We start from the raw sequence: 72,089 nt of genomic DNA, 5'->3' as shown, positions 1-72,089 counted from the left end.
AAACCTTCATCCTCCACCTTCAGGCGTGCAGGATACAGCATGGTGTACTTCAAATGAAGGGCGCGTAGACGCTTCTTGACCTGGAACTGGGATCTTTGTCACTGAACCTCCTTAGAGATGTCGGGGAACACTGCTACGTGACCATTCTAGGAAGGGATGTTACCTTTTTCTCTGGAGAGGCGAAGAATCTTGCCACGATCTCTAAAATTAAGAATTTTGCGATGAATGTACAAGCAGGTGCCCCTTGAGGAGGGGGTCATTCAGGAATGTGATGTGCCTACTCCACTGCAAACATCACAGAAAAGGCCTCTCGCCATATGCTTTAGTAAGGAGATCTTCCAGAAACCCTGCTGGATCGGATCCCTCCTATTTCTCAGAAAGCCCAATAAATCTCAAGTTGTATCTATGGAGCCGATTCTCCATAATATCTCGTTTTGAAGTTGCTGTATTTGGCGCTGTATATTCTCTGTAGTATGCTGCAGGAGATGGAAGATATCTTCTGCACTGCTAATGCGGGTCTCAGCTTCGGTTACACGATCTCGAAGTTTATACATATCCTGTCTAATAAGAGATATGTCACTTTTAACTTCTTATTTTTTTTATCAAGGAGCATACTTTGGCAGACAGAGGGGATCAACTACCACCAGAAGAAATGCATTCCCCAATAGTTTGCTAGCAGAGAATAGGTGTGTTAATTAGCACAATTAACAATGTGTGGAAGATAGACCCATAGCAGATGTTAATATCATCAGCTCAACCACCTGACTGTGTGAAGCAGTCCTTATTGGTAATGGGGCAGCTAGGCCCTTTTACAGGGACCCTGTGCCTAGAATCCAAGAGTCTGTGTGTCTTGGGGAGACATGGACTTGAATCCAAAGTAACTTTACTCCAACGGTCCCCCCCAGCATATACCCCACAAAGAGTAATGTTCCCTTAAAAGCCAAGGCCCACAGGCAATAGGTAAGAGGCTAACCTTCAGTCCCCTCCAAAAGCCCCTATCCCAGGTGAGTCTTTCAAAGACAGGTCCCAAAGTGCAGAGTAGCTTGCACATGCACAGTGGGAAACTGCCTGTGAAGCCCCAAGGCTTCAAGGCCGGTTTCCCTTAGTGCTGCTGACTTTTCATTTTTTTTTGGGGGGGGAAGGGGGAGACCGGAGCTCCTTTTTAACTACTTGGCCCCCAGAAGGTTTTATCCCCTTCATAACCAGGCCATTTTTTGCTAATAAGCACTGTGCAATTTTACCTGGCAATTGCTCGTACATTCAACACTGTACACAAATGAAATTTATATAATTTGTTTTACACAAATAGAGCTTCCTTTTGGTGGCATTTGATCACCACTGGTTTTTTTTATTCTTTGCTATATAAATAGAAAAAAAGGTAAAAAATTTAAAAACACAACAATATTTTAGGGATTTATTTAAACACTTTTATTACTGTTATAGTGATGTTCACTGTAACAGCGATGTTTTGAACTGTCATGAATCGTAAAAGCTGTGATTATTATTGTGTGCTGTGATTGGTCCACAGCTATCGCATGGTATCTGGGCACAACACCCTGTTTCCTGTGATAGTCGTCAGCCAATCACAGTATCACTATAGGAATCACAGTTCTTATGAATGAAGGGGCATGACCAAAAAGGTCTGCCGATCGACTTAGTTAATGACTGGGAGCGCTGAACGGAGTGTTCTGGTGGGGGGCCATCCCCCTGTCAGAACTCAATAGAACAGCAGGGGAGATTGCTGTACTAACGTCAGATAGTTAGTACAGTGACTCCTTCTGAGTGGTCAGTTTTTTTTTTTTTTTCATTCAGCCATGCTGGGTTGAACGAAAAAAATACTACTAGTGTGTTCCAGGCATTACTGCTTTGCTGGTGGAACAAAGAAGGAAGATAGGGCACAGATGAGACCATGTTTCCATGTGCTTTGCTTTTTCTTCACATCAGCATTTTCCTGCCAGCATATATGCATACAACAAAACTTCATAGGCTCCTAGTGCTCAACCTCCCTCTTTAAGCCTGAGTGCTTCTGTACATTGGATTAAGAAAGGCTGATAGCAAGAGCGTTTGTGATACTCACATTGAAATTTACAATGCATAACAAAAAGACCCTCAAGGTCTACAGCAACATGGCACCTGTCTGCACACTGTAAACTTCTCTTAGTAAAAAATGCTTTAGCTTGGTCTATTACCCATGGGAGAACCCCCTCTAACATTTTTCGCCCATTAGGGGCTTAATCATGGAGGCCAAGACCCTCAAGACATGGAAAACCAGTCACAGAACAGAGGAGATTATAGATTTCTTTATCTAAGCAAATAGAAATTTCCAGAAATGAAAAAGCCATTTCCAGAAAGCCATAACTTTTAAAAGGCTATTCAAAACAAGAATTCAAACTGCAATCAAGATTATTGCCAAAGTTAAAGAACAATTGAAGTCTCACATATTTTTCTCTCTTTATATTCCTCTTCCTCCTCATGGTATGATTTATGACTTCAGTTCTTTTGAAAAGAAATAACTTAAAATGTACCTTTTTTTAAGTGAGAAGTTTTAATCCCTAATAAAGTGCAAATTTCTGGGCTGTGTTATAAATAATAATGAAGGCAGCTAACACAGAAAGCAGTATAAAAACCTCAAAAGAATATATCTCAAAAAAGTGTATCGCCCAGATTGTCATGCAAACCAGAATAGCAATATGCAATATGTATGAACATAAATCAGCTGAAGACAAATGCATATAAAATGAAATAAACACAATCAGTGCATTTACTATATAAAAAGGTGGCATTCATACAGAAAGTCCTAATATAGGTACAAATAGTACCATAATATAGTCCAGATGAGTAAGTAGGTGGGGAATATCGATGTATAGCCACCACTCCACTGGAACTGTTTATTTGAAAACTCACAGAGAATTTATACTACACAACCAGGTGAGGCTGATCACATTATCATATGCAAATACAACTGTACACAGAAATATATTTAACATGCTAATTAACTCAGCAGTTAAACCAGCCTAGGTGGAGTACACAGAATGCTAGCAGGCAAACAATAGGTGATACAATTAACCGTGGGACAGACACATTTAGCATAAAACACATAACACCTTAACCCCTTCCGTACCGCGTCATGTCAAATGACGTCGGCACAAATCCTTTCTCGATCCGGGCGGACGTCATATGACGGCGCCCGGATCTCCCCGCTACTGCGCGCCCCCGGGGGCGCGCAGCGCAGCGATCGGGGGTGAGGCTCGTCCCTCGGACTGAGCCCAACCCCGATCAAGGTAAACAGCCAATGAAATTGGCTGTTTACCACGTGATCGGCTGTGTCAATCACAGCCGATCACATGAGCGGCTCCAGCGCGAGCCGCTCGTTCCTTCCTTAATGCGCGCCCCCGGGGGCGCGCAGCGCGGCGATCGGGGACGAGGCTCGTCCCTCGGACAGAGTCGATCCCCAATCTAGGTAAAGAGCCAATGAAATTGGCTCTTTACCACGTGACCGGCTGTGTCCAATCACAGCCGGTCACAAATGTCATCAGAGAACACGGTAACTAGCTGTCACCGTGTTCTCCTCCTTACACACTGATCCTGTGTGAGGAAGAGAGTGTGGTAACAGCAAGTTACCAAGTACAGTGCACCCCAAACACACTGATTGCCCCCCCCCCAATAAAGAGCACTCAGATGACAGGTACTCGGGTACTCTGATGGGCTGATGACAGGTACTCGGGTACTCTGATGACAGGTACTCGGGTACTCTGATGACAGGTACTCTGATGGGCTGGTGACAGGTACTCGGGTACTCTGATGATGGGTACTCGGGTACTCTGATGACAGGTACTCGGGTACTCTGATGACAGGTACTCGGGTACGCTGATGACGGGTACTCGGATACTCTGATGATGGGTACTCGGGTACTCTGATGACAGGTACTCGGGTACTCTGATGACAGGTACTCGGGTACTCTGATGACGGGTACTCGGATACTCTGATGACGGGTACTCGGGTACTCTGATGACAGGTACTCGGGTACTCTGACGACAGGTACTCTGGTACTTTGAGTACCCGTCATCGGAGTACCCGAGTACCTGTCACCTACCCATCAGAGTACCCAAGTACCTGTCACCTACCCAACAGAGTACCCGAGTACCTTCCACCTGCTCATCAGAGTACCTGACACCTGAAGTACCCGAGTACTTGCCACCTGCTCATCATTACCCATCACTACTCATTAGTACTCATCAGTACCCATCAGTACCTATCACCTATTAGTATCAGTACTGATCATCCGTACCCATCATCAGTACAGTATCAGTATCACCTATCAGTATCAGTACTACTCATCAGTACCTATCACCTGCCTGTCACCTGCCCATAAGAGTACCCGAGTACCTGTCACCTGCCTATTGGAGTACTCGAGTACCTGCCACTTGCTCATCAGTACCAGAGTACCTGTCACCTGCCCAACAAAGTACCCGAGTACCTGTCACCCTTCATACAGCCACCATGTCCAAGTCCAAAAAGGTTTATATACGTCGTCCGTTTAAACCTAAATACCGGTGTTATGGCAGCAGATAGCTGCCATAACCCTGGTATTTTTTTAAACGGTGGACGGTTGGCTTTCCGATAAGGGTGGTCCCAGCGGCGGATTCGCCGCGGGATCACCCTTCCGGGGTGGCGGAAGAGGTGCCCCCCCCCCTCCCGCTGCATTCTGGTCCTTTTCCCCGTTTACCGGACCCGCCGGCAGCGGGGAAAACGATCCGGTCCCAGATCCTCACAGACAGGATGTCGAGTGAGGGCAAGCTTGCCCTCACTTGACTCTATGGTCTTGGAGGACCGGAGCTACGGCAAACGTCATTGCCTAGCAACCAGTTTAAAGGTCCCTTTTTTTTTTTCATTTTATTTAATTTTTTTTTAATTTTTTTTTTTTTTATTTTTTCTATCTTTTAGTGTACTTGTGAGATCTGAGGACTTTTTGACCCCAGATCTCACAAAAAAGAGGTCCTGTCGTGCCTTTTTCTATTACAAGTAATGTTTACATTTCTTGTAATAGAAATAAAAATGATCCATTTTTTTTTTTTAAAAAAACAGTGTAAAAATAAAAAATAATAAATAAAATAAATAGTAAAAAAAAAAAAAAATTAAAGTGCCCTGTCCCCGCGAGCTCGCGCGCAGAAGCGAACGCATACGGAAACCCCGCCCACATATGTAAACAGTGTTCAAACTACACATGTGAGGTATCGTCGCGATCGTTAGAGCAAGAGCAATAATTTGAGCTCTAGACCTCCTCTGTAACTCTAAGATAGCAACCTGTAGAAATTTTTAAAATGTCGCCTATGGGGATTTTTAAGTACCAAAGTTTGTCACCATTCTGTGAGCGTGCGCAATTTTGAAGCATGACATGTTGGGTATCTATTTACTCGGCGTAACATTATCTTTCACATTATGGAAAACAATTGGGCTAACTTTACTGTTTTCTTATTTTTTAATTAAAAAAAGTGATTTTTTTCCCAAAAAATTGCGTTTGGAAGACCGCTGCGCAAATACGGTGTGATAAAAAATATTGCAATAATCTCCATTTTATTCTCTAGGGTCTCTGCTAAAAAAAAATATATAATGTTTTGGGGTTCTAAGTAGTTTTCTAGCAAAAACAACTGATTTTAGCTTGTAAACACCAAATGTCAAAAAAAGGCCTAGGCCAGTGGCTAGAATGCATGATGATGCTCCTTGGATGTTTAGGCCCCTCTATATGGCTAGGCTGTGAAAAAGTCTCACACATGTGGTATTGCCATACTCAGGAGGAGTGGCAGAATGTATTTTGGGGTGTCATTTTTGCTATGTACATGCTATGTGTTAGGAATATTCTATAAATTTACAACTTTGTGTAAAAAAAAAAGTTTTTATTTTTTTTCCCACATTTTCCAAAAACTTGTGGAAAAAAATTACATGTTCAAAGGACCCATAATGCCTCATAGAATATACGTTGGAGTGTTTGCTTTCCAAAATGGGGTCATTTTGTGGACTTTTCCATTGTATTGGTGCTCTAGGGCCTTGAAAAGTGTGATAGGTAGTAAGAAAGTTTTATGTGTATTTATGCTCCTAAAACGCCTTATGGTGCTACTTGGACGTGGAGTCTCTTTTTGTGGCCAGGCTGTGTAAAAGTCTCACACATGTGGTATCACCATACTCAGAAGGAGTAGCAGAATGAATTTTGGGGTGTCATTTTTGCTGTGTACATGCTATGTGTTAGAAATAGCTTATAAATTGACAACGTTTTGGGGAAAAAAAAGAAAAAAAAATGTTTTCTTCATTTTCCCAAGAATTGTGGGAAAAAATTATAACTACAAAAAACTCACCATGCCTCTTACTAAATACCTTGGACTGTCTACTTTACAAAAAAGGGTCATTTGGGGGGTATTTGTACTGTCCTGACATTTCAGGGCCTCAAGAAAGGAGATAGGCCATCAGTACATCTGGTGTGATCAATTTTCAGTAATTGGTACCATAGCTTCTAGACTCAATAACTTTCACACAGACTAAATAATATACACTAATTTGGGTTAATTTTACCAGAGACATGTAGCAGTATACATTTTGGCCCAAATGTATGAAGAAAAATTAATTTTTTGCAAAATTTTATAATAGAAACTAAAAAAAAGTGTTTTTTTTGCAAAATTTGTGCTCTTTTTTTGCTTATATCACGGAAAAAAAAAACCCCAGTTGTGATCAAATACCACCAAAAGAAAGCTCTATTTGTGTGAAAAAAATGATAAAAATTTTGTTTGGTTACAGTGTAGCATGACTGAGCAATTGTCATTCAAAGTGTGAGAGTGCTGAAAGCTGAAAATTGGTCTGGGCAGGAAGGGGGTCTAACTGCTCTGTATGGAAGCGGTTAAACAGACAATAGCAGGAGACCACCAGCAACAGACTTGCCAGCATCAAGCTCACAAAAGTACAATACACATTATTTCAAGTGTAAACACAACCCCCAATAGTTTGCTAGCAGACAATAGGTGTGTTAATTAGCACAATAAACAACGTGTGGAAGACAGACTCTTAGCAGATGTTAATATCATCAACTCATCCACCTGACTGTGTGGAGCGGTCTTTATTAGTAATGGGGCAGCTAGGCCCTTAACAAGAACCCTGTGCCTAGTCTCCTAGGTCAGTGTGTCTTGGGGAGACATGGATTTGAATCCAAAATAACTTTACTCCAAGGGTCCCCCCAGCATGCACCTCACAAAAAGTAGTGTTCCCTTAAAAGCCAGAGCCCATAGTCAGTAGGTAAGAGGCTAGCATTCAGTCCCCTCCAAAAGCCTCTGTCCCAGGTGAGTCTATCAAAGACAGGTCCCAAAGTGCAGCGCAGCTCGCACATGTGCAGTGGGAAACTGGCTGTGAAGCCCCAAAACCTCAAGGCCAGTTTTCCTTAGTTAAGGTGCAGGCGCCTGGATCCAAAGCCAATTGAAGAATTGGCATGGGTGAGGACAGCCCTGGGTCCTTGGACAGCTAAGTGTCCTTAGATTAAAAGTCAGCAGTTGGAGTTTTTGTAGCTGCTGACTTTTAATTTTTTTGGGGGGGGAGACTGGAGCTCTTTTTTAACTACTTGGCCCCCAGAAGGTTTTATCCCCTTCATGACCAGGCAGTTTTTTGCTAATCAGCGCTGTGCTAATTTACCTGGCAATTGCTCGTACATGCAACACTGTACACAAATGAAATTTATATAATTTGTTTTACACAAATAGAGCCTTCTTTTGGTGGTACTTTATCACCACTGGATTTTTTATTCTTTGCTATATAAGTTAAAAAAGAACGTAAAAAACCCCAAAACAATATTTTAGGGATTTATTTAAACACTTTGATTACTGTTATAGTGATGTTCACTGTAACAGCGATGTTTTGAACTGTCATGAATCGTAACAGCTGTGATTATTATTGTGTGCTGTGATTGGTCCACAGTTATCACATGGTATCTGGGCTGATCACAACACCCTGTTCCATGTGATAGTTGTGGGCCAATCACAGTATCACTATAGAAATCACAGCTCTTATGAATGAAGGGGCATGACCGAAAAAGGTCTGCCCATTGACTCAGTCAATCACTGGGAGTGCAAACCGGAGTGTTCTGGTGGGGGGGGGGGGCAGGGGGGGCATCCCCCTGTCAGAACACAACAGAACAGTAGGGGAGATCGCTGTACCAAGGTCAGATAGTTAGTACAGCGACTCCTTCTGAGCAGTCAGTTTTTTGTTTTTTTTTCATTCGGCCCTGCTGGGTTGAATGGAAAAAACTACTATTGTGTACCAGGCATTACTGCTTTGGTGATTGGACAAGGAAGGAAGGTAGTGCACAGATGTGATCATGTTTCCATATGTATTGCTTTCTCTTCACATCAGCATTTTCCTGCCAGCAAATATGCATACAACAAAACTTCATAGGCTCCTAGTGCTCAACCTCCCTTTTTAAGCCTGAGTGCTGCTGTACATTGGATTAAGAAAGGCTAAAAGCAAGAGCGTTTGTGATACTCACATTAAAATTTACAATGCATAACAAAAAGACGCTCAAGGTCTACAACAACATGGCACCTGTCTGCACACTGCCTCAGCATATAGTGAACTTCTCTTAGTAAAAAAATGCTTTAGCTTGGTCTCCTACCCATGAGAGAACCCCCTCTAACATGTTTCGCCCGTTAAGGGCTTAATCATGGAGGCCAAAACCCTCAAGACATGGAAAACCAGTAAAGGAACAGAGGAGATTATATATTTCTTTATCTAAGCAAATGGATATTTCCAGAAATGAAAAAGCCATTTCCAGAAAACCATAACTTTTAAAAGGCTATTTAAAACAAGAATTCACAGTGCAATAAAGAATATTGCCAAAGTCAAAGAACAATTTAAGTCTCATATCTTTTTATTTCTTTATACTCTTCCTCCATACTCTTCCTCCACATGGTATGATTTATGACCACAGTTCATTTGAAAAGAAATAACTTAAAATGTACCTCTTTTAAGTGAAAAGGTTGTTTTATCACTGATAAAATACAAATTTCTGGGCTGTGTTATAAATAATAAGGAAGGCAGCTAATACAGAAGGCAGTAGAAAAACTTCAAAAGCATATAACTCAAAAAAGTGTAGCGCCGAGATTGTCATGCAAGCCAGAATAGCAATATGTATAAACATAAAGCAGCTGGGGGGGCGGAGCCAGCATCAGGAGCGCATGGTCGTGTTGGAGACGAGCTCCGGATTCCAGGGCTTACACAGCGGCACAGTGGCTTGTTAAGAAGCCATTCACTCAGTGATTGTAACAACAACATGCTGGGCAAACGAAATGACCGGAAAGGCCCAAAGAAACTCACCGAGTTCTTCACTGTGGCTGGAGGAAGAAGGGGCCAAGATGGCATCTCAAAAGAATGTGGAGAATGAAAATCCCCTCAGCAATGTTACAGGATCAGGCATGGCTGAACTTTTAACTTCCTCTAATAGTCCCATTAAACAAAGAAGGCATCTGCATGACACAGGGGATCAGGGAGTCCATACAGCACAGTATGGGGAGTCTATGGAGAAGACTAAAAGAAATGAGGCACAGCTCACTGCTTTCCCTACCACAGGGCAACCTGTAATGGACACTACCCTAAAGAAATGCTCCTATCTCTTTGAGGAGCCCTCCAATATGATATGGCCTTCTTTATGAAACTCTACCTGCAGAGAAATAGAGGTTGTAGGGGAAAGAGTGGACTACATGGAAAGCAAAATGGGAGACTTCACCCAAGCCCATAATGAACTAATCGACTCCCAGTTTGAGCTGAAAGAAGAACTACAAGCTTTGAAACTTGAAGTGGTGAACCTGGAGGACCTGGAGGACAGGTCCAGGAGAAAAAATGTTAAATTGTTAAAAATGTTAAATTCAGGGGAATCTCTGAATCCATTAGACCTTTGGACCTGAGCACATTCCCACAAAAAATTATATTAGATCTCATACCTTCCCTCACCCCCAGCAATGTCATTATCGATAGGGCACACCCCCTACCAAAACCGGCACACCAGGGATGTCATTACAAGGATTCATTTTTTTCCAGTCAAAGATCAACTGATGTGATTTTACCGGCAAAGACCGGCTTTACCAGAACCATATACAGGGATCTCCCTATATTCCGACCTGTCACAAGCTGCCATGTCAGCACGTAAGAATCTAATTCTTATTACTAAGATTCTCCGTAACCATAAGATCATTTATAAATGGGGCTTTCCAGCCAAGCTCTTGATTGATCGGAACATGGAGTCCTTTACAGTGACCTCCTTAGAAAATGGGCTTGATCTACTCCACAGATGGGGCCTATTGCCGGTGAATGGTGAGAATAGACCTGATTAAAACTCCAATAAGAGGAACCCCCAACCATCGCCAAAAATCCAGAGACTGACATATGTTTCTCTGGTGATGAATATTCAAATAAGAGCTTTAGATGGGTGGATATACATTTCTCCAACCAAAGGGATTACTAATAGTATAACTTTGGGACTTGCTTATGATGTAGCCCCTGGAATACAGTGGCCCACAAGTGTTCTTTCCCCCCCAATGCAGTATTACAGGGTAATCCTGTATTCAATTCCTTTTGTTTCATTTGTTCTATGTATCAGAAAAGTTTGTCTTAGTTCTTTTTTAGCCCTCTGTTAGGGCTTCAGCGCTACTCTTCTGCCCAGTTGCGGGACTATGCTTGATATTATCATCTCCAAGTTCACTACTCAACTAATTAGTGTGGATATCAGTGACAATCACTCATGTTACCCCTCTACTCCATATGGCACTTAAAATGATGTCCTTTAACCACTTGCCGACCGCCGCACGACTATCTACGTCGGCGGTCAGCCCCTCACAGGCAAACTAACGTAGGGCTACGTTGCTTGCTTGTGAGGGTCTAGGGAGCGAGCGCGCACCCCCGGAGGCGCGCTCCCGCTCCCGCGTGGTCACGGACCCCCCCGCGCGTGTGACCAGCGGACCCGATGTCCGCCGGCCACTCGGCGATCGGCAGGGGAGAGGGAGAATGTGAGGCAGCTTGTGTAAACAAGCTGCCTGTCATTCTCCTCGCTGCAAAGACACTGATCACATGGATCTACTATGTAGATCCGTTGATCAGTGTCCTTACAGCTGAAGCCACAGCCAATCACAGTAGAAAGCACGCCCCTAGGGACACACACAGCCCCTCCCTCCCAAATAAAGTTAACCCCTTCACTACCAGTGTATTTTTACAGTAACAGTGCATATATATAGCACTGATTACTGTAGAAATGTCACTGGTAACCCCAAAAGTGTCAAAAATGTCAGTCAAGGGTCCGATCTGTCCGCCGCAATGTCGCAGTACCGCAAAAAAAATCGCAGATCGCCAGCCATTACGCGTTAAAAAAAAAACAACAAAAATGCCAAAAATCTTTCCCTTTGTTAGTAAACGCGATAACTTTTGCGCAAACCAATCAAAATACGCTTTTTGCGATTTTTTTTACCAAACATAGGTAGCATAAAACAAATTGGCCGAAAATGTTAAAAAATTTTGATTTTTACATTTTTTTGGGGGGGAATTTCATATAAAAATTGCAAAATTGACGCTCTTTTTTTGTTTATAGCGCGTGATCAAAAAATCGCACAGGTGATCAAATACCACCAAAAGAAAGCTCTGTTTGTGGGAAAAAAAGGACGCCAAATTCGTTTAGGTACAGTGTCGCACGACCGCGCAATTGTCCGTTAAAGTCATGCAGTGCCGAATCGCAAAATACCCCCTGGTCGGAATGGGGGTAAAATCTTCCGGGGCTTAAGTGGTTAATGTGCAAGGCCTTAACAGCCCATTCAAAAGAAGAACCCTATGGAAAGAAATCACCTTCCAAAGATGTGACATTCTTTGCATCTAAGAAACTTACTTTATGACCCCCAAACTGCCTAAATGCTCCAATGCTAAGTTTCCTTATGTTTTTTTTTAGCAAATCACCCAACAAAGAGAAAGGGAGTGCTGATTGCAATTAAAGACTCTATTGCTTTTAAACTGATTGAAGTATGTCCTGATGATCTAGGAAGGATTATTATAATAATAGCAGAATTCAACAATGTGACTATCATCCTAGTTAATGTCTATGCACCCAACAAGATATCTAGCACATTTTTTAATAAGGTGTTATCATTGGCTAGGAAAAAGCAGTAGGGTAACTTGGTTTTGTGTGGGGATTTCAATATGGTCATGGATTCCACAATGGATTCCTCTTCTGGGGCTGTGAGGAGACACTGGGACCTGGGGGGGGCCTCTGCAATAAAGAGGACCTCTACAACCTGTGGTGCTGTCTTCACTCCACGGAGAAGGACTTCACATTTTCCTCACAAGTACATAACAGCTATTTCTAGGGATGCACCGAAATTAAAATTCTGGGCCGAAACCGCAAATGCAGGATGCCCTTGGCCGAAAACCGAAACCGAAAATGACTTTTTCCCCAAATAATTTTAAAATAGATAGAAGAGGGGCATACACCAAAAACAGGCAGCGACGTACACCTGTCGCTGCCACCCTGTCACAGTATATGTACTGTGACGGGTTGGCAAGTGGTTAATTTAATTACCAATGGTATTTGTATTATGCAGCATGAGGGGGTTAATGTATTGCCACTGCTGGTCACTGATGCATTAGTGACCTACCAGTGGCAGTTAATTAACCCCTTTGTGCTGCATTAGTGCAACCAGTATCAGTGTTAATTAACACTGGTTGCACTGATACTGGTTGCACTAATGCAGCACAAAGGGGTTAATTAACTGCCACTGGACGGTCACTAATGCATCAGTGACCAGCAGTGACAATACATTAACCCCCTCATGCTGCACAATACTAATACCATTGGTAAGCTCGCCTCAGCTCCCCCCCCTGCCTCAGCATCCCTCTCGTCAGTACACCCTCCCCCCCCCCCCGCCTCAGCGTCCCTCCCCATGCCAAGGATGCAAAATCTCCTACTCACTCAGCTCCTCCGGTGTCCTTCATTCAAAAGACGCGCCTCTGGCCGGCGGCCCGCCTCCCTGTGATGTCACTACTACTACGATCTGTGCAATTGTGTATGAATGAACTGACACACCGGGAGGGAGGGCGGGCGAGCGGCCGCTAATTGCTATAACTATGTGAACGCTTCACTTCACTTTCCTGTCAGCGGGACTATGTGTATGAATTAACTAACACACCGGGTGGGAGGGCGGGCGAGCGGCCACTAATAGCTATAACTATGTTAGCGCTTCACTTCCCTGTCAGAGGAGATACCCGCATGACAGGGAAGTGAAGCGCTCACATAGTTATAGCTATTAGCGGCCGCTCGCCCGCCCTCCCGCCCGGTGTGTCAGTTCATTCATACACATCGTCCCGCTGACAGGGAAGTGAAGTGCTCACATAGTACAGCTATTAGAGGCCGCTCGCCCGCTCTCCCGCCCGGTCTGTTAGTTCATTCATGCACAGATCGTAGTAGTAGGGACATGATTGAGAGGCGGGTGGCCCGCCAGAGGTGGGACTTTTCAAACCTGCGCTCCGCCCTCCTCCTTCCTCACGGCGGCCATTCATTTCGGCATTTTTAACCCATTTTCGGCCGAAATGTGATAGGCCCATTTTCGGCCGAAAATTTTGGTGGCCGAAATTTCGGTGCATCCCTAGCTATTTCAGAATCTATTTCTTTCCTACTGACAAATACTTCCTACCACACATTTCTAAGACTAGTCCCACTATTACATGATCTGACCATGCCCCAGTAACCCTAGAAGTAGTAGCCGAAGGCACTAGACCTTCTGTCTCTCTCTGGAGAAACAATACCTTTCTACTTTCTATTTGCTAACCCTCAACATAAGAAGTAGATAGAAGGAAAGCTTAAGGAATTTTTCCCCATCAATGACACCCAAGGTAGTTCTCCACTGATGATCTGGTGTGCCCATAAAGCTTATGGAAGGGGCTTACTGATCCAATTGGCAGCTAGAGAGATAAAGAAAAACAAAACTATAGCTAATTTACTTAAAGAGATAGAAGAACTAGAAGCCCAACACAATGACCCACCAAAGCTCACCGGGAGCCCCTGCTCGTCTTACTGCATGTAGAGAGGAACTCCGTCAAATTTTGATCTCTGATCACGATTCACAACAAATTCCTTAAAAAGCTTAAACTATCTTACTACTCTTCTAGCAATAGAGCAGGTAAACTACTTTCCAACTAAATAAAATAAGGTAAAAAACAAACAAAATTAAGCTTAATCAAATACTATAAGGAAGATACAGTATGCCACAACCCTCAAGACATAGGCAATGATTTTGGTGACTATTATGCTTGTAACGGAACTGCGACCCACACTGTGCTTGTGGACTTCCAACAGTATACCGCTTCCTCCAGTCTGGATGGAACATAGATATCAAATATTCCAGCCTCCCCCCCATACATAGCTAGCCGACAACTTAGCTTATAAAAGTTATGAAACCTTCTTCTCCTTTATTGAACAACAGTTTATATACAGCATGGCTATTCCCCTCCTGATCAGATTACCACACACAGGTCAAGGGTTGCCTGATTACATTATCATATGCAGATGTCATTATTACAGTAACAGTGCATATTTTTAGCACTGATTACTTTAGTAATGTCACTGGTCCCCCCAAAAGTGTCAAAAATGTCAGTTAGGGGTCCGATCTGTCCGCCGCAATGTCGCAGTCCCGCTAAAAATCGCAGATCGCCGCCATTACTAGTAAAAAAAAAAAAAAAAAACAATAAAAATGACAAATCTTTCCTGTAGTTAGTAGACGCGATAATTTTTGCGCAAACCAATAAAAATACACTTATTGAGATTTTTTTACCAAAAATATGTAGCAGAAAACAAATTGGCTTAAAATGCTAACACATTTTGATTTTTCAATATTTTTTGGGGGGGAATGTAATATAGCAGAATGTGAAAAATATTGTTTCTTTTTTTTTTCAGAATTGTCGCTCTTTTTTTTTTTATAGCGCAAAAAATAAAAATCGCAGAGGTGATCAAATACCACCAAAAGAAAGCTCTCTTTGTGGGAGAAAAAGGACATCAATTGTATTTAGGTACAGCATCGCACGACCGCGCAATTGTCCGTTAAAGTAACGCAAAATATGGCCTGGTCATTAAGGGGGAAAATCTTTCAGTCCAGAAGTGGTTAATGTCAGATCTGGGGTCAAAAAGACCTCACATCTCCCATTTACACTAATGCTCCATTCACACTTGAGCGTATCATTTTCAAACTTTTTGGGGGGATTTTTAGGGTGTTTTTTCCAGGCGTTTTTGGCAGGTGTTTGGAGGAAGGCATTGACATCCAACAAAAACGTTTGTAATCTGCCAAAAAAGAAGCTCATGTACTTTTTTGAGCTTCAGGTGTTTTGCATCAGGCGACCAAACACACAAGGGCCAGGGGCCATTGAAATGAATGGGATTTTGCTTATTGGGCGTTTTAAGACTTCAGAGATGAGCGTTTTACGAGCTGAAATACGCTCAGGTGTAAACAGGGCCTGAAAAGAAAAAAAAAAGTCATTTTTTTTTCATCATGGAAAAAAAATGGGCCCTTTAGGGCCATTGAGAGGAAGCGACGTATGACACCGCTATGGTCCACCAAGGCCATAGAGTCCAGTGGGGGCCAGCTTTTCCTCACTCGACTTCCTGCCTAGGAGGGGAAAGGACCTGATCCAACGGCTCCGGTAAGCGGGGAAAACGACCGGGAAGCAGCGGGAGGGGGCACCTCTACCGCCGCCCAAAAGCGATCCACCGCTGGGACCACTTTTATGGAAAAGGGGACCACCTGCCCAGTAAAAAAATACTGGGGTATGGCAGCTATCTGCTTCCACAGCCCTGGTATTTAATGTCAAAGTAGCAACGTATAGCTGCAGCGGGCGGTCCGGAAGTGGTAAGGTAAGTTTCACATAATGTGCTAGTATGCGATGCAAGAATATGAGAATTAGTAGCCCAAAAAAAAATTAAAAATCACACACATTGAACTTGATTGACCTGTGTCATTATTCAACCTTATCAAATATGTACGATGACGAGCTTCTGCTTCTCCCATGAATATGTTCAAATCATTCAAATATTGTTATAATGCAACATTTTCATTCCTATACAATATGTTGATAGATTTCTTATGTTTCCTTTAGATCATTTTATTTTTTTCCTTTCTTCCTAGATTCCACCATGAATACCTCAATACACACCAATTCATTGCTTTTTCACCAAACGTTCCTTAGAGGCCAACCAAAAGCTCTTGGGGTAAGTGCAATTTCAGTTAAGGTTAAATTGTTTGCAAAGGCATTTTTCTTAACCTCTTGCCGAGCGCCCGCCGCAGATATACTGCGGCAGGCTGGTTTGGCTGTGCGAATCGACGTATGGGTACGTCGGTTCGTGGGAGTGGTCCTGGGGGTGAGCACGCGACCCACCAACAGCGCGCGCCTGCCCCCACTAGGCAGCAGGGATGCCGATCCACTGGACCGGCGGCAATCCACTCTATATGGTCACCATATAGGGATAGGGATATGTCATATTGGGAGGAAATATGAGTCCACATAAGTGAGTACACCCCTAAGTGAAAATGTTCAAATTGGGCCCAAAGTGCCAATATTGTGTGTGGCCACCATTATTTTCCAGCACTTTCTTAACCCTCTTGGGCATGGAGTTCACCAGAGCTTCACAGGTTGCCACTGGAGTCCTCTTCCACTCCTCCATGACGACACCACGGAGCTGGTGGATGTTAGAGACCTTGCACTCCTCCACCTTCTGCTTGAGGATGCCCCACAGATGCTCAATAGGGTTTAGATCTGGAGACATGCTTGGCCAGTCCATCACATTTACCCTCAGCTTCTTGAGCAAGGCAGTGGTCCTCTTGGAGGTGTGTTTGGGATCCTTATCATGTTGGAATACTTCCCCTCTCCAAAGGGAGGGGATCGTGCTCTGTTTCAGTATGTCACAGTACATAATAAACAGGCAAAAAATTTGGGGGAGCATACCCATGTATTTCTAAAGCTGCTGCAGCTATGAACCAAAAGACATGTATATTAAAAAATGAATAGCGCGCAAATGCAAAAGAAATAATTACCAAATCTGAAGACAATCCATAAATAAAAATGGGGATTTGGTCCCACCATATGGCCATATCGTGCTCAAGCCCACTACTGCGTCAAAGTACCCCATTATCAGTGGGTCCTACACTATCCATGAAAAAGAGATGAATCCAGCCTTTCTAACCCTTGGAGATAATACTCCTTGCTGGGAAGGATGTGCAAATGCACTACAGGGGACTCCTCCTATATCCACTTGATGGTGGACACTGATAGAGTACAGGTGTGTGTGGGGGGTGGGGTGCTTAACCTCGATAGTCTGGTCAGACCGAATACATAATAAACAGGCAAAAAATTTGGGGGAGCATACCCATGTATTTCTAAAGCTGCTGCAGCTATGAACCAAAAGACATGTATATTAAAAAAAGAATAGCGCGCAAATGCAAAAGAAATAACTACCAAATCTGAAGACAATCCATAAATAAAAATGGGGGTTTGGTCCCACCATATGGCCATATCGTGCTCAAGCCCACTACTGCGTCAAAGTACCCCATTATCAGTGGGTCCTACACTATCCATGAAAAAGAGATGAATCCAGCCTTTCTAACCCATGGAGATAATACTCCTTGCTGGGAAAAATGTGCAAATGCACTACAGGGGACTCCTCCTATATCCACTTGATGGTGGACACTGATTGAGTACAGGTGTGTGTGGGGGGTGGGGAGGGCTGCTCAACCCCGATAGTCTGGTCAGACCGAATACATAATAAACAGGCAAAAAATTTGGGGGAGCATACCCATGTATTTCTAAAGCTGCTGCAGCTATGAACCAAAAGACATGTATATTAAAATGTTTTGCCTGTTTATTATGTATTCGGTCTGACCAGACTATCGAGGTTGAGCAACCCTCCCCACCCCCTCACACACACCTGTACTCAATCAGTGTCCACCATCAAGTGGATATAGGAGGAGTCCCCTGTAGTGCATTTGCACATTTTTCCCAGCAAGGAGTATTATCTCCATGGGTTAGAAAGGCTGGATTCATCTCTTTTTCATGGATAGTGTAGGACCCACTGATAATGGGGTACTTTGACGCAGTAGTGGGCTTGAGCACGATATGGCCATATGGTGGGACCAAACCCCCATTTTTATTTATGGACTCTCTTCAGATTTGGTAGTAATTTCCTTTGCATTTGCGCGCTATTCTTTTTTAATACACATGTCTTTTGGTTCATAGCTACAGCAGCTTTGGAAATACATGGGTATGCTCCCCCAAATTTTTTGCCTGTTTATTATGTATTCGGTCTGACCAGACTATCGGGGTTGAGCAGCCCTCCCCACCCCCCACACACACCTGTACTCAATCAGTGTCCACCATCAAGTGGATATAGGAGGAGTCCCCTGTAGTGCATTTGCACATTTTTCCCAGCAAGGAGTATTATCTCCATGGGTTAGAAAGGCTGGATTCATCTCTTTTTCATGGATAGTGTAGGACCCACTGATAATGGGGTACTTTGACGCAGTAGTGGGCTTGAGCACGATATGGCCATATGGTGGGACCAAACCCCCATTTTTATTTATGGACTCTCTTCAGATTTGGTAGTAATTTCCTTTGCATTTGCGCGCTATTCTTTTTTAATACACATGTCTTTTGGTTCATAGCTACAGCAGCTTTGGAAATACATGGGTATGCTCCCCCAAATTTTTTGCCTGTTTATTATGTATTCGGTCTGACCAGACTATCGGGGTTGAGCAGCCCTCCCCACCCCCCACACACACCTGTACTCAATCAGTGTCCACCATCAAGTGGATATAGGAGGAGTCCCCTGTAGTGCATTTGCACATCCTTCCCAGCAAGGAGTATTATCTCCAAGGGTTAGAAAGGCTGGATTCATCTCTTTTTCATGGATAGTGTAGGACCCACTGATAATGGGGTACTTTGACGCAGTAGTGGGCTTGAGCACGATATGGCCATATGGTGGGACCAAACCCCCATTTTTATTTATGGATTGTCTTCAGATTTGGTAATTATTTCTTTTGCATTTGCGCGCTATTCTTTTTTTAATATACATGTCACAGTACATGTTGGCATTCATGGTTCCCTCAATGACCTGTAGCTCCCCAGTGCCGGCTGCACTCATGCAGCTCCAAACCATGACACTCCACACCACCATTCTTGGCTGTAAGCAAGACAAACTTGTCTTTGTAGTACTCACCTGGTTGCCGCCACACACACTTGACACCAAATAAGTTTATCTTGGTCTCTTTAGACCACAGGACATGGTTCCAGTAATCCATGTCCTTAGTCTGCATGTCTTCAGCAAACTGTTTGCGGGATTTCTTGTGCATTAACTTTCCTTCTGGGAAGAGAGCCATGCAGACCAATTTGATGCAGTGTGAGGCATATGGTCTGAGCACTGACAGACTGACCCCCTACCCCTTCAAACTCTGCAGCATTGCTGGCAGCACTCATAACAACTATTTCCCAAAGACAACCTCTGGATATGATGCTGAGCTCGTGCACTCAACTTCTTTGGTCGACCATGGCAAGGCCTGTACTTAGTGGAACCAGCCCTGTTAAACCGCTGTATGGTCTTGGCCACCATGCTGCTGCTCAGTTTCAGGGTCTTGGCAATCTTCCTATAGCCTAGGCCATCTTTATGTAGAGCAACAATTCTTTTTTTCAGATCCACAGAGAGTTCTTTGCCATGAGGTGCCATGTTGAACTTCCAGTGACCAGTATGAGAGAGTGAGAAGGATAACAGCAAATTTAACACACCTGCTGCCCATTCACACCTGAGAGCTTGTAACACTAGCAAGTCACATGACACTGGGAGGAAAAATGGCTATTTGGGCCCAATTTGGACATTTTCACTTAGGGGTTTACACATTTTTGTTGCCAGCAATTTAGATATTAATGGCTGTGGGTTGAGTTATTTTGAGGGGACATCACATTTACATTCTTATACAAGCTGTACACTCACTACTTTACATTGTAGCAAAGTGTAATTTATTCAGTGTTGTCACATATAAAGATATAATAAAATATTTACAAAAATGTGAGGGTGTACTTACCTTTGTGAGATACTGTATTTAAGTGCAGATACCCAATAGTGAAATCATGGTGGAACCTCCTTATAATAATAGTGGGAACCCCCTTATAAAATCAGAATTCCATAAAATAAGTGAATACACAAACATCCAATTGTAGCAGAATTCCCAGCCATTTTGCTGGATATGGGTCCGCCAGGGTTACCGCTAGCAACAGCAGCACAGTTAGGCATATTCTCCAAGTGTGAGCACTGAGACAAGAACCAGTCCAGTATCTTTGGGTTTTTAGGTTTATTGAGAACTTGGATGGGAAAAGGGATAAGTGGGATACTCTTCTGGCTCAACTAATCACAATAACAGGGGGACAACTCAAAAATGACTGCTGACACTGACTTGACGCTGGCTGAATGCTAGTCAACGCCGGTTGGCGCTAGTGAATGCTGACTTGCGGTTTGCTAGCACTGAACTGACTTCTGTCACTTTCTTGTGTCACAAAGTCCTTGTAGAAAGGGGGCCTCACAGAACCCCAATTTTTGTGCTTACTCTGCTCTTTCTATGTCCTCTTTGGCTTCTTTGTCAAGAAGGGTGACAACTTCAGGACCTGGGGAGCTGCTCCCAGCCTCTGAACCCTAGTCCCATTCGGTTTCCTCGGTGGATCCTCAATCATCAATCCCCTCTGCAATAGATCCATACTTGTACTGGATTGAAGGGGATCCTATATTGAAAATCCCAGCTCCCTCTTCCCCACTAGTGCTTGTGGGTGAGGCCTTAATGGCCGCAGGCCATGTTTGCTATGCGATGGGGAATAGGAGCAGTCCTCATTGCTGCTACGGTTGGTGCATCCTCTGGCCACTTCCTGGCCGGTTGGGTAGGCATGCATCCTCTTCCTAGAGCTCCCAGTGACCGAGTCCCTCTTACTTATGATGCTAGCCCACTGTCTGTTTGCATGGCCTCCAGGTTCACAGGAATCATGCCCCTCCCACCTCCACAGTGGAACCTGGACTCTGCACCGGTCACCTCTTGAATGAAACCGGACTCCCAAGACACACACATCTGCTTGGGCCGGCCTTCACTTTTCTCTGCCTGCAGCAGCAGGTAGCCACACTGCCCACATTGGCTCCACGCTTGCACTTTCATCGTGATACTAATACACTGTGGACATACCATTCCTAAGTACTCCAGGCCTCCTCCTGTGCACAGTGTGAGCCCTCCTTCTGGTACCATCTGGATGCCGGTGTCCCACACAAAGGTTTGACTGGGCTGCCTGGTCTGCTCCGATGTCTGCCTAGCAGGTTCCCCGTAAGTGGGTGAAGCGACTGCGGTCACACACTTCTGTTTTACAGCAATCTCCATGTTGCTCTCTCCTGCACGTGTCTCCCTCTCAGCCACACCCGAAGGAGGGGGTGTTAAATAGACTCTCCTAGTCACTCCTGATTGGCGGGGTGCGACCAATGTCTCCACCCTTTCTCCTTGTTTGGCGGTGGCTCCTCCTGCTAGGCAGTGCTGTGTAGATCATGCTTTCCAGCGCGGTACAGTAACTCTTCCCCTGCCATGCTCTCTCTCTCTAGCCCACAGGAAAGTTACTGTAAAGCGGACCACATCCCTCGCCAGACGTGCATCCACTCTTCTTATTTGCAACAGCTGCGCCTCCCTCTCCCGGAGCCAACTGTCCCTCTTTTCCAGGCAAGAGAATTATTCCACTGTCATAAGCACAGTCAATAGTCCTCTCCCCAACACATGTGCAAGCAAGGCCCTCCATACTGTCTCCGAAGATAGTCCCACTGCTCCTCACGGCATGGCCGACTACAATCTTCACAGTATCCATGCACTCACTGTACAGAATGAATGTTCTGCTGTCATAAGCACGGTCAACATCAATCCATAAACTTGTACACACACCTGGCACCTTGCTCCTCATGCCCCTGGCCGCCATTTTCTTCGTCCCTCCCTGGACCTTTCACTGTTAAGCCGCTGCAGCTCTTGTTAACTGACACAGACTTCTTCCCTGCTCTCCAATGCCTGATAGCAGAGTACATGTAATCAAAATGGAAGGTTCCCATTGTTTTACAGAACTGACTGGAACACTTGCGTTGCCATGGGCAACCCTCCATGTGCACCTCAATCTTCATCCCACTCTCCCAGTCTCCCCCAGAGCTGACCTCACACTTGGCTTGAGCTTTGAACAGCAGTTCCAGGCACAAAAATGTAGATTTTTGAAGTTTTCTTTGGCCGTTGCCAGGGACAACTGACCCAGTAACCCATGGCAAAATCCCGGAGGAGCCCCCAAATGTAGCAGAATTCCCAGCCGTTTTGCTGGATATGGGTCCGCCAGGGTTACCGCTAGCCACAGCAGCACAGTTAGGCATATTCTCCAAGCGAGAGCACTAAGACAAGAATCAGTCCAGTATCTTTGGGTTTTTAGGTTTATTGAGAGCTTGGATGGGAGAAGGGATGAGTGGGATACTCTTCTGGCTTAACTATACACAATAATAGGGGGACAACTGAAAATTGCCTGCCGACGCTGACTTGACGCTGGCTGAATGCCGGTCAATGCCGGTTGGCACTATTGAACGCTGACATGCGGTCTGCTAGCACTGAACTGACTTCTGTCACTTTCTTGTGGCACAAAGTCCTTGTAGAAGCTCCCTTAACACTTTCCTTTGAGGTAGCTACTTGTACATCTGCTGCAACGCTTAAGACTTCAGGGCTTGCACCGGCGCCCTCTTTACACACACACTTATCTTCAGGGCTTAGACTCTGGCAACTCCTTTCTAAGCCTCCTCCTGGTTAGCTGTCTCCTGGATCCCTCTGACCTTCTGGAGTGGTCCCCTGTCCTAGGCAGACCCCTGGGCAGTTTACAGTACTCACAACACTTCTTTCCTGGAAACTTCTGCCCCAGCAGCTCCACTCGGTCCACAGCACACTGGATCCCTCTCTGCAGCCTAGTTCAACCTTCTGTCCTACAGGCCAACCGCCATGGACACCTTTCTTGACGCTGACAGGAGGAGAGACAGCCGTCAACCTCCTCCTCGGACTCTGCTTCCCGCCAAAGACGCTCTATCATGTGCTCCCCTAGACTTATATTCCCTCCCAGGATGCACTGTGGTAGAATCTGCCCTCTGGGGTACATACAAGCCCTGGTGTGCTATTGGCCAGGTTTCCTCCACTGTCCAATGAGAGCCCTCATTGGACACAGTGGGGAGACTCCCCAAGCTCAACAGGCACACCTAAGAACACACAACAATCAGAGTCCCCTCACAAGCAGACTGGGCCACCCAAATACTTTACCTAGCACCTACCTAGGAGGGTGCTACACAATTGTAGCACTACTCCCTTGGGAGCTGCTGAATATGGGTTCCCCTGGGTTACCATTGGCAACAGTAGAACAATCTGGCATGTTTCCAAGTGTTTGTACCTCAGACAAGGACCAGTCCAGTTTCTTTGGTTTTTATGATTTACAGTATTTGGAACTTGGATAGGAGAATGGATGAGTGGGATACTATAACTAACTAGAACTATGTACAATCAGCAGGGACGACTTGAAAAAATTCTGGTTAATGCTGGTTAACGCTGGTTAACACTGTGTAACACTGGTTAACGCTGTATAACGCTGTGTTGAGCTAGTCACGGCTAGGCCGCTGCTTCACTTTGTCCTTGGCTGTGAAAAGAGACATCAAGCTTCTTGAGGTATTCCTTTCCTGAGGCAGCTATTCCATTAAGTTAGACTGTACTGCTGAACAACTTCAGGGCCCTTCCTGGCACCCCCTTTATCCCCTAATCTTCAGAGCTTAACAACTTGGCACCCCTTTTACTGTAACACTCTGGGTTAGCTGGCTCCTTGATCCCCTTGACCTCTCTGGAGTGCTCCCCTCCATTAGGCAGACACCTGGGCAGATCCTTAAGTACTCACAACACTGTTTTTTTCTGAAGTCTTCTGCCCAGTAGCTCCACTGGTCAGCACACTGGATCCTCTGCAGCACAGCTCAACCCCTTGTCCCTAGGCCGACTGCCTGGACCACCTTCCTCACTTCAGCAGGAGGAGAGACAGCCGTCCACCTCTTCCTGGAACTTTGCTCCCTCCAAAAGATACCCTGTCAGGATTTATTTACAATCCCAGGATGCATTTCAGCAATGCCCACCCACTGGGACAGTCATAAACCCTGGTGTGCTATTGGCTAGGTTTCCTCCACTGTCCAACAAGATCCCTCATTGGATACAGTGGGGAGACTCCCCAGACTCAATAAGTCACACCTGGAAGCAAGTGACAGGCTAACCTACAGATCAGGCCCTCCTGATAAGCAGAACAGGGCCACGCAGATATTTTTCCTAGCACCTACCTAGGAGGGTGCTACACAATATATATATTTTACAAATACAATTTGGGCTATATGTGAAAAAGTGATGGGAACTCCTTACATGCAAGCTTTCAAAGTCTCTATCCTTTAATAATATATTAATTCCATCAATCTCTTTGTGGTAGTCGGTATGAGCAAACAAATCTCCAACACTTTTATCTTTCTGTGTGTTTCATCTCTTAACACCACGTGAAGTGCCACCAATCTACATATGTGCTCACTTTCCACTTAGCCCTGTGCACAGGTCAGTATGCACTCTATCCAAAACCCCCCCAAAAAGTTTTGCCTTTATGTAGCACCACCCTAGATAGGTGCTAGGTAAATCATTTGTTTTGCTCCAGCTGCTTATCAGGTGATCTGCTAGTTATAAAAACAATAAGGTGTAGCCACCCTTCTCCTGCGCTTAGTATCCAGACCCCTCGACCACACACTTCACGGGACTGACAACTGGCTTCTCAGATGGCTAAGGTCTTGCTGCCCTTAACGGACTGGGGTAGTCCACCGATACTATAAGCAAAAAGAACAAAAAAGGGCGCACCGACCTAGCGCATTATCCTCAATGTAGGCTTTATTTAAATGATATTAAAAAATGGCTACTCACAGACGTAGATAAAAGTAAAGCATATCAGGCTGGATTGCTCGAAAGTCCGTGTTTAGTCCATATAATCGTCCATGATGAGATGACTGACGCGTTTCGAGGTCTAACCTCTTCTTCAGAGTCACTGTGTCATGACTGTCTCTTTGGTTTAAATAGTGATAAAGTAAGGTAGCGACCCAGTCACTGCCCCCAGGTGGGAGTATCTCCTCCCCCGGGGGAGTGGCCGGGCGCCACCCACTCCCTATTGTGACATATTAGGTAGTATACAGTGGCATACATCGATCATACAAGTACAAAACAAATGCTAAAAAGATAATATATATATGTGGAATAAAAACATATGCATAAAAACAGTGCAACAAATATCCAGATAAAAACAACCATGAGCAGGTATTAAAAACAAATAAAAATGCTTTCTCAGTGCACTTGGAATCATTATAGGTCCTCCCTGGACTGACATTAGAGAGCAGCTAATATAAGCATTGTTTAGTAATCACCCCACAATTTTTCTATTACCTTGGTTGTCTGCTGTATCTAGTACAGCCTATGTACTTGTATGTTCATAATGATGGTGTCTCACCCCCTCCTCTCCACACTTTCTTCCCTTTGCTGATCCCATCATACTGGGGGGGGGGGGGGGCACCTCCACACCAGATGAGAGGGGTCAGAGAGGGGATAGGAGGCCGATCTTGTATTCTGTTGCCCTAACCTGCTTCCTTGGACAGGTAGGGCACAGGCGTTGGTGGAGTGTGGAGCCGATCGGTCATGTGGTACCGATCACCGGCTCCGTGGAACGCACGCCGCTACCCTACTTCCGGGTTAGTGCGTCATGCGTTCCACCCGACGTCACTTCCGCCGACGTCACTTCCTGTATCTAGGGAAGCTGCGTACAGCGGGGTGGTCCGTCTCCAGGACAACTCTCTCCATCACTGTATTGGTCTGACAAGCGCCGACCACGCCCCCAATATACAGCATCACATCCCACTGTGTTTCTGCTAGTTATGCCTGTTACATGTGTCCAGGTGTGAGTTACTTGGTCTGAGGGAGTGTCCCCACTGTATCCAATAGGGAAGTCTGTTGGACAGTCTGTTGGAAGTCTGTTGGACAGTGGAGGAATCCCAGCCAGTGACACACAGGCTTTTGTGGCAGTCCCAGTGGGAGGGCACTACCACAGTGCACCCTGGGATTGACCATAAAAACTGAGGGCACATGTGACAGGGCATCTTTGGCGGGAAGCAGAGTCCCAGGAGGGGGCTGACGGCTGTCTCTCCTCCTGTTGTCTGAGGAAGGTGGTCACAGGCAGTCGGCCTGGTGAGCCAGGTGTGGAGCTGAGCCATAAAGGTCCTGGAGAAACTGATAGTGGAGCTGAGGGCAGAGCTACCTGGGAAAAACAGTGTCCGTGAGTACCAGGGGGCTTGCCAAGGGGTCTGCCCAGGAAGGGGATCACTCCAGTGAGGTCAGTGGATGGAAGGTCAGTGCACACAGTTAGAGAGAAAGGGGGTGCCAAGTAGTAACCTGAAGAGTAATTTACCAAGTAGTTTGCTTTTCAAATACTTAACTTCAGTGGCAAGGTGAAGCAGCGGCCTTGCCGCATTTAACATAGCTAGAAGTCCTCAAGATTGTGCATAGTTTACCAAGTTGGAGTGCCCATCTTATCCCTTCTCCCATCCCATTATAAAACAAAAACAACAAAAATCAAATCCCCTGGACTGTTTACTGACTGAGCCAAGAATCTAAAGTACTAAGAATTCACAAATTGTTGCTATGGGTAACCCAGGGGAACCCGCTTTCAGCAGCTCCCATGGGAGTAGTGCTACATTTAGTTATATTATACCTGTATTAAAATCTCCACTTATAATAAAAACTATAAAAATACACTCACATTTAACAATGCAAAAAAAATTGATTAGGCTTGCCAAGATTTGGGTGCATTGCTCCCTTAAGACCATCCAAATATCAGGCACCACATTATACCAGGTTATTGGAGCTTCACTTCCTGTCCGGCATGATGACGTCACAGACTCCCCCCCAAAAAGGGTAGTGCTTCACTAAGTTTACATACTTAAAATAATTTTTAAAAAAAGACCCCCCATAGTGTGACTGACTGACATTTAGCTGCTAAACTGTGCACTGTCAACTTTATTTTTAGAAAAAATCTTGTTTTGAAGCTGTAGGCATCATCCCAGTATCAAAAATTTCAGCCGGTGATTCCCTTTAATGAATAATTGATTTGAGTGGTTTTAGAGTGACACGATCACTTCTACAGGCGGCAGAATGGTGTGCCCCCCCCCCTCCTCCGCCACTGCCTTTCCCGGGCTCTCCTGTCCGATCAGCGGCATCCTGTGGACTGAACAGAGAGAGAGGAACTGATGTTGTTCTTTCCTCTGCAAGATTGGAAACCAGAAGCGATGAGGATTAAAGCCTCGTACACACAAGTCGAAATTCGGCCGGGTGCTCTCGACAACCGATTCCGGACTTTTCGGCTGAAAAAATTCTGGTGTGCAGGCTATAAAATTTTTGTCCACCGTCAAAACACGTCCGATTTTCGTGCAGTCAGCACAGATTTCGACAGGGAAAAATCTTATGAGCAAGACTGGGCATGCTCAGAGAAGAAAGAACACAAAGAAAGCAATCCAACACATGACATCACTTCTGAAGTAAAATTCTGTCGGACGACAAAATTTGTGTGCAGTCTAGAGCACATTCCAACCAACAGACACCACTCTGGACAAAAGACGAACGACCGGTCGGCGGAAATTCATTGCGTGTGTACGAGGCTTTAGTCACTTCTGGTTTTGGTTTTTATGTTTACAAGCTGTTACCAACTTCTATAAGCATCTGATAAAATCAATCTTGGTTTAATCAGATGCTTTGGAGGCCAGAGGAAACAACTCGTCTCGTAGACCCCAGATATCTCCATAAGGAGGACCTGTCATGGCCCATGCTACCACATGGGATGGTGTTCATCCCTTGTGATAGCAATAAAATAATACATGTACAGTGTTAAAAAAGTAATTGTAGATAAAATAAATAATACAATTTAAAAACAACTTAGAGCGCCCTGTCCTCCCATGCTCACGCGCAAGTGCGAACAAGCATGTAGGTCCTGCACGCATATGTAAACAGTGAGCCCTGGCTGACGCATGATCAGACCAAAGTGGCCTGAAAATAGGTAAGTATATAGATCTTTTATACACAGGTTAGTCAAAATAGATGTTGGGAGGGTTAAGAATAGTTAGGTTTTGCCTGGAATTCTTCTTACAAATATTATAAATTCACAACAATATAAAACTGCAATAAGTATTGTAGTATGGTAAGCAACGGGTTAAGTTGCCGTCTGCAAAATGTTACAATTATGTATATGTCTGGGAGCTGGGTGTGGCTGAAGTTAGTTGCATGCTGATGTGCAGTGAATAAAGAAGCAACCTGTACAGCTTGTCGGTGTTAATACACTACATTTTGGCGACGAGGATGGCTAGCTTTCTGGATTTACCGGCTATCGGACCGTTTGATGTGTCTGGAGACCACACTAGTCTCTCACAGTGCTGGGACAAGTGGAAGAAGGGATTTCAGTTCTATGTTATAGCCACAGGAGTGACTGCACCTGCTCAGAAGAGAGCCATGCTGCTGCATCTAGCTGGACCTCAAGTTCAGGACATTTTTGAAACCCTGGGAGCAACAGGGGAAGATTCAGACTATGAGACAGCCATGAATAGACTGAGTGAGTACTTTGAGCCAAAGAAAAATATTCCCTATGAAAGATATAAGTTTAGACAGGCTGTGCAAGAACTGGGAGAAACCACAGACAGTTATGTGACTAGGCTGAAATATCTGGCAAAGTCTTGTGATTTTGGGACTGTAACTGAGGAGATAATCAGAGATCAGGTCATAGAGAAATGCACATCTGTGCACCTCAGGAGGAGATTATTGAGAGAACCTAGTCTCACACTTACTAGTCTGCAGGAGATTGCAAGAGCCATTGAACTGTCTGAGCTCCAGGCTCTGCATATTGAAACCAAGAACACTGCATCTGTCAATACAGTCTCCAAACCTACCTATAATAATAGGAATATCTGGAGTAGAAAAGAGAGTTTTCCACAGAGGACTTTACATATCACCTGCAATAAATGTGGCAGGGCGGGACACACAAGTCAGGACTGCACTGTGGTACAGAATAAAATGTGCTTTGCTTGTGGAAAGACAGGTCATTTTGCAGCTGTGTGTAGAAGTACAACCAGAGATAACAAAACCAAAGGACAATCTGCACAAGTAAATGTTATAGCTGAGGATAAAGAGAGTGCTCCTGACTGTGAATTTATATTCTCCCTGTGTTCTCTGCAAGCCGGGACATTAACCATTAAGATTGGAAATACGGATGTGTCAGTGTTGATTGACTCTGGAGCTACATGCAATGTTATGGACTTGGCTTCTTGGCACAGTCTTAATGGCAGAGAAAATCACCTTAAATTGTGTAACACCACTAAACAGATTTATACTTATGGCTCCAGTACACCACTGCAACTTAAAGGCAAATTTTATACCTCTGTTCAAACACATGAGACTGGTCCTCCATTGCAGACCGAATTCTATGTTGTAGATGGCACAGGGTCGCCTCTGCTTGGTCGTCAAACCGCAATGGCACTAGGGGTGTTACAGATTGGCCGTGATGTAGGCAGCGCAAGAGTGAATATGGTGTCTCCTGCTATTTCTGCATTGAAAGAGGAATTTAAAGATTGCTTCTCTGGGTTTGGAAAATTAAAGGATTTTCAGTTGGAGCTTCACATTGATCCACATGTAAAGCCTATTGCACAGCCAGTACGCAGACTTCCTTATAGCCTGAGATCACCTGTTGAGCACAAACTGGTAGAGCTGCTAGACCTTGCCATTATTGAACCTGTGGAAGGGCCCACTCCGTGGGTATCGCCGTTAGTTGTTGTACCAAAGGGCACAGATATTCGGATTTGTGTGGACATGAGATGTGCTAACCAAGCTGTGCAGAGAGAGAGACATCCAATTCCCACTATTGAAGATGTTCTACATGCAATGAATGGGGCAAGTGTCTTCAGTAAACTGGATTTGAAATGGGGTTATCATCAGATTGAATTGACCCCAGCATCTAGAGTCATCACTACATTTGCAAGCCATAAAGGTCTTTTTAGATACAAGAGGTTGATGTTTGGCGTATCGTCCGCACCGGAGGCCTATCAACATGTGATTCAGCAAGTGCTACATGGTTGTGAAGGCACGCATAACATTTCTGATGATATAATTGTGTGGGGAACAAACACACAGGAGCACGATGAACGTCTCCGTGCAGTGCTAAATTGCTTGAAGGAGAAAGGGTTAACATTAAATGAGAAGAAGTGCACATTTCAAATGAATAAAATGACTTTTATGGGCCATGTGCTGTCTGACAGGGGCATTGGTCCAGAGGACTGTAAAATTAAAGCTGTGTCTGATGCCAGAAATCCTGAAAACCCTGCAGAAGTACGCAGTTTTCTTGGGCTAGTGAATTACTGTGCCAAGTTTATTCCAGATATGGCGACTGTCAGTGAACCTTTGAGAGTGTTGACTCGCAAAGCAGTCCCTTGGAAGTGGGGCTTTTTGGAACAAGGTGCATTTGATGAACTTAAGAGACGGCTGACTTGCGCCACAACTTTGGCTTATTTCAATCCTACTGCACACACCCAAGTTATTGTCGATGCTAGCCCTGTGGGGTTAGGCGCCATCTTGGTTCAGAGACAATGTACAGGCGATTACAGGCCTATTCAGTATGCAAGCAGATCCCTCACTGATGTAGAGAGACGTTATTCTCAGACCGAGAAAGAAGATTTGGCTGTTGTTTGGGGATGTGAAAGGTTTCACACCTATCTCTACGGCCTTGATTTTGAAATCATCACAGACCACAAGCCTCTGGAAGTGATATATTCGCCACGCTCAAAACCATCCGCCAGAATTGAGAGATGGGTTCTCAGATTGTTACCATATCGCTTTACAGTGCGGTACAGACCTGGACCGACTAATGCGGCAGATGCACTTTCCAGCTTGCCTCAGTCTTCTGCACCTGTTCATAACCTGGCAGAAGAGTACATTCGTTTTGTGGCTACTAACGCCATGCCTCAGGCATTGACACCGCGGGAGGTTGAAGAATTGTCATCTGTGGATCCGGAAATTGCTCGGTTGAGGAAATGTGTAAGACAAGGGGTTTGGGTGGATTGTGACCCAAGCTATCACAGAATCAAACAAGAGCTGAGTATTGCAGGACAACTAGTTCTACGTGGCAATCGTATTGTGATGCCTAAAGACTTACGGAAACGTACATTACATTTAGCCCATGAGGGCCATCAAGGCATTGTACGCACCAAACAAAGATTACGTGAGAAAGTCTGGTGGCCAGGAATTGACAAGGATGTGGAACGTTTGGTTTCTTCATGTCGAGCATGTCAGTTGGTGGGCAGCAAACCTAAACCAGAACCAGTAACTCACACTGTTCTACCTGAGGGACCATGGGAAGATTTAGCCATTGATCTGTGCGACATTCCATCTGGACACCATCTTTTAGTTGTTGTGGACTATTATTCAAGGTGGCAAGAGGTGGTAGTTCTCACTAAAGCTACATCATCAACTGTAATTGAGGGGTTGGAGAGCATTTTTGCATCTCATGGATTGCCTAAACGGATTGTGAGTGATAATGGTGCCCAATTTACTTCTCAGGAATTTCAGGATTATCTGAAATCAAATGCTATTGAACATCATCGTACAACTCCATACTGGCCACAGGCTAACGGGGAAGTGGAACGCCAGAATCGAACCTTGCTGAAAGCTTTGCAGATTGCTCATTTAGAGAGAAGAGACTGGAAAAAGGAACTGTGGCGTTTTCTTTTGGCTTATCGCACAACTCCGCATACTGTCACTGGCGTTAGTCCTGTGGAACTTCTTTGTGGTCGCAAATTCAGGACAAAATTGCCAGACATTGGGGGTCCTCCTACAAGTCAGAAACCTTTTCGGCATATTGATGAGGAAAGGAAGATCCGGGCTGAACAGTATGCAAACCACCGCCGCCATTGTCAACCTAGTGGCCTTCAACAGGGTGATAAGGTGTTGCTTCAAAGTGAGCGGTTTAACAAACTGGCTCCGTCCTTTGAACCTGAGCCTTATGTTGTAAAGGAGAAAAGAGGTACTCAAGTGGTTTTAGAGGATTTAGATGGTCACACAAAAGTGCGTAATTCCTCATTTGTGAAGAAATTTATTGAGTCAGAAGGTCAAGTATCGGAAGATGGCGAACAGGCAAAGAGTAGTGATGATACTGCCAGTGATCCAGACGTCAATCCACAACCATCCACATCGGAATGGCCGAGAGAAAAACGAGCAACAAATCCACCGGCCTACCTTAAGGACTATGTGTATAGTCAGGAGTTTATAGTTTAAATTTTTAGTTGTTCATCCATGCATTTTGTTAATCTTATTAATACGTTGTGCATGTTATGTTTTATTCAAAGAGAGGAGGGAATGTAGTATGGTAAGCAACGGGTTAAGTTGCTGTCTGCAAAATGTTACAATTATGTATATGTCTGGGAGCTGGGTGTGGCTGAAGTTAGTTGCATGTTGATGTGCAGTGAATAAAGAAGCAACCTGTACAGCTTGTCGGTGTTAATACACTACAAGTATATTTCTAAAGTCAGTAAAGGAGACTTGCTATGAGAAGCTCTGTTTCTGAAAATGCTAGTTGCTCAGGTAAGATCTTTGCTTATCTAGTTTTAGTCACTTCTCAATGAATTCCATTAGATAGCACCAAGGATATTTATGTCCAGCCATTCATATTATTATTATTATTTTCCTCTTTAGATTGTGCTGGTTGTTGCTGGTGTCTTGGAAATTGCTCTGGGTATAGCATCAGTATACACAGGAGCTCTCCTCTCCTTGTTCAGTGGAATCGATTTTTGGGGAGCCATAATTGTAAGTAAAAATATTCCCTGTTATTATTTTACTGAGACACAGACTAGTTAATTCTAGTTACATTGCTCAAGCATTTGTTAATTACTGTAGCACTTATCCCAAAGCAGCCACTAATAGTTTTGGGTCCTGCACTCCCTCCCTGGCCCTAGACGGAACCTTAGAGCCGGTCCACACTAGCGCGACTTGTCAGGCGACTTGTCAGCCTGACAAGTCGCGCTCCCTCGCGGTTCATTGACCGCTACAGGACCCGTTCTAATAGGAGCGACATAAGTCTCTCCGACTTAGAAAAAGGGTCCTGTACTACTTCGGGGCGACCTCAGAGCGACTTGCATAGACTTCCATTATGTGAAGTCCCTGCAAGTCGCTCCAAAGTCGTGGTGCATGGTAATGCACAAGTCGCCCCCGAAGTAGTAAGGAGTCTTGTCACCTCAGTGTGAACTGGCTCTCAGTCCTGCTGATACCACCCGAATAATTTAGCCGAGGCCTCCCAGCAGTTACACAAGAGGGGTACACAACAGCTGTGATAAAATGAACAGGTTGTATCGGCAAAACTAGAATGATGAGGGAATACAACAGTTTTAAGATTCAAAGTTAAACACAACGGGGTTGATTTACTAAAGTTGACCAGCTGTCATGGTACACGTGGGTACCAATGACATAGGCAGAGGAAGACGGAGAGTCCTAAACGATTTCAGGGACTTAGGCGCTAAGTTGAGGACTAGGACCTCCAAGGTAGTATTTTCCGAAATACTACCTGTACCTCGAGCCACACCAGAGAGGCAGCGGGAGATTAGGGAAGTTAACGAGTGGCTGAGGAGCTGGTGTAGTAAGGAGGGTTTCGGGTTCCTGGAGAACTGGGCCGACTTCTCAGTCGGTCACCGGCTCTTTGGTAGGGACGGATTGCACCTAAATGGGGTGGGTGCAGCCGTACTGGGTGCGAGGATGGCCAAAAAGTTAGAGGGGCTTTTAAACTAGGGAATGGGGGGGGAGGGTACAGATGTAGAATTAGCCAGTGGAAAGCAAGTTTCAGAGGGCAGAAATGGGGGCATTAGCGGTAGGGTGTTCGGAGCTCCTAAACCCAGGGTGGGTACGGGGAAAAATCAAGAGAGCAGCCTAAAAACATCAAATGAGGATAAATGTAACCGATCAAAATTACGAGGCTTGTATACCAATGCCAGAAGCCTGGCCAACAAGATGGGAGAGCTGGAGCTGCTGATGTTTGAGGAGGACTTAGATTTTGTGGGGATAACTGAGACTTGGTTTGACAGCTCTCATGACTGGATGGCGACCATTCAGGGGTATTCCCTTTATCGCAGAGATAGAGAGGGTAAAAAAGGAGGAGGGGTATGTTTGTATATTAAGAACAGTATACAGGTAAATATGAGGGATGATATTAATAATGGAGCTATGGACGAGGCAGAATCCCTATGGGTAGAGCTATGGGTAGAGCTTCAAAGGAAAGGCACGGTGGGGAAGGTAATATTGGGCGTATGCTATAGGCCCCCCAACCAGAGGGAGGAGGGTGAGGCGGACCTCATGTTACAGATAGGATTGGCAGCAAGGATGGGAAATGTCATTATAATGGGGGACTTTAATTATCCTGATATAGACTGGGCAGAAGGAACCGCGCATTCAGCCAAGGCTCGGCAGTTCCTAAATGTTTTGCAGGACAATTTCATGGGTCAGATGGTGAACGCACCGACAAGAAACAATGCGGTACTTGACCTACTGATTACCAACAATACAGACCTGCTCACGGATATAGAAATACGGGACAACTTAGGGAACAGTGACCATAGGTCAATTGGTTTCAGTATTAATTACAGTAATAGGAAACACAAGGGTAATATAAGGACACTGAATTTCAAAAGAGCCAATTTCCCTAAACTGCGCTCGCTGCTAGAAAATATCAAATGGGATAGAACCCTGGGAACAAAGAACACGGAGGAAAAATGGGAGTGCTTCAAGAGCATACTTAACAAGGGGGTGGGCCAGTGCATTCCACAGGGAAATAAATTTAAAAGAGCAAAACTAAACCCTGGGTGGCTAAACTCCAACATAAAAATGTATATTAGAGCTAAAGAAAAGGCCTTCAAAAAATACAAGACTGAGGGGTCATTGGCAGCATTTAAGCACTTCAAAGAGTGTAATAAGAAATGTAAAGACGAAATCAGGGTGGCTAAAATAGAACACGAGAGACATATAGCGGAGGAGAGTAAAAAGAACCCCAAGAAGTTCTTTAAGTATATAAACAGTAGGAAAGCGAGGCCAGAGCACATTGGCCCCATAAAAGATGATAAAGGAAAAATGGCCACAGAGGACAGAGAAAAGGTGGAAGTGTTAAATAATTTCTTTTCTTCAGTCTTCACAAAGGAATCGGGGGGCTTCACGAACCTAGCTTGTAAGGCCGAACTAAATAATACACCTCAGGAAGTGCCGACATGGCTAACAGAGGATAGACTTAGAGCTAAACTAGAGAAACTTAACATAAATAAATCCCCGGGACCGGATGGCTTGCACCCAAGGGTTCTTAATGAGCTCAGCCAGGTGATTGCCAGACCATTATTCTTGATCTTTAAGGATAGTTTACAGACGGGTATGGTGCCAGCTGATTGGAAAAAAGCCAACGTGGTACCAATATTTAAAAAGGGGCAGAGATATATCCCGGGTAACTATAGGCCGGTCAGCCTAACATCAGTAGTCTGCAAAATTTTGGAGGGGATGATAAGGGACCACATACAAGACTTTAGTAATGAAAACGGTATAATAAGTAGTAATCAGCATGGATTCATGAAAAATCGTTCGTGCCAAACCAATCTATTAACCTTCTACGATGAAGTGAGCTGCCACTTAGATAAAGGTAAGCCTGTGGATGTGGTGTATCTGGACTTTGCAAAGGCCTTTGACACCGTTCCCCACAAACGCTTACTGTACAAACTAAGGAAGGTAGGTATGGACCATAAGGTGAGTACCTGGATAGAGAACTGGCTCCAGGGGAGAGTCCAGAGGGTGGTGATTAATGGGGAGTACTCGGATTGGGCGGGTGTTGAAAGTGGGGTCCCCCAGGGTTCTGTCCTGGGACCAATCCTGTTTAATTTATTAATAAATGATCTAGAGGAGGGGATATCTAGTACAATCTCAGTATTTGCGGATGTGGAAATCTTGCAAGCAGACCTGAACAAAATAACGGGGTGGGCAACTACATGGCAGATGAGATTTAATGTAGAAAAATGTAAAGTAATGCACTTGGGGGCCAGAAACCTGAAAGCAAGCTACTCACTAGGGGGGGAACCTTTGTGTGAGTCTAGGATGGAAAGGGACCTGGGGGTACTGGTAGACAACAGGCTTGGCAGTGGCATGCAATGCCAAGCCGCCGCAAGCAAAGCCAACAGAATACTGGGATGTATAAAAAAGGGGATTCACTCCAGAAATAAAGAGATTATTCTTCCACTCTACAAGACTCTGGTCCGGCCACATCTGGAGTATGCTGTCCAGTTCTGGGCACCGGTCCTCAGGAAGGATGTGCTGGAACTGGAGAAAGTCCAGAGAAGGGCAACAAAAATAATTAGGGGAATGGAGGACATCAGCTATGAGGAAAGACTACAAGCACTGAACCTATTCTCTCTGGAGAAGATATGATTGAGGGGGGATATGATATCAATGTACAAATACTGTACTGGTGACCCTAGCATAAGGAACAAACTATTCAGAAAAAGGAGATACAATAAGACACGTGGCCACTCACTAAAACTTGAGGAAAGGCGGTTTAACCTTAAAGTGCGTAAGGGGTTCTTCACTGTAAGAGCGGTAAGGATGTGGAATTCTCTTCCACAAGCAGTCGTATCAGCGGGGAGCATTGATAGTTTCAAAAAACTATTGGATGGACACCTTAAAGACCACAACATACAGGGGTATACAATGTACGGTTAAAAGCAAACACACACACACATCATAGGTTGAACTGGATGGACTAATGTCTTTTTTCAACCTCACTAACTATGTAACTATGTAAAGGCAAATCCACTGTGCACTTCAAGTGCACTGCAGGGGCACTTGGGCGTGCAGTCGTTGTGGATCTGATGGGAAGATCTGAAATGAGGAGAAGCTCTGCTTATTTCTATCATCCAATCACGTGCAAGCAAAAATTTTGTTTTTATTGTCCTTGCATGTCCCCCTCAGATCTACAGCGATTAAAATTCCAAGTGCACTTGTAGTGCACAGTGGATTTGCCTTTAGTAAATAACCCCCAATGAAAAAACACAATGACAATACAGTGCAGTTAGTTCAGGTACTGTATTCTTTAAAGTGAAACCTATTATATCCTACAGGACCAAAACCATTAACAATAACCCTCTGGCAGGGAGATAATGCCCCAAGTAAATTCAAGTGGTTAACAAAAGAACAACACGCTAGCTGACTTAAGGGCTCTCAGTTGGGAGAATCTAGGCTTAAGTCTGAAAGTCTACTTAATCTCCTGCACACCAGTGCTGTTACCAGAGGGATCCTTGGGGTCTAAATAGTCCTAATATAGACTTCTGCTGGCTTGGTTGGGGCCCTTTACATTGGCACGCCAAGCAGTATGATGTTACTTTAACCTACCTGGCGGTCTGATTATGTCAGGATTTCTGTGCTAAAAGCGGTACATTGTTTTGCATGGAAATATGTTGTTTTATATTTTAAAACTCACCTTCCCCTGCGATCCCCCGCTGTCCTTCCCCGCTGTCCTCCCCAGCCATCCTCCCACTGTCCTCCCTCTTTGTGCTCGGATGATGCCGACACCTGTCTCCTGGTTCCCTTGCCTGCGAGCTTGCCGCGCAGGTGGGTGGAACCGGCGGCAAATTTCAAAAGTGTAAATACACTAAATGACATGATACAAAGTTGTGATCCTAACGGATTATACTGTATCATGCCATTTCACCACAGGATTTCACCTGGAGACTTTTCCAGTACCCTGCCTGTGCTTTTCCAGTTCTTTGTGCCTGGAAAATAGAGAACGACCATGGCGTCCAAAAAGCATTCTTTTTATTGATCGTTTGCAGATGGTTTCAACAAAGGGTTTCCAGAAAAAAGGCACAAATGATGATTCAATTTTGTCTGTCTGTCTGTTGCAAAACGGCTGGCATGTGGTGTTTCCCGAATGATGTTCACTTGCATCCAGTGGCGGCCGGTGCATTGGGGGCGCAGGGGCGCCGCCCCCCCCCCCCCATCCATTCGTCCGGCCCCATAATCTACATGCGGTGCGCCGGACGCATGGAGTTCAATGTTTTTTTTTTTTCTTCTGAAGCACGTGATTAGAGCCAGAGGCTCTAATAGGCTTCAGAAAAGGGTGGAGCCCACCCATTGTGTGACAATAGCGAATGATTATTCACTATTGTCACACGGATCCACCTCCTGGCCAATCAGTAAGCAGGTCCAAGACCTGTTTCCTGATTGGCCCGAAAGGCGAACCTTTGCCATTGGCCAAGGAGGAGGAGGAGGATTCGGGAGACGCAGCGGACTGAGGAAAAGCCGCTGCTGCATCAGGTAAGTGCACTGGTCTCTCTGCACGCTTTGGTCACTCTGCATTGAAGGGGACAGGCTGTGGTCATGCTATATTGAAGGGGGCACGCTGTGGTCACTCTACATTGAAGGGGGCACGCTGTGGTCACTCTACTTTGAAGGGGGCATGCTGTGGTCACTGTACATTGAAGGGGGCACGCTGTGGTCACTTTAAACTGAAGGGGGAACGCTGTGGTCACTCTACATTGATGGGGGCACGCTTTGGTCATTCTGCATTGATGGGGGCATGCTGTGGTCACTCTAAATTTATGGGGGCACGCTGTGGTCACTCTACATTGATGGGAGCATGCTGTGGTCACTCTGCATTTATGGGGGCATGCTGTGGTCACTCTACATTGATGGGAGCATGCTGTGGTCACTCTGCATTGATGGGGGCACACTGGTCACTCTACATTGAAGGGGGCATGCTGTGGTCACTCTGCATTGATGGGGGCATGCTGAGGTCAAGAATCCAAAAAAAGTAGACCGCACTCAGGAAAGTAAGATGAAAACAATCAAAACTCCTTTATTCTTCTTCGGTGCAGCAGACAGACAGTACAATGCACATAACAGACGTGCCGGGTTAACGCGTTTCACGAATTAAATCGCTTACTCATAACCATACACTTGCTGTGGTCACTCTGCATTGATGGGGGCACGCTGTGGTCACTCTGCATTGAAGGGGGGATGCTATGGTCACTCTACATTGATAGGGGCATGCTGTGGTCACTCTGCATTGATGGGGACACACTGTGGTTACTCTACATGGAAGGGGACACGCTGTGGTCACTCTTCATTGATGGGGGCATGCTGTGGTCACTCTGCATTGATGGGGGCACGCTGTGGTCACTCTACATTGAAGGGGGCACGCTGTGGTCACTCTGCATTGATGGGGGCATGCTGTGGTCACTCTGCATTGATGGGGGCATGCTGTGGTCACTCTGCATTGATGGGACACGCTGTGGTCACTCTATATTGATGGGGGCACTCTGTGGTCACTCTGCATTGATGGGGACACGCTGTGGTCACTCTGCATTGATGGGGGCACGCTGTGGTCACTCTACATTGAAGGGGGCATGCTGTGGTCATTCTGCATTGATGGGGGCATGCTGTGGTCACTCTTAATTGATGGGGGCACGCTGTGGTCACTCTGTATTGATGGGGACACACTGTGGTCACTCTGCATTGAAGGGGGCACGCTATGGTCCCTCTACATTGAAGGGGGCATGCTGTGGTCACTCTGCATTGATGGGGGCACACTGTGGTCACTCTACATTGATGGGAGCATGCTGTGGTCCCTCTGCATTGATGGGGGCACACTGTGGTCACTCTACATTGATGAGTGCACACTGTGGTCACTCTACATTGATGGGGGCATGCTGTGGTCACTCTGCATTGATGGGGGCACACTGTGGTCACTCTGAATTGATGGGGGCACGCTGTGGTCACTCTACATTGAAGGGGGCATGCTGTGGTCACTCTGCATTGAAGGGGGCATGCTATGGTCACTCTACAGTGATGGGGGCACGCTGTGGTCACTCTGCATTGATGGGGGCACACTGTAGTCACTCTGCATTGATGGGGGCATGATGTGGTCACTCTACATTGAAGGGGGCATGCTGTGGTCATTCTGCATTGATGGGGGCATGCTGTGGTCACTCTACATTGATGGGGGCACACTGTGGTCACTCTGCATTAATGGGGGCATGCTGTGGTCACTCTGCATTGATGGGGCACGCTGTGGTCACTCAACATTGATGGGGACACACGGTGGTCACTCTGCATTGAAGGGGGCATGCTATGGTCACTCTACATTGAAGGGGGCATGCTGTGGTCACTCTGCATTGATGGGGGGCACACTGTGGTCACTCTACATTGATGGGAGCATGCTGTGGTCACTCTACATTGATGGGGCACGCTGTGGTCACTTTGCATTGATAGGGACACACGGTGGTCACTCTGCATTGAAGGGGGCACGCTATGGTCACTCTACATTGAAGGGGGCATGATGTGGTCACTCTGCATTGATGGGGGCACACTGTGGTCACTCTGCATTGATGGGAGCATGCTGTGGTCACTCTGCATTGATGGGGGCACACTGTGGTCACTCTACATTGAAGGGGGCATGCTGTGGTCACTCTGCATTGATGGGGGCATGCTGTGGTCACTCTGCATTGAAGGGGGCATGCTATGGTCACTCTACAGTGATGGGGGCACACTGTGGTCACTCTGCATTGATGGGGGCACGCTGTAGTCACTCTGCATTGATGGGGGCATGCTGTGGTCACTCTACATTGAAGGGGGCATGCTGTGGTCATTCTGCATTGATGGGGGCATGCTGTGGTCACTCTACATTGATGGGGGCACACTGTGGTCACTCTGCATTGATGGGGGCATGCTGTGGTCACTCTGCATTGATGGGGCAAGCTGTGGTCACTCTACATTGAAGGGGGCATGCTGTGGTCACTCTGCATTGATGGGGGCACACTGTGGTCACTCTACATTGATGGGAGCATGCTGTGGTCACTCTACATTGATGGGGCACGCTGTGGTCACTTTGCATTGATAGGGACACACGGTGGTCACTCTGCATTGAAGGGGGCACGCTATGGTCACTCTACATTGAAGGGGGCATGATGTGGTCACTCTGCATTGATGGGGGCACACTGTGGTCACTCTGCATTGATGGGAGCATGCTGTGGTCACTCTGCATTGATGGGGGCACACTGTGGTCACTCTACATTGAAGGGGGCATGCTGTGGTCACTCTGCATTGATGGGGGCATGCTGTGGTCACTCTGCATTGAAGGGGGCATGCTATGGTCACTCTACAGTGATGGGGGCACACTGTGGTCACTCTGCATTGATGGGGGCACGCTGTAGTCACTCTGCATTGATGGGGGCATGCTGTGGTCACTCTACATTGAAGGGGGCATGCTGTGGTCATTCTGCATTGATGGGGGCATGCTGTGGTCACTCTACATTGATGGGGGCATGCTGTGGTCACTCTGCATTGATGGGGCAAGCTGTGGTCACTCTACATTGATGGGGGCACACTGTGATCACTCTGCATTGATGGGGACACGCTGTGGTCACTCTACATTGATTGGGACATGCTGTGGTCACTCTTAATTGATGGGGGCACACTGTGGTCACTCTGCATTGATGGGGGCACACAGTGGTCACTCTGCATTGAGGGGGGGGCACGCTATGGTCACTCTACATTGATGGGGGCACGCTGTGGTCACTCTGCATTGATGGGGGCACGCTGTGGTCACTCTGCATTGATGGGGGCACGCTGTGGTCACTCTACATTGATGGGGGCACGCTGTGGTCATTCTGCATTGATGGGGGCATGCTGTGGTCACTCTAAATTTATGGGGGCACGCTGTGGTCACTCTACATTGATGGGAGCATGCTGTGGTCACTCTGCATTTATGGGGGCATGCTGTGGTCACTCTACATTGATGGGAGCATGCTGTGGTCACTCTGCATTGATGGGGGCACACTGGTCACTCTACATTGAAGGGGGCATGCTGTGGTCACTCTGCATTGATGGGGGTATGCTGTGGTCACTCTGCATTGATGGGGGCACGCTGTGGTCATTCTGCATTGAAGGGGGGATGCTATGGTCACTCTACATTGATAGGAGCATGCTGTGGTCACTCTGCATTGATGGGGACACACTGTGGTTACTCTACATGGAAGGGGGCACGCTGTGGTCACTCTTCATTGATGGGGGCATGCTGTGGTCACTCTGCATTGATGGGGGCACGCTGTGGTCACTCTACATTGAAGGGGGCACGCTGTGGTCACTCTGCATTGATGGGGGCACGCTGTGGTCACTCTGCATTGAAGGGGGCACGCTGTGGTCACTCTACATTGATGGGGGCACGCTGTGGTCACTCTGCATTGATTGGGGCATGCTGTTGTCACTCTGCATTGAAGAGGGCACGCTGTGGTCACTCTACATTCATGGGGGCGCACTGTGGTCACTCTACATTGATGGGGGCACGCTGTGGTCACTCTACATTGATGGGGGCATGCTGTGATCAATCTGCATTGATTGGGGCATGCTGTGGTCACTCTGCATCGAAGGGGCACGCTGTGGTCACTCTGCATTGATGGGGGCATGCTGTGGTCACTCTGCATTGATGGGGACACGCTGCGGTCACTCTACATTGAAGGGGGCACGCTGTGGTCACTCTACTTTGATGGGGGCATGCTGTGGTCACGCTGCATTGATGGGGGCATGCTGTGGTCCATCAAAAGTGTGCTTTCATGTGCCTCAGCCTCAATCATTCTTATGGGTAAGCCGTGCTATGCTGGAGCTCTGGAGGCTGCCATAAGTATGGCTCCACATAGGAAAGAATGTGGCTATGGATCACTGGATCAAGGTTGGTAAGCTTTTGTCTAGGTGAGCAACATTGAGGGAGGTGGGGGGAAAAAATTATTGGAAAATTGTACCAAAGGCAGAGCTATCCCCTAAAGTAAATCTGACCCCAAAACCACTATATCATCTGATTATTTTATATTATGATTTATTATGAGTTGGACTTACATACAGTGCTAATTTCGTCAATTAAAATTTTTTCATGGACTAAATTAACACAATTTTAGTCAACTAAAATACGACTAAAACTAAAACAATTCAGATGACTAAAATACGACTAAAACTAAAATGATATTTTAGTCATCAGACTAAAATATGACTAAAATTAAAATGGCATTTTAGTCATAAGACTATAACTAAAACTAAATTGAAATTTGACATCAAAATGAACACTTCTCTGCTGGCCATTTCTAAATTGGCAGCACAATTCCATCCAGAGCCTGTAATAATAGCGCAATAAAGTTTCAACATGTATTGCACCACCACATAAGCATAAGTAAGGGCCATCTACTAAGTTGCTAAAAGAGAAAAAAATAAGAAAAAAGGCTTTTCTAATATTTTTTTTTCATAGTTAATGTTGGTAATATATTCATGTAATATGTGCAATGACATTACAGCCTATAGAGTTTACAGTCATTTCGTTTTTTTGTATTTTAAAGTTGCACTTCTGTTTGTCAAAAAGCAATATTTTTATTGGTTTATGAAACTCGGTTTTATTTATAAAGAGGTTATATATCACAATGGCTAAATCTGTGTCTGTAGTGCGTGTTCAAACCTTAACACCATAAATAATAACATATTATTTGATTTTTACTCCAGGAGTATATAATTCCTTTGGAAATTCTAGAGAAATGTTTAAATAATGCATTACAATAAACCTAAACTCATTTGATTTGTAGTTGACTAAAATGTATGAGATTTTAGTCTGCTAAAATTTACTGGAGATTTTAAAATATGACTAAAATGAAAACAATTCAGATGACTAAAATACAATTAAAACTAAAATAGCATTTTAGTCAAAAGACTATAACGAATATGAAATCAACATTTGCTGGCAAAATTAGCACTGCTTACATAACCCCCTTTTTCTATGTTTGTCTTATTAGTACATCATTGCCGGTGCCTTGACCATTTCGGCTGGGACTATTCCCAACATCTGCATGGTGAGTTTAAAATAAATAGTTAATGTATACTGTATGATCCTATGACATTCACCAAACATTTACTGTACATTATGTAATATTCCATATCCAGTCATTATACATTGTGTTATATGTATACCCCATGCTGCTGTATACAGTGTTATACACTCTATACCCCCATACTGCTGTACACAGTGTTATATACTCTATACCCCCATACTGCTGTACACTGTGTTATACACTCTATACCCCCATACTGCTGTACACTGTGTTATATATATATATATATATATATATATATATATATATATATATATATATATATATATATATATATATATATATATATATATATATATATATATATATATATATATACCCCATGCTGCTGTACACACAGTGTTATACACTATACCCCCATACTGCTGTACACTGTGTTATACACTCTATACCCCCATACTGCTGTACACTGTGTTATACACTCTATACCTCCATACTGCTGTGCACTGTGTTATACACTCTATATCCCCATACTGCTGTACACTGTGTTATACACTCTATACCCCATACTGCTGTACACTGTGTTATACACTCTATACCCCCATACTGCTGTACACTGTGTTATACACTCTATACCCCATACTGCTGTACACTGTGTTATACACTCTATACCCCCATACTGCTGTACACTGTGTTATATGTATACCCCATGCTGCTGTACACAGTGTTATACACTCTATACCCCCATACTGCTGTACACTGTGTTATACACTCTATACCCCCATACTGCTGTACACAGTGTTATATGTATACCCCATGCTGCTGTACACTTTGTTATACACTCTATACCCCCATATTGTTGTACACTGTGTTATACACTCTCTATCCCATACTGCTGTACACTATGTTATACACTCTATACCCCCATACTGCTGTACACTGTGTTTTACACTCTATACCCCCATACTGCTGTACACTGTGTTATACACTCTATACCCCCATACTGCTGTACACTGTGTTTTACACTCTATACCCCCATTCTGCTGTACACTGTGTTATACACTCTATACCCCCATACTGCTGTACACTGTGTTTTACACTCTATACCCCCATACTGCTGTACACTGTGTTATACACTCTATATCCCATACTGCTGTACACTGTGTTATACACTCTCTTCCCCTTTACTGCTGTACACTGTGTTATACACTATATTCCCCTTTACTGCTGTACACTGTGTTATACACTCTATATCCCATACTGCTGCACACTGGGGCAGAAGGAACCGCACACTCAGCCAAGGCTAGGCAGTTCCTAAATGTTTTGCAGGACAATTTCATGGGTCAGATGGTGAATGCACCGACAAGAAACAATGCGGTACTTGACCTACTGATTACCAACAATACAGACCTGCTCACGGATATAGAAATACGGGACAACTTAGGGAACAGTGACCATAGGTCAATTAGTTTCAGTATTAATTACAGTTATAGGAAGCAGAGGGGTAATATAAGGATGCTGAATTTCAAAAGAGACAATTTCCCAAAACTGCGCTCGCTGCTAGAAAATATCAATTGGGATAGAACCCTGGGAACAAAGAACACGGAGGAAAAATGGGAGTGCTTCAAGAGCATACTTAACAAGGGGATTGACCAGTGCATTCCAAAGGGAAACAAATTTAAAATAGCAAAACTAAACCCTGGGTGGCTAAACTTCAACATAAAAATGCATATTAGTGCTAAAGAAAAGGCCTTCAAAAAATACAAGACTGAGGGGTCATTGGCAGCATTTAAGCATTACAAAGAGTGTAATAAGAAATGTAAAAACAAAATCAGGGCGGCTAAAATAGAACACGAGAGACATATAGCGGAGGAGAGTAAAAAGAACCCCAAGAAGTTCTTTAAGTATATAAACAGTAAGAAAGCAAGGCCAGAACACATTGGCCCCATAAAAGACGACAAAGGAAATATGGCCACTGAGGACAGAGAAAAGGCGGAAGTGTTAAATAATTTCTTCTCTTCAGTCTTCACAAAAGAATCGGGGGCTACACTAACCCAGCTTGTAAGGCCAAACTAAACAACACACCTCAGGAAGTGCCGCCATGGCTAACAGAAGATAGACTTAAAGCTAAACTAGAGAAACTTAACATAAATAAATCACCGGGACCGGATGGCTTGCACCCGAGGGTTCTTAAAGAGCTCAGCCAGGTGATTGCCAGACCATTATTCTTGATCTTTAAGGATAGTTTACAGACGGGTATGGTGCCAGCTGATTGGAAAAAAAGCCAACGTGGTACCAATATTTAAAAAAGGGCCGAGGTGTATCCCGGGTAACTATAGGCCGGTCAGCCTAACATCTGTAGTCTGCAAGATTTTGGAGGGGACGTTAAGGGACCACATACAAGACTTTAGTAATGAAACTGGTATTATTAGTAGTAATCAGCATGGATTCAAGAAAAATCGTTCTTGCCAAACCAATCTATTAACCTTCTATGATGAAGTGAGCTGCCACCTAGATAAAGGTAAGCCTGTGGATGTGGTGTATCTGGACTTTGCAAAGGCCTTTGACACCGTTCCCCACAAACGCTTACTGTTCAAACTAAGAAAGGTAGGTATGGACCATAAGGTGAGTACCTGGATAGAGAACTGGCTCCAAGGGAGAGTCCAGAGGGTGATGATTAATGGGGAGTACTCGGATTGGGCTGGTGTGGAAAGTGGGGTCCCCCAGGGTTCTGTCCTGGGACCAATCCTGTTTAATTTATTCATAAATGATCTAGAGGAGGGGATATCTAGTACAATCTCAGTATTTGCGGATGATACTAAACTAAGCATGCCAATATCTTCTGGGCAGGATGTGGAAACCTTACAAGCGGACCAGAACAAAATAACGGGGTGGGCAACTACATGGCAGATGAGGTTTAACGTTGAAAAATGTAAGGTAATGCACTTGGGGGCCAGAAACCAGAAAGCAAGATACTCACTAGGGGGGGAACCTCTGGGTGAGTCTAGGATGGAAAAAGACTTGGGGGTACTGGTAGACAACAGGCTTGGCAGTGGCATGCAATGACAAGCCGCTGCAAGCAAAGCCAACAGAAAAATGGGATGTATAAAAAAGGGGATTCACTCCAGAAATAAAGAGATTATTCTTCCACTCTACAAGACTCTGGTCCGGCCACATCTGGAGTATGCTGTCCAGTTCTGGGCACCGGTCCTCAGGAAGGATGTGCTGGAATTGGAAAGAGTCCAGAGAAGGGCAACAAAAATAATTAGGGGAATGGAGGACATCAGCACTGAACTTATTCTCTCTGGAGAAGAGACGATTGAGGGGGGATATGATATCAATGTACAAATACTGTACTGGCGACTCTAGCATAAGGAACAAACTATTCAGAGTAAGGGAATACAATAAGACACGTGGCCCCTCACTAAAACTAGAGGAAAGGCGGTTTAACCTTAAAGTGCGTAAGGGGTTCTTCACTGTAAGAGCGGTAAGGATGTGGAATTCTCTTCCACAAGCAGTCGTATCAGCAGGAAGCATTGATAGTTTCAAAAAACTATTAGATGGGCACCTTAGAGACCACAACATACAGGGGTATACAATGTACGGTTAACAGCAAACACAAGCGCGCATCATAGGTTGAACTGGATGGACTGATGTCTTTTTTCAACCTCACTAGCTATGTAACTATATAAAATTTACTCTATATCCCATACTGCTTTACACTGTGTTAAACACTCTATATCCCATACTGCTGCACACTATATTATACACTCTTTTTTCCCATACTGCTGTACACTGTGTTATACACTCCATACCCAATACTTCTGTGCAGTCCGCCTCCACGCCAGCAGATCTGATCCACTCTGCCCCCATGCCAGCCAATCTGATCTAGTCTGCATCCATGCCAGCCAATCGGATCCACTCTGCCTCTACGCCAGCTGATTTTATCCAGTCTGCCTCCATGCCAGCCGATCTGATCCACTCTGCCACCATGCCTGTTATTCAGGTTCAACCCATGCCACCTGAGCTTTCTACTTTTTTCATATTCGGGATTTTCAGTAACCTGGTCTCACTCTACTGCAGTGTCCTTTGTCCAAAGGATGGATAGAACTTCTTTGACAGTCTTCAACAAACTGCCTCATTCAGTCAGGTGGGGCCCTCACCCTTTTGTCCAAGCCACCCTGCATCCAGCCTGTTTTCCAGCGACCCAGCTTAACTGCAATGATATGTCACCTGCTATCCAGTCTGGCGTTACTGGTTCTCTGTCCACTGTATAGTTTGGATCCATAAACTCTCTTTACTGATCCCCTGACTATTTCCCAGCCTCATGGTCCTCTGCCTGCTAATGGGGTCCAGCATGCCTCTATGATTGCTGATCAGGTTAGGCCTGCGGCTGGTGCCTTTCTGTCCACTGCTGAGCCTGCTGTTGGTGCCCTGTGGTCTGCTGTGGAGCCTACTGCTGGTGCCCTGTGGTCCGCTGTGGAGCCTGCCCCTGGTGCCCTGTGGTCCGCTGCCGAGTTTGCCTTTGATGTTCCTGTTCCTGATGCCCAGCCTGGCAGTCCTGCTCCTGATGCCCAGCCTGGTGATCCCATTCCTGATGCCCAGCCTGGTGATCCCATTCCTGATGCCCAGCCTGGTGATCCCGTTCCTGATGCCCAGCCTGATGATCCTGTTCCCGATGCCCAGCCTGATTATCCTGTGCCTGATGCCCAGCCTGATGATCCTGTGTCTAATGCCCAGCCAGAGGGTCCTGTGCCTGATGGCCAGCCAAAGGGTCCTGTGCCTGGTGACCCGTCTGCCTCTGACAGTCCTGTGACCAATGACCCGCATGCCTCGGATGGTCCTGTACTCGATGACCCACCTGCCTCCGGAGGTCCTGTGACAAAGACCTGCCTGCCTCTGATAGTCTGTTTCCTGATGACAAGTCTACCTTTGATGATCCGCTATCCAATGATCCGTCTTCCCCTACCTCTGATTATCTGGTGCCAGATGTCCAGCCTGATGGTCCCGTGCTCAATGTCCTGCCTGCCTCTGATGATCCTCTGACCGTTGACTAGCCTGATCTTAATTATCCTCTACCTACCACCAAGTCGGGTTTTACTGACTTTGTGCCTCCTGCCCAGCTAGTTTCTATTGACTCTATGCCTGCTGCTCAGCTGGATTATCGTGTAAAGGTTAGGGTTACGTCTGCTTTTGGGTCTGACACCTCTGAGTCTTCATGTACCTTGTATGGGTTACCGGTTTAGCCTGAAATTCTTTTTACAGCTGCCTCTTTGGGTCCCTTTTGCAGTATGTTGCTCCGATGGTGCCAAAGCCTGGTGGTCTGGACATACCCTTCATAATTGGTAGCTAGGTTTGCATTCATGACCTTGGTAGTAGTGAGCTCCAGGGGAGTGGCAGAGTACCATTTGTGCCTTGCCATGGCCCAGATGCGATTACCACAACTCCAGGTGCAATAGGGGACTCGGGTCAGGTAACCAGTGCTTTGGGGAAACCTAGATGGTCGTCGTTGTGTGGAACAAGTCCTAGAAACCAGGCAAGCTACATGGTTGTAACAAGACATTCCGGTGTTGTCACATGACCAGAGGGCTACGTTTCTGGATAACCCATGGTACCCCAGCATTGGGGTGCGTACTGTCTTGAGGGATCAAGTGTCATACTTCTCTGAGAATATGGCCAACAGAATACCTAGCCACTTGCCAAACCCCAGCTGTGGGGTACCTAGTGAGTTAACAGACCCAGGCAGTGGGATGCTTGGCTTATTATTGGATCCTGGCTGCAGGGCATCTTATTTGGAACCTGGCACTTCGTTGGCCTATGAGACTTTCCCTCTGGACTTATTCAGTGGCTGGGTATATTTTATGGACTCATTCAGCTATCGCTGGTTGGAGCTTCTGGAGGCCGCTCCTTAAAGGGGGGGGGGGGGGCTGTTGGAAAAGGGTTCACCTGTCTGTGGCACTGTTATTCCCAGACCTATAGGCTGCAGTTCTGGTGTACACCAGCAGGTGTCTCTAGGGTGGCCTGTGGGAGTGGAAATTTGCTTAGCATCAGAGGGAGTAAACATCTGCCCCATCGTTGGTATCGTTGAGAGGAAAAGTTCCCCATTGTTGGTGTCAGTATGCAGAATAGTATCTCATATTAGTGAGAGGAATAGTGTCCCAAGGGCTGGATAAAGGCAAGCAAAGGGTCAGAGTTTGAAGACCACTGTTTAGACATTAGTATACAGATACTGTATATAAACCATGTGATAATCGAGGTAAAACTAAATTAAAAATTAGTATAGCAAACACAAAAAATCTTTATAGCCAAAAGCAAATTCGGAGAGGTGAACCTCAATTATAAAAGGAAAGCAGAATTATCTTGATCATAAGATAAGATAGATAATACTTATTTGCAATGTATACATACAATGAAATGTCTTAAGGTACTCTTTACAACAGCAATACTAAAAGATTTTTCAACACAGCCACAAATGTATACTTCATAACACATGGCCACATATCTATCTTTAAAGCGGAAGTACAGCCTAATACCTTAAATTCTCCCCTGCAATCATTAATGTGAGCTGCGTTCAGCTTTATGTGTCAAAATTAAAATATCCCAATTTTTCTACCTTTATTTTTCAGTATTCAGTGCTGTCACATGACTTCAATTCCTCTTCCTGCTGAGTCCAAGAGCAGCAAGTGGGTGTGGTTACTGAGAGCTAGTGACGCCAGCTGCAGTTCTGGTAACCACCAGGGGGTGTCTCTCAGCAGCCAGAAACTCATGGTAATCAGGCATCACCTGATGCTTATTGCAGATAGTATATTTAAAGCTGTACTCCACTCAAAAGGGGAAGTTCTGCTTTAAGGACTCGTTCCCCGCTCCTCTTGCACAGTTGGCACTTTTGAGGAGTGTGGGGGGGGGGGAGCAAGTACCTGATTTTGACAGGCACCTGCTCCCACTTCCCCCAGCGCTCGGCAACGAAAGTTCTCCTTCCTCCCTCCCTCCTGCAGCCTTCTGGGACACTGACAGGTCTCAGAAGACTGCATCCACCATTCACGATTCATGCATGTGCAGTGGGCACCTAACTATGAAGCCACAGCTGGGTGCCCATAGTGAAGGAGGGAGGACATAGGGTGAAGACGGCTGGGCTCAGTGCACCGCTGGACCGTGGGGCAGGTGAGGAGCTGTTTTTTTAAAAGTCAGCAACTACACTTTTTGTAACTGCTGACTTATATTTTCTTGACAGTTGGCTGGAACTCCACTTTAAGTCCTGCCTATGCTTCCCCTCTTTGCCTTGGTGTTTTGTTTCATGGGCCCCTGACCTGTGTTCCTGAGTTTCTGCATCCTGAACCTGATCCCTCACCCTGACCCTGCAGCCTGATCCCTTACATGCTTGCTTGTTCCTTAGCCTGTGTACCCTTTCCTTGTCCTGGCTTGCTCCCTGCTCCTTCTGCCTGATCTCCCAAGTATGACCCTGGCTCCGATACGACTATGCTTTACAAATACTGCTGTCTGTATATACTTGGTTTGGACAGTTGCTCACTGTGTGTTCACTACTTACTATGTTCTCTGGTTTGTTTTATACAGTTCTGGTATATTGGAGGTGAATTTATATATATTTTTGTAGCACCTTCCTAGGTAGGTGCTAGGAAAAAGCATCTAATTGCTCCATTCTGCTTATCAGGGAAGCCTGATCTGTTAGGTTGCCTGTTGCATGTCTCCAGGTGTGATTCACTGGGTCTGAGGGAGTGTCCCCACTGCATCCAATGATGGAGCTTGTTGGACAGTGGAGGAAACCCAGCCAGTGCTGACAAGTGGAGCTGCTGGCAGAGTCTCTCTGGAAAAACAGTATCGTGAGTACCAGGAGATTTGCCAAAGGGTCTGCCTAGGAAAGGGGACCACTCCAGAGAAGACAGGGGATCAAGGAGCTAGCTCACACAGGAAATGTAATAGTAAAGAGGGTGGCGTGTAGTTGAACCTGAAGAATAGGAACAAAGGGGGTGCCAGGAAGGGCCCTGAAGTTTGTTCTGCAGTACAGTACAGTTTACCTCAGAAGGTTCTCTCAATTCTACTTTACTGCTAAAGACAGGGTGAAGCAGTGGCCTAGCCGTGACTAGCATTATTCATTGCTATTCAGCGTTACTCAGCAATATTCAGTCGTCCCAGCTAACTGTGCATAGTTACACAAAGTTGGAATATCCCACTCATTCCCTTATCCTACCCAAGTTCTAAATAAAAACACAAAAACCAAAGCTACTGGACTGTTTCCTGACTGAGCCAAAATCACTCTAAAAATGTTGAACTGTATTACTGTTGCTAATGGTAACCCAGGGGGAACCCGTATTCAGCAGCTCCCAAGGGAGTAGTGTTACATCTGTTTTCCCCACACTTGTCTTAAGTCAATGCCCTACATAACTCCACAATACAACCCTTCAAAGCTGTGGCAACTATCACGACCCGCCTTCGTTTCCTTTGCGAAGGACTTCAATCATCATCATTTCTCTCTCCTGATTTGTACTATAGTTGTTTGCCTCTCATGGCTATTCGTTTTCTGTGCCTCCGGTCCTTTTGTTCTAAAGCAGTATGTGAAAGGTTTTCTGGAGATGTGTTAAAGGAAAAGGAATTGGCAGCACTCCAGGTTGAGTCAAAATCCAGATTTATTGACTGGACATCCAAATATGACAATCGTGACAAGGTAGACGCGTTTCACACACTGACTGTGTGCTTAATCATAGTAATGATTAAGCACACAGTCAGTGTGTGAAACGCGTCTACCTTGTCACGATTGTCATATTTGGATGTCCAGTCAATAAATCTGGATTTTGACTCAATCTGGAGTGCTGTCAATTCCTTTTCCTTTATCAAGTTTTCACGGAGGCGAGCCGGGGCATGCATCGGTGTGAGTCATCAGGCAATCACACCACCTTGAGCAGTGAGTTCTTGTCTTTTCAATTTCTGGAGATGTGTTATTTCATGTAACACTCTTTAAAAAAGTTCTGAGAGAGGGTGCTGTGATGTTTACAGAAGCCTAACAGCCCCTCCAACCAAACTTGGAGCAAAGACCATCAAACAAACCCAATGATGACATCACTAGCTCTCCAAAGAGGTATTTTTTTTTAAAAACAAAATTGTTTGATGAAAAATTATTACTGTATGTTGATTTGGAGGACAAAACAAATGGTAAAAAAAAGTAGTGTATTCATATGTTACAGATTTAATAGTGTTTATGTGTCTTTTTCAGATCAAGGGCTCTCTTGCTATGAACATCATTACAGCTATCATCAGCTTCATTGCGTTCATATTGATCTGTGCAGATCTGGCTGCATTGGATACAATAAAGAATACTACCTATGGTGGCTTGGATGAATTGGTTGTATGTTTTGCTTTCTTTATTTCTCAGACACTAATACTGTAGAGCAATTCCAGCCAATAGGTAAATGTTGTAGAGCAATTCCAGCCAATAATTAAATCCTGTAGAGCAATTCCAGCCAATAATTAAATCCAGTGGAGGTCTAAACTAGAAGTCCAGTCAAAAACTTCCTGAGGGACAGCTTATAACAGATGCCACATATTAAGTCTAAGGGTGACATCCCCTCATAGGCATAACAGCCGTTGTCGGCAATCTCTTCTCTTCACTGAAGCCGGCTGCTCTGGAGATCACGTGACTGGACCAGTGCATCTAGGGATTAGGTAAGTATAAGCATCTTTCCTCAGGGTAGTTAGTATAGGACTTAGAATGGGTGGGAACAGGTTTAAGTTTAGTTTTTGACTGGACTGCTTTAAGATTTAAAGGAGAAGGACTTAGAATGGGTGGGAACAGGTTTAAGTTTAGTTTTTGACTGAACTGCTTTAAGATTTAAAGGAGAAGTACAGTCAAAGCTCAACTGGCTGTACTTCTCCTGTTGATCACAGGAGTGCAGTTCGTTTTGCACTTCTGTGACCCGTTTTCAGCAGAGAGTGGGCTGAGAGTTGGAACAGCCTCGGTGTCATTACAACCACAGAGTCGGGATCCACCCACATGCCTGGACCGGCACCTGGCTCAGCCTCTCAGTAAGCCACTGAGAGCCTGAGCTGGCTGCTCCCACCCCCTCCACAGCCCAGCATTCCGGTGAGCAAAGAGGGGGCAGAGCAGAGAGCTGCTAATGGACAAGCAGCAGCTCTTTGCTCAGGGAGCTTTGAGAACCTGGCGTTAGGCGGTGTTCGATCACTCGATTCTCAGCGTTAGAGGCGCTGGGGGGACCGATGCAGCATCTGATAACCACTATAAGGGGAGCATTCTTCCCACTGACCACCAGCTCCAGGGGAAGAAAATTCTCCCTTTTGACCCAAATTATTTCATTTTAGCTGGGGCTTCCTGAGACCTGAAAAACTATTTCAAGGGTTCCTAGGATATGACCCTTTTCTGTGAAATACTGTATACTTCATCCCAGTTTTTTTTTTCAAATCGGCTTTTCTGTATCTTCCACTCTACATGAGCATGTGGCATTGTCTCTGCAACATCATCATGTTGCGCAGAGCACTTGTATTGAGAATCTACAACTCCCAGAATGCACTATGGTAGCTGTCACAGTATGGGGTGTCTCCTGGTATTTTAGGTGCCAAGGAACTGGAGTAAACTGTGATATGATGATTCTGGTAACACCTTCATGTACAGTAGTACAGTAATAGTCTCTAGTAAAATAACATTTGGAGAATTCAGAAGTGCGGCAGGAATTTTGCCACCCTGCTATGGGAAACTGTGTTTAATGCTCTTAGGCCCCATTGAAACTAGAGTAGCATGACAACTCGTGCAAGATTGTGCAATTGTTCATGTATACACGCAACACACAAAAATGCTTTTTCTCCTGCCATTCATTGTTAATGTCACCCAAACATACGAAGCAAGATGTACATTCATGTGCATGCAAAAAGAATGTATGGTACTAAAAGTGTGAATTAGCAAATCTCAAAAAGATGTGAGCTTCTTTGCCACATTTGTTGCATATAGGGCAGCCCATTGAAATGAATGGGTTATCCTACTCAAAGTGTGACAATGTCCAAAATACTTGCACATATGTGATGCTTGATATCATGCTACCCTAGGCAAATTGGCCCTAGCTGGCGGGAACAGCAGGTACATTTATTGAAATATAATACGTGACTATGCTCTACATAGCTTTAGAAAGGTATAATATACACTACATATATAGAGAAAGTTTTACTTGCCCGCCTTTTGCCTTTGAGGTTTGTCCCTTTTTAATAGCTGAGTACTCTATAATTTTAAGGAACAGATCCCAGAAAACACTACAACTAACATTAAGGCAGAAATTCTGGTTATAGAGTAGACTTTAAGGAGGAGCTAAAACAAACAAAGGTGGTCAGGAACACCCAAAGTTCTAAGGTGGACAGGGACAGAAGGAGATGTCAGAGATTGGTTTATCCCAACAGGTTCCATCTGTAAAATATCTGTTTAAGGTGGACTGATCTTCTAACATGCCCTTTTAAACTTGTGATATACAGTATGTAGTATATGATCATATTGCAAAGCGTGGCATGATGCCGTATTAATCTTTGATTACCTCTTGGTTTTCATAGGCTGGCGCGAAAGCTGTTCTTGCCCTACTTCTTATCCTCAATCTCTTGCTGTTCTGTGTGTCTATTTCCCTGTCTGTGTTCGGATGCCGGGCTGTGGGTGATGGACATAATACCCCTGCGCAGGTAAGGCTCAAGGGTCTTGTAAACAGATAGTTGCTGTGACAGGAGTCACTTTGGGCATGGGGGTTGTGGACCCCAAATTCCTTTAGAGAGGTTGGGGGGCACCATGCCCAGCCTTATGGGGCTCTCTTATGTTTAAGTCACCCTGCATCTATTATGGATGCAGGGTGACAAAGAGGGTGGTGAATACTGAGAATATGGTTTGGACTACTTCAAATGGGACAATAATATGCATTAACAATATCTCTCAGGAAATATGAAGATCTATCTTATTTCTTTACACTGTCAGGCACAGGAAGTGCAGCTCCTAATTTGGGCGTCGAGGAACTATGAGAGACACCATGTCTGCTAATCATTTTAGTGCTTTTGTCTAAAATAGGGTCTGAGACAGCTTTTCCATTCACCTATTGTTAAGTGTGCTAATGAGCTCACCTGTCTGTCTGCTAGGGGATTTAATTACACAGAGTAATGTGTATTGGGGATCGTAAAGAAATATTGTGTGATGTGGTAGGTGGATTTGTGTAATTGCTCATGTTGTATAGGAATGTGGACTTTTGAGGCATCACATTAACACACAATATAGCTTAAAACAAAAATATTTTATTTATACATCCATTAAAATAACTAATTTCCATAATCCCCCTGGATAGCTTAAAAACTGGATAATATGACAAACAACTTCTGTTTTTCTTACACAAATATCATTGTCCAGTTATAATATTATGTTGACACAAATATTTAAATAACCGTCACTATATACAGTATATCATAGCATATCCTAATGCTGGTTCCCACAATGAAAAGGGTGGTAGTGGGTTAAAGGAGTGCCCAAAATCAATTGGGATTCTTATTGCTGATTTTGGGCGCTCCTTTAACCGACTACCACTAGAAACATTGGAAATGACCACTAAGCCGTATCTTAAGGTACAGTAGAAGCTCAGACCCCTTAACAAGGGTCCACTGCCTTTTTTCATCCAGTCGGGCCATATTGAGTGGGAGTTAATTTCCCCAAGTGGCCCTCTCTCACCTACCACCCATCAACAGACCCTCTATCGAGCAGGTCAGTCCAACGCAGCCATCAACTTTTCAAAAAAACTACACAATAAAAAGGGGGACACTTTGACTCAATGCATGTTACATGTATTCAATGCCGCTTCATCAGGAGTTTCATTGGCGATGAGATCTGCGCTAAATCAAGATGATTCATTTAAAAAATGTAAATGTGTACAAAATATAGGTTTGTATCTATAGTGACCTTTCACAGTGTTTCTTACTAGAGGACTTTTATGTATATAATAGCTGTTTGTACAAAAAACCCAAAACACCCAGAACATTCAAAAACACCCCATCAACATTCAAAAACACCCCAATTATGTGCCTGATGAAGGAGCCCTGCGTGGCTCCAAAATATTGCTGTATGTTTATTAAGCAGCTTATATTATAGCAGCAGCTCCTGTTTGGATTGTTCAATCCTTAGGGGTTGGTTTGATCCTATATTCACTGTGTGCTATTTAATCTCTAGTTTTAAGATTCTGGTACCTTCGGTACCCTTATAGGTAATTTCCTCCTTCATATTGCGTCCCACCTTTTCAGCTAGGTGGAACGCATATACCTTTAAGCCGCATGACGTCATCACTAAGCGCCGCTCTGAGCGGCTATTTCAATCGCCGGCTTCTCTCTCACAAATTGTTCGTTCAAACCGCATGGTATACAGCCTTGTCTTACGCTGCCGGAGCCTCCAGCTATTGCCATACCTGGATAGACAGGAACCTCGCTATTGATCCCGTATCTCGCTACCCGATCATTCACTCATTACCGGACCCTTCAGCTTACTAATCTAACTAGTGATAAGTACCCCACAGGGGATTCCTTCCTATCAAACTTACACTATCTACTTCTGCATACTAAGGACTGTTACTATCTATGCATTACTATTTCTATCATCTGCACTGTTACATAGATTGCTAGCTCTTGAGTCTACTACCATCTATATCCTTGCACTAAGTTAGCCTCTCTTGTACACTCCATCTACTGTCCCCTACCACCTGTTATTGCACATGATTGCTAACCTATCTACCATCATCTACTACTCTCCTGAACATTACTATTGAGTACTCATCATTGCTATCACAACTCACGCCTGTCCTTTCAGCACATCACCTCTATACTATCATATACAACCTATCACTCCAGGAACATCTTATTGAGTGTTTGTATATTGTATGCTGAAGCAGGCTGGCCACAATGATGAGTCTGGAGAGTTGGATATGGTGATTCAACACATCTCTACATGACTACTGAGTGGAGATTCTGCAGCTGCAAATCCAACTCTCTAAACAAACGCTAGAGCGTTACACTAGTGAGGTTTGGCTTTATATTATTATAGCAGTATTATTTAACCTAAGCGCTGGGTGGAGGCATCATTTTTTGCTTTAAATTTTTTACATGTTTATTATGTGACCACTGAAGTAAAGCTTTGGACCCTTTTGAAGAATCCTTGGTGTGCTGATGACACTCCTTCCCTTTTTCTATTTAAGAAGGAGGACACAGGGGCATCCAGCGGAACCAGGAAGGAACCGCATCTCAAATTGAAATAATGGCACTTAATAATAAATACATTAATCAAATTGCTAATAGGTTGGAACAGTAAATATTATAGATTCAAAACAATAACATTTGAGAGGAAGAAAGATTGCAATGTTATTATCCAATAGTGGTGGCTGACCAGTAGTACATTTCTCAAGACCAAAAAGAACAATAATTAAAGATCCTGGAGATGAAAATCCCTGACATAGGACCAAAGCTACAAAATGAAAAGTCACTTATACAGTACATCTGTATAGCCCTAAAGGCTTAAACCTTCCTATTAAAAGTCATCCAACCAGACCAGGGACGTGCGGTGAGGTCAGTTGCTGGAGAGGGACTGGCTAGTATTAGAGCCAGATACAACCCCCACATTATTTAGTGATTAAACCCTGCCCCACAGGTCCTGGGAGATTACCTAATAGGAAGTGAAAGCTGATACAAGCTACAGGAAGTGATGGAATCTGAAAATCCGTTTAAAAAATAGAAAAAAAACTGACAAGATTTTAAACATCCAGTGGACAAGAAACTTTTTGAGGGTTTCAGACCTTTGCTGATGAAACGCGTTGGGTGGGATCATTGCGTACTGGGACACAGTGGCCATCTTTGTGGTTTGAAACTAATCTAGCCTTTATGCAATCATGGCACTTTTTTATCCTACAAAATGTGAGTGTAAATCTTAAACTATATAATACATCTGTGCCTATTTGGAACGTACTATCCCATGAGTGTTTCCTTTTTGTACCCTTGGGATCTTTGCACCTCTGAATAACAACAAGGATATTCTATGTATATGGAGGAATTACCATTATAAAGGAGTGGGGCTTGTCGTTCCTATATCTCTGTGGATATTTGCTTTGCCGGTCTAAGGATAATTCCATGCTGTTTTGATGTGGCTATGGGGTAAGAGGCAGTGTGTTTGGTGTTGGTGGTGGTTTCATCTGCACTTCTGCCTGACTGACCAGATTGCTTCATCCACTCACAGCTACATTCAAGAGTTTTGTGGACTTTTTGAGGGGTTTAGCGCTGCACCTTCCTTTTTATATTATGTCATCTATGTTTTATCTCACATATGTGCTAGCAGCTTGCTCTGAGTGATTGAATGAATCTATTTTGGTTCATTATTTATTAAGTCTAAGCGCAGCTTTCTTTTGTTACTTACTTAAAATAAGCAACACACTTACATAGAAGTTAGCATGAAACAGCATGGATAGGGAAAACATGGGACCAAGCAGCTGTAATCAGTGTGAGGCTATAGACATCACTGAGCAAACAGGGACTGAGGATGACAGGGAGGCAGCCATCTCCAGCTCCAAGTATGGGTATGTGGCAGCGGCGTTCTAGGCTCCACATGGGGATGATAGCTGTCAAAATGCCTGGTGAATGTCAGGAGAGGGGTGTGCATGATGAATTTCCAGGGACTTACCCTCTTCTTCAAATGCATGGCCATGGTGTGAAGGGACCTCCATTACTCAAAGCCCAATTTTTCCACACCTGTTACTTCTATCCAAAGTGTGCAAAACAGAAACCAGAATTTGTCAAATCAAATCTCTAATTTTGTTCTTATCTTGTTCTGAGTGCACTAAATTGTGGCCTCATCATACAGACTGGCTCCCCAAGCAGTTGCTTAGAAAAGAAAAAGGAAGCTCGCTGGGAAAATGTACAAACCCGATTCTTAAAAAGTTGGGACAAAGTTGTACAAATTGTGAATAAAAACAGAAAGCAATGATGTGGAAGTTTCAAATTTCAATATTTTTTTTTCAAATATTATCTTTTTATTCAGGAATTCATAAAATTATACATAACTTTTCTTATATCAAATACATTTCCAGCTTATTATATAATATCACATCTCTTTTTACAATTTCCTTGCATTCCCTTTTTTTTTTTTCTTTTCCATTCCTTCCCTCCCTTCCCACCCTCCCCCCTTATAAAGAAAAAAAAAAAAAAAACAATTTTGCGGCCAGCGATGGAGAAGTTACCTCCCTCCCTATATCTTATTTTTCCCTATTTTATCCTGCTATAAATTGTTTCCCTTCATCAGAGATAATAAAATGATTCCATAATTCCCATATTTTTTTATATTTTTCCTGTCTATTTTGTGACATAGCAATTAATTCTTCCAATCTCCTATTATCCTATATCCTGTGTATCCAATCAGATCTTGAGGGAGGTTGTGTCTTTTTCCAAAAGCCTGGAATGCATGCCTTTGCCGCGTTTACCAGTTGAGGGATGACAGATCTTTCATAGCTACTTGCTGGTATGTCCGACACATGTAGCAAAAAGAAGATCGGATTCTCCTCTATTTCATATTCCACAAATTTCTGAATTATAGACTTCACTCCCGCCCAGTATGATTTTATCTTAGCACAGGTCCAGAAGATATGATACAGTGTGCCTACTTCTTTTCCACATATCCAGCATAAATTTGTTTCACTTGGGTACCAGCTATGTAATTTCTTGGGCGTAATATACCATCTCGTTATAAGCTTATAATTCATCTCCTGGGTTTTGGTACATCTAGATGACTTAAAGGCAAACCTCAGTATCCTCTGGATCTGTTCATTTGCCAAATCACAGAAAACAGAAAGCAATGATGTGGAAGTTTCAAATTTCAATATTTTATTCAGAATACAACACAGATGACATATCAAATGTTTAAACTGAGAAAATGTATAATTTTAAGGGAAAAATAAGTTGATTTTAAATTTCCTGGCATCAACATATCTCAAAAAAGTTGGGACAAGGCCATGTTTAGCACTGTGTGGAATCCCCTCTTCTTTTTATAACAGTCTGCAAATGTCTGGGGACCGAGGAGACAAGTTGCTCAAGATTAGGAATAGGAATGTTATCCCATTCTTGTCTAATATAGGCTTCTAGTTGCTCAACTGTCTTAGGTTTTCTTTGTCGTATCTTCATCTTTATGATGCGCTAAATGTTTTCTATGGGTGAAAGATCTGGACTGCAGGCTGGCCATTTCAGTACCCGGATCCTTCTTCTACACAGCCATGATGTTGTAATTGATGCAGTATATGGTCTGGCATCATCCTGTTGGAAAATGAAAGGTCTTCCCTGAAAGAGACAATGTCTGGATGGGAGCATATGTTGTTCTAGAACTTGGATATACCTTTCACCATTGATGCAGCCTTTCCAGATGTGTAAGCTGCCCATGCCACACATACTAATGCAACCCCATACCATCAGAGATGCAGGCTTCTGAACTGAGCGATGACAACAGCTTGGGTTGTCCTTGTCCTCTTTAGTCCGGATGACATGGCGTCCCAGTTTTCCAAAAATAACTTCAAATTTTGATTAGTCTGACCACAGAACAGTTTTCCATTTTGCCACAGACCATTTTAAATGAGTCTTGGCCCAGAGAAAACGCCTGCGCTTCTGGATGATGTTTAGATATGGCTTCTTTTTTGGCCTATAGAATTTTAGCTGGCAACAGTGAATGGCACAGTGGATTGTGTTCACGGACAATGTTTTCTGGAAATATTCCTGAGCCCATGTTGTGATTTTAATTACAGTAGCTTTCCTGTATGTGATGCAGTGCCGTCTAAGGGCCTGAAGATCAAGTATGGTTTTCCGGCCTTGACTCTTACACACAAAGATTGTTCAAGATTCTCTGAATCTTTGGATGATATTAGTAGAAACTCCTTTCTGATATTGCTCCACTATTTTTCGCGGCAGCATTGGGGGAATTGGTGATCCTCTGCCCATCTTGACTTCTGAGAGACACTGCCACTCTGAGAGGGGCTTTTTATACCCAATCATGCTGCCAATTGACCTAATAAGTTACAAATTGGTCCTCCAGCTGTTCCTTACTGTATATGTACATTTAACTTTTTGTTGGCCTCGTATTGCTACTTGTCCCAACTTTTTTTGGAATGTGTAGCTCTCATGGAATCCAAAATGAGCCAATATTTGGCATGACATTTCAAAATGTCTCACTTTCAACATTTGATATGTTATCTATATTATATTATGAATAAAATATAAGTTTATCAGATTTGTAAATTAGTCTATTGCTTTTTTACTCTCAATTTGTACAGTGTCCCAACTTTTTTGGAATTGGGTTTGTAATTTTTTTTGGCTTTGGCAGGTTCTATACACAGTACAGATGCACCAATTTACAGGCAGACTAAGGGGACCCCCCAGGCACTATATGTAAAGAAATGTTTTATTTTTGTTATTTCACTTTTAGCATCAGTAAAACACTGCTTATTTAAAAATTATGTTTTTACAAACTTTTTTTCATTGATACATGTCCCCCAGGGCAATACCAGGACCCCCATACCCTTTGTATGCCCAATAACTTGCATCTAAGCCTTCAAAAGGGGCACTTTTGATTATTCCAGTTTGGGTCCAATAGACTTCAATCGGGTTTGTTATTCAGCTCTGAACTTTCACAATGTTGGAGAATTCTGGCGCAAAAAACAAACAGGGCATCCTTTGGCCCATCTCTACTGATTGGTTTGTCAGAATATTTATACTGCTCTGAATATAACAGTGTCTATTTATGTCAATAAGCAAAGATCTGTAAGGTAGGAGAATCTCAACTTATTTCCACAAATCAATATGTAACAAGTTCTTATTAATCAATTCATTTCTTTTTAAAAGCATATACCAATCTTAGTGAAAACAGTCTACAGTAGGGAATATATAAGAATATTTATTCACAAGGCATGTATTTACAATAAATGATTAAACTTGAAATGACACAAAGAAACAACTTTACATAAAATACAAACTTAAAATGATAAATGCAATGTGATGTGTAGCTCAATGATAAAAGTAAAAATAAAGCAAGATTACCTTTTTCCCCAAGGTATAGTATAAACCATATATAAGTGTTCTGTATAAAAAGACCACAATTGTCTGCGAATTGCACAGCCGACAGTCACTTCGCTGCAGATGAAGTGAGAACAGGCTATGCAAAACGGGAGACTAAAATCGCTAATATGTCCTAAATCTAATATTAATAAAAATGTATAAAAACAAAAATCAGTTTCTACAGAAAAATCTACCATGGTTTATGCGACTGGGATTGTAATCTTATTACCCTTAAATATGCAATATAAAACATATAAGGAAGGAAATAAACAATATGAATAAAATCAAATAAACAGCAAGGTATATTTACCACACTTAAGATGGTGCTAGCTTCAAATGGTCGTTACTAGAGTCCTTAAGATGGATGCCTTCTTAAAATGGTGGCCAGTTAGGGAGGAGTTTCGTTTGGCGTCCTTCAAAGTTTTAGATAAGTGATGGAGCAAGATGGAGTATGTATAGATGAGCATATAGATGGATGTGAGTAGCGTGTGTGTTGTAGGTGTAATGTATGTTGTCAGTAATGTAATGTGTCTCTCACATCTGGGTTCTCCTTTTTATATTGTATTGAACAAAGGACCATTAAAATTAGCATAAGTTAAACCCAGAGGGAGGAACATTTATCCCCATTGGTTGGGATTACTTTATCCATTAACTGGTGAGGTCATTGTCACACCTCCATATTATTCCAGTATTTTGGATATTAAAATTGAATGATGATTTCTTTATATTGAAGAAAAATCATAAAATGACAACATAAAAACTTGTCCATCCTCTCATAATACACATATGTCCATCTAATATCTCCATCATGCACCTTGGCAGGGATTGGATCTGGTAAAGCCATTTTAAAAAGGATATATTTTTAATACAATATATATATTTTTAAAATTAATAATTTTACCCCGAGACTGCATTTAGTAGTATCTCCAAAGGGGGCAGTATCGTATTGCTTATTAGATTTAGTATAAAACATACAATAAGACCACTATTATTATCTGATAACCTTTTTGACCTCTGGCTAGTGAAGATCCATTAATTATTTGAATTCTGTCATACACTCTTAGGCTAGGATTGGAGGATTTATAGCGGTCAAAAAAACTTAAACTAGACCTACACAAATGTTTCTAAAATAAGGTAATTAGTTTTACCTAAGTAAGATTATTATGTGCAAGAATATAAAACTCAAAATATGGTATACAGATCATTTCTAAATATGTATATATGCCTTACAATATAATGACATAATCATTGCTAATATTTTCTTACACACGATATAATGTATCTTTAAAACTTATATAGTTTAAATGAACCTAATAGAATACACTGGACTATTGTCCATTGTTAAAATACCAATAAGATTACAAGCGAGACTGGCCATCAGCAACTATTGGTGTCTAGCTAAAATGACTCTTATCTGATAAGATGTAAAAAGGCCTGTTATTCATGATTTAAAAGAAATACAAAGATATCTGTTGAAAATTTCAAGACTCTCTGTAATGCATTTTGTAAAAGAACATGAACTTTCCATGAACTCCTAACAAAATGGATGCTGTACTGTTCAAAATCTCTATATATAAAACTGAATATACATGGCTTTTTAAATCCATTTTTTTCTTTCATTTAATCCCCCAATAATCCTGACAGGTTTCTATGCAGATCTACACTCTTCAGTTTTAGTATATCAACCCCATTATATTTTTTATAGACTTGTTACACTAAATTCCACAGTAGTTTTACATAATTTGCATAAATTTAGCATCACTGTATATAAATCCAACCGTACATTTATGTCATAACTTTTTGGAATTTTGGACAGAAGGCTTGCAGGACATTGTGGGAAATACAGCATACTTTCATACTAGATTTTTAATTGTCTAGCAATACAGACAATCCTATTGCATCTAATTAAGGATAATTCTATGTCATTACATATAACCCCACCTTCAACTGTTGTATCCTCAGTGAGTTTTCAGCTACAGAAAAGTTTTGTAGCCTAAAGCCTCAATTACCCTATGGGATTTCTGGCCTTAAGTTAGTGACTCCATCATGTTGTAAAACTTGTTCATCCAAGTCCCTTATCCAAGGGCCCTTATGTATTTGATCCAGTGCTACAAAAGATATAAATGTCATATCAAAGTTGTGCTTAAAGTGTAAATTCACCTTCAGCAAGATTTTCCAAAAACCCCCCAAAGAAATTCCATGACCTATAAATAGTACACTACAGTTGTGTGCTTCTTAGCGGCCACAAGGATGGGGTGCTGTCCCCTGCTCCAGACTCCCTGGACTGTTCAAACTGTGCCCATGCACAATGTGCTCACTCCTTTAGGTGAGCTCAGCCAGCTAGAGAAGGAGAGAGTGTACTGCTCACATGCACAGTTTGAATGGCCTTGAGTGGTTGTCCAGTCTGTCCTACAAAGGGCAGGACTGAAGGGGATTGAGGGACCAGTGTTTTTTATGGAAAAGCACCTGAACGGGTGCATTTGTAATGGGGGGATGTGCGCCATTTCAAACAGGAGGAATGCTGGTATGTGCCATTTAGAGCATATCGAATTGCAGAGGGAGATTTTGGGAAAACCTCGCTAAAGATTAACTAACACTTTAAAGTGGTATTAAACCCAAAACAAAAACATTAAATATTTTGCAGCTTACCAATCACAGAATTCTGTGACAGATACAGACATTTCGCCAGTCCCTCCTGTGACACGTCACATGTTCTAGAAGGCTGTGGGACCAGTTTGAGAGCACAGTTCAATCTCACTCTTACGATCCTGCCCTCTTGGTCCTTGGTCAGTTTGATTGTGGTGTAAAGATAAAGGAACCCATAATTTAGCTTTTTGATTCCAGCCCTTGAGAAGGTCACATGTCAGTGACGCAACGCATCGGAAGGAGTCGGGTGACGTTACTTCCGGTCACAGCCGAGACCACGTGTTTCTTTATCAAACTCACTTGGTAGCACATTAGTATTTCAGACTAAACTTCTGTTTAATATTATAATATCCACTGATTATAGGATGTGGCACCTTCCACCACTTTATAAAGTACACTGTATTATCAAAAGTTTTGGGATGCCTGCCTTTACAGGCACATGAGCTTTAATGGCATAGTATGTAGGGTTCAATATTGAGTTGGCCCACCCTTTGCAGCTATAACAACTTCAACTCTTCTGGGAACAATATATGTACAACACTTGACCTGTGCTAGTGAAATGTCAAGTACAAAAACTCTTCTGGGAAGGCTGTCCTCAAGGTTTAGGAGTGTGTCTATGGGAATGTTTGACCATTCTTCCAGAAGTAAAGTTGTATGTTGATCATTTTCTATGTTTACATTTTATGTAGCACAGCATCACCTTACAGGGTGCAATCAGTGAATGTGAGTATTGTTATTTGCAAAAGAGCATGCTAGCACTTTATTTGTTCATTAAATGATTTGCAAGGTGTAATAATGAATGTCAGCATTGATATTTGCACACAAGTATGTTGGCACTTCATTTGTTCTTGAAATGTGATGATTTTTTAATGTTTATTATTTATGAGTTTTATGCACCATTTGACTCCAAATAGGAACACCTGTTTCTTTCACAGCGCTGTTGCCCTACAGACATTAAGCTTTAGATTGAGTTTATCTTATTAGAACAGCAGTAGTGGAACAACATAATATAGTACCTTGATGCGGTTCCATCTCCTTAAAGAGGTTGTAAACCTCAGAAAAAATAAATTAAAAAAATACAAAACCTGAAAGACAAAGGTATAATGAGCTAGTATGCATTGCATACTAGCTAATTATTAAATACTTACCTTAGAATGAAGCCCCCGCAGTGCCACCCGCTCACCGTTGACACGGCTGACATGTTCAGCTGTCCTACTTCCTGGTTCACATCCTCCTTCGGCCATCAGATTGGCCGGAGCTGCGATGACACCACTCCCGTGCATGCACGAGGGAGCCACCGTTCATGGCACAGGGCTCTAAAGGAGAGGCACGGGGGGTGCAAATGGTGCAAGTTTAGGAGATACTTACAGTACCTATAGGTAAGCCTTATTATAGGATTATCTATAGGTATAAGTTAGAGAGGGGGGTTTACAACCACTTTAAGGCTGGGTTCGCCCTAATTCGAATTGGATGCGGGTTTCCAATCCATCCAATTTGCATTAGAGATCGACCAATATCGTTTTTTCATTGCCGATACCGATATTTTGGTCATCTCATATCGGTATCGGCCGATATTGGCTTATATTTTTGTACATTTAAATGTTTCTTTATTTTTTTACTTGACAGGTACTCTTGTGGAGGGATCTGGGGGTCTAAAAGACCCCAAACCCCTCCTCTGCACTTAAAAGCATTCAAAACGCCAAGTTTGGCTATTTTGAATGCTGTAATTTTTTAATCTGGCGCCAGACAGTACTCATGACATCACTTCCGGGTTTTTGCATGGAGACCCGTTCAGAGCCGAATGCGGCTTTGATCGGGTCTTCGGAGACCATGCAGGCTGGTTGCCCGGGTCTCCTGGTGGGACTGGAGACCTGGGCAAGCCGCGGAAGGCTGTGGGAGGCTCCTTGTAATCACAGCCGAGCAGCTTCTCAGCCGCACTGGTTGTCATTACAAGACAGCCGACCGTTGGCTATGGACACCGGTACCAGGGCGATGCCTCTAGCTGCAGGCATCAGTCCGGTACAAGCACTTTCCGAAATATCGGTAATATTGGCCACCTTGTTGGCCGATTCCGATATATCAGGGTAAGTGCATATCGGTCCTTGATATATCAGCTTTGCCAATAATCAGTCGATTCCTAATTTGCATGTCAGGAGACTGTGTCTGGCACTCAATGGAGGGGGTTCGCACAGCTCTGGAACAGTTACAGAGAGGTTTGCAGAAGGGTCCTGTGCATCTTTTGGTCCATTTTAGGTCAGAATCCAGCCAAAAATTCAGGCCTGATTCATCAATAAAATGGAGAACAAGGACGCACCGGACCCCTGCTGTGAGCCACACCGCACAGCAGTGTGAACACAGACTGAATCTTTTTCCCACTTGCTTTCCTTTTCTGGAGTTAATCAGAGCAAGTTTGTGTTTTCACACCACCTCTCACAATGTTCAGTGCACCAGTGTTGGATTTGTATCAGATTGCCTATTGAGGAGCACTGTGGCCAATCAGAATGAAAGAAGGACACTCATACAGCACCACATTGTTTAGTGACCCTGGGCAAAAACATGCCCCTGACACACCCCAGGAAAAGACAAGCCCCTGACACACCCCAATAAGCTTGGAAGAGAGATGGCTCAGATGTAAGGGAAACCCAGAATACATCAGACCCATAGGCAGAGGTTTAGATAGCAAATGAGCACATCAAGATTGATATATGTGATGTAGTTTGGTGTGCTTGTTTACTGTATAGGACTGTAAGCAGGGGTTTAACATATCAAAGCCCTTAATGCTTAGTAAGTATATGTAATGCAAAAAAAAATCTTTAAATACAAAAATTACCACAAAATAACGAATCCTGAAAGTAACATAGCTATGTCTCTGAACTCCGTCTGCATTCTCATTTCTTGTCCTAGAGACACCACAGGAGGCAAGATAAAATATCTCCAAAAATAGGAGAAATCCCACTTTCCTTATTTCACTTGAAAATGTGTCCTCGTTGTGTGAGATCTCTCCCTACCTATCCCTCTAAAGTCTTGGGAGAATCCCTTGGACCCTGCTGTCAAACTGCAAAAAAATGGGCTTGGATCTTCAGATTCATAGGATAGACTTGAACTACATTAGGGGCTTGTTTTATTTTGCCCTCGTGTATGCCTATGCTCTCTCCATTGTCTCCAACCTAGGTTTGGCTTTATATCTGTTGGCTCTCCAGGGCTCATCTTCAAAAATAGTTTAAAAAAGCTCCCCCCTCAAAAACAGAAAGGAATCACTATAGGGTGGGTATATAATGCAGTGGCCCAGCCAGGGCTGCTGTTAGAAATCATGGAGCCCCATACAGGCTTCCTGACAGAGCCCCCCTATCTCTGCCTACACCCTACCTTCCCCCCCAAGGTGCAGTAAATAGTTGACCCAATGGGGCCCAGGGAGATATAATTTAAGCACTGGTAAGAAAGTAGAAGCAGGGGTGTGGGCTAGTAAAAATCCATTACTTTTTTTAAGCAGAAATCAACAATAAAGCTGCCCCGGGCCCCCCTGTTTAGCTGATGAGGCCTAGGCCCAGTACTACAGGAACAGTTTTACTACCTTATCAGCGGCCCTGCAGTGGCCCACCCTATGAGTATTGCCCCACACACACTGTGAAAGATTATGGCTCAGCCTTGGCAATTATTGAGCAATTTTGCATCCCCTAAAAATTGAGGGTGACAGAATGATCAGTATTTATTGGGCAACTAGATGCCATCATTTCATCTATTTATTGAAACTGATTTGTTGTCTTGTCTCACAGGTATTTGTGGTACAGAATAATGTTGTGTCTGGAATGCCTCATCAACCACCACCTTACCCAATTTCATGAAAGATATTACTTTGGAGAAAACAGAAGCCTGTGAATTAAGAATTTTATAATTCCACATTTTTTAAATGATTTAAAATAATCTGTGTCAAATAAAAATTAATCTCTGTATGTTTCCTTCATACTTATATGTAGTAAAAAAAAAAATAAAAAAAAAAGAACCCATTCACATTTTGGAGGAAATTATGGTCAATGAATGGAAAATAACATTAGTAATTCTGAGAAATAAAATGTTTTGGTTACACAGGGTTGTTGGTAGCTTTTCACTAATGCAACACATTGTCATTTCACCTCCCTAGCGGTATTCTCAAGTGTGGCTCGGGGTTAATTTTCAGTACCAAAAGCGGTAACCCCCGAGCCACACTTGAGATTACCCCAGAATGTTTCTCACCTTCCCTGCGATCCCCCACCATCCTCACACTCTCTCCCCGCTGTCCTCTCGCTCTGTCCTTGGCCGATGCCGGCACCTGTCTTCCGGTTCCCTTCCCTGTGAACGTTGTGACGCATGGGGGTGGAACCGGCGGCAAATTCAAAAGTGTAAATACACTAAATGACATGATACAAAGCTTTGATCCTAACGGATTACACTGTATCATATCATTTCACCACAGGATTTCACCTGGTGACTTTTCCAGTGCCCTGTCTGTGCTTTTCCAGTTCTTTGTGCCTGAAAAATAGAGAACGGCCATGGTGTCCAAAAAGCGTTCTTTTTGCGCAAACGCACTTTTAGACGAACTGGAAAACAGCGACAGCAAAACTGAGTTACTTGAAGAACTGAGTGACAGCGATTCGTGGGAAAATTTGTCATCAGGTACGGAAAGCGACGACAGTGATGATTCTGATGTCTCTTTATGGCACATCGCTCCGTTGGAAATTCTAAAGAATCATTTGATATACTTCCCAAATTCCACATCTATGTGCCAGAAAGAGACATCAGAATCGTCGCTGTCGTCACTTTCCGTACCTGATGACAAATTTTCCCACGAATCGCTGTCGCTCAGTTCTGCCATTATCTAGAAAGTCGTAATGGTGCATAATGAAAGCCTGTGGCTTTGTGTAACTAAAAGGCAGGCTTCATCCACCTGCTGGCTTGATAAATGTTTAGACATTTTGCCAAGGCACCCCTGGAGAAGTCTCAAGGCACTCTGGTTGAAAAAGGCTGGTCTGTTTGTATATTATACATATTTGTTTGTGCTTACCTTTTTACTTGGAAACCCTAGGGAGTGATGCAATTAAGAGTAATAGCAGGCCTCCCCTTTAAAATGTAATTCTACAGCAATGTCACTGAGATACCTAAAATGTACAATCACAGCACAAGGAGAATAGTAGCTTTACAGCTTTACTTTTATACAGTGGGCCATGCCTGGTGGAGTGGATAAGGGAGCAGTATTCAGAAATGATCCGCGTTGCTGTTGCTAATTTTTAAACCGTGGGTTAAAATGTCATCTACAGGAGGCATGGACACTGAAAAACAAAAAAATGTTGAACCAACCAACATATAATCCTGCTTCCAATCGTCATGCTTCAGTTTAGTGAGCAAGCTAAACAAGAGACAATAACACAAAAGGGGCAGGATCCGTGTTCGTCAATGGATTTGAAGAAAAAGGGTTTCATGGTTTGTACAAAAATCCTTTCTTAATCATACACTGAGGGGCACCAGACTTTTAGGAATGGATGTCCAAAAGCAGTCCAAATGAGGGGTGGGCAATAGCCAAAAAGACATCCAATACATGTGGAGATCGTACCACAAAAAGGATTTGAAGGATTTGAAGGATTCAACATCTAAATAAAGGCTAAGTGAAGTAGGACCAAACATACACTATATTACCAAAAGTATTGGGACAACTGCCTTTACAAGCACGTGAACTTTAATGGGATCCCAGTCTTAATCCGTAGGGCTCAATATTGAGTTGGCCCACCCTTTGCAGCTACAACAGCTTCATCTCTTCTATGAAGGCTGTCCACAAGGATTAGGAGTGTGTCTATGGGAATGTTTTGCCATTCTTCCAGAAGCGCCTTTGTGAGGTCAGGCACTGATGTGACGAGAACGCCTGGCTCTCAGTCTCTAGTTGAATTCATCCCAAAGTTGTTCTATCGGGTTGCGGTCAGAACTCTGTAAAGGCCAGTCAAATTTCTGCACCCTAAACTCGTTCATCCATGTCTTTATGGACCTTGCTTTGTGCACTGGTGCGCAGTCATGTTGGAACAGGAAGAGGCCATTCCCAAACTTCCCACAAAGTTGGGAGCATGAAATTGGCCAAAATGATTTAGTATGCTGATGCCTTAAGAGTTCCCTTCCATGCAACCAAGGGGCCAAGCCCAAACCCTGAAAAACAGCCCCACACCATAATCCCCCTCCATGAAAGGATTTGAACCAGTGCACAAAGCAAGGTCCATAAAGACATGGATGAACGAGTTTAGGGCAAAGGAAT

The 72,089-nt window shown here is 43.9% G+C and overlaps 1 protein-coding gene across 1 annotated transcript; it reads left to right on the top strand.

Annotated features, from left to right (window-relative positions):
* Nucleotides 1–16,183: 16,183 nt before the first annotated feature.
* Nucleotides 16,184–69,660, top strand: LOC309563732 (membrane-spanning 4-domains subfamily A member 4A-like; the record flags this gene model as incomplete). Its single annotated transcript, XM_082268331.1, has 6 exons — nt 16,184–16,258; nt 32,892–33,002; nt 44,039–44,095; nt 53,301–53,432; nt 55,634–55,756; nt 69,592–69,660. The coding sequence occupies 6 exons, from the start codon at nt 16,184–16,186 to the stop codon at nt 69,658–69,660; spliced, it is 567 nt and encodes a 188-aa protein (XP_082124457.1).
* Between the last annotated feature and the right edge of the window lie 2,429 nt (nt 69,661–72,089).

Source organism: Pelophylax lessonae (genome assembly GCF_965119305.1).
Source record: "Pelophylax lessonae genome assembly, chromosome: 9".
Classification (NCBI taxonomy): Eukaryota; Metazoa; Chordata; class Amphibia; order Anura; family Ranidae; genus Pelophylax; species Pelophylax lessonae.
Note: the sequence above shows the minus strand (reverse complement) of the source record. Positions and strands in the feature narration are given on the sequence as shown.